The 72,089-nt window shown below is 41.4% G+C and overlaps 1 protein-coding gene across 1 annotated transcript; it reads right to left on the bottom strand.

The window, feature by feature from the left end:
- Positions 1-42,339: 42,339 nt before the first annotated feature.
- VIM (vimentin) lies at positions 42,340-50,354 on the bottom strand. Its single transcript, XM_052651370.1, has 9 exons — positions 49,639-50,354; positions 48,938-48,998; positions 46,233-46,328; positions 45,985-46,146; positions 45,367-45,492; positions 44,608-44,828; positions 44,129-44,172; positions 43,512-43,597; positions 42,340-42,699 (listed from the first exon to the last, which is right to left on the bottom strand). The coding sequence occupies exons 1-9, from the start codon at positions 50,199-50,201 to the stop codon at positions 42,658-42,660; spliced, it is 1,401 nt and encodes a 466-aa protein (XP_052507330.1). The 5' UTR covers positions 50,202-50,354; the 3' UTR covers positions 42,340-42,657.
- Between the last annotated feature and the right edge of the window lie 21,735 nt (positions 50,355-72,089).

Genomic DNA, 72,089 nt, shown 5'->3' with positions numbered 1-72,089 from the left:
CCCACTACTGTTCTTCTATTCAATCTTCCTTCCTCCTGCTTCTCTCGCCTCCCATCACAGGTACCAGACTCAAATCATGGTCCAAAGTCTGCTGCCTTCTTATGGCCTCATTTCTTCACCTTCCACAGATGATTCTCCTAATAAAGTTCTTGCTTTTCTAATTCTTTTATTGTGTGTGTGTTGACTCTTCATTGCTGCATGTGAGCTTGCTTTAGTTGCGGTGAGCAGAGGCAGTGCACAGGCCTGATTATAGCAACACTGATTATAGCAAGATTCCTCAGTGAGATTCCATGAGTTATCTTTCCCACCAGAATGCTAGCAGTTTACTTCATTTTAGGGAGAATTAACTTCATTTCTCCTCTTCTCCCTATTCCAAAGATAAGGAAGCTACAAAGTTTGAAGTTCCAAAAATCACTAGGGGCAGCCAAGGGACAAAGTGAAGGGAAAACCTTCAACCAATGATCTCCTCCTGTGAAACACACAGGTATAAGCCTTTGAGAAGGAAAGCATTAGTGGCTGGAACATCACTCTTCACTAATTTTCCTAAAACATTAATCACTTGCACAACAACCTTCAGTGGCTTTCCCTTCCCAAAAGAAGGTCCAGGGAACACTAGAGTTTCAAAGTGCTCCTCACCTCCAAAAAGACATGTGTGGGAAGTTGTCTGGTCAAATGAGATCAAGAAACATTTTGTACCGCATCCTACTCTAGCTCAGAAAGTTCCAAAATAAAGGAAGTCATTCAGCTTCATTGATTCGAGTGTTTCCTAAACTTACTTGATCGCAGAGTACATAATTCAGCTATCTCAAATAAATATTTCACAGAATTCTTGTCTTTTGAGAAATTTCAGCTTAGAAAAGAAAGCAAAATTTACTGCATACCCCAAAATGGATAAATAAATAGATTTTTTTTGACATTTAATTTTTAACATTTTAAAATATTCTTTTCCATTATAGCTTATCATAAGATATTGAGTATAGTTCCCTGTGCTATACAGTAGGACCTTATTGTTATCCATCCTATATATAAAAGCTTACTGGATAGATAATTTTTATTTCAAAAAAGGTTTCTGTTATTCTACTCATAAATAATATATATTAATTAATGCCCAAAATGTAAGGAAGAGGATTGAAACCTTCTCCTGACATCCCATTAACCTCCACCATTTAATACTGGACACTTTACCCTGGTGGCTCGGCTGTTAAAGCATCTGCCTGGAATGTGGAGACCCAGGTTCGAGCCCTGGGTTGGGAAGATTCCCCTGGAGAAGGAAATGGCAACCCACTCCAGTATTCTTGCCTGGAGAATCCCATGGATGGAGGAGCCTGGTAGGCTATACAGTCCATAGGGTCGCAAAGAGTTGGACACAACTGAGCGACTTCATTTTCTTTCTTTACTTTCATACATCTCTTTATAAATCCACACATATAGAAAATAATACAGAAATATCATACACACTATTTAATCTTGGATACCCCATCTCTCCCTCTCCCTCTCCTGCTTCTCTCTCTGTCTCCCTCCTTGCTTTCCCCATTCCTCCCTCCGTCTCTTCCTTTTCTCTCAAATACTGGCATTGCCCCCATTTCTCCCCACCACCAGCTGAGTAGTATTACAGATTCCTGTATAATCTTCTTCACTTTTCTCCATGCTTTTGTATAAACACAGACACAAAGTGGTTGTATAGGGTATGAAAGTATCAACATTTCTTTGACCACTTTGTATTCTTGGCACCCTTGTTGAAGATTCGTTGACTGTATATGTGGGTTTTTTCCCCCCTGGGCTTTATATATATTCTGTTCCATTGGTCTATATGTCTGTTTTTATGCCAGTGCCATTCTGTTTTAATTACTAAAGCTTTATAATATATTTTGAAATCAAGAAGTGTGATACTTCCCATTTTGTTCTTCTTTCTCAAGATTTAGAGTCTTTGGTGGTTCCGTATGAATTTTAGGATTATTTTTTTCTAGGAAAAAAAAAAGCCCTTGAAATTTTAATAGAGATGGCATTGAATCTGCATTTGCTTTTGTATAGAATAGACATTTTAACAATATGAAGACTTCCAGTATATGAAGGTAGGATGTCTCTCCATTTATTTCTCTAATTTTTCTCATCGGTGATTCATAGTTTCTAATCTACAAGTCTTTCACCTCCTTGGTTAAATTTATTCTTAAGTATCTTATTCTTTTTTATTGTAAATGGTATTGTTTTACTGTTTCTTCATGATTCAGCCTTGATACGTTGTATGTTTCTTGAAATTTATTTCTTTTATGTTATTGTTTTGGCCCTGTCTTATTTTATTTTAAAAAATTAATTCATTTATTATAATTGGAAGCTAATTATTTTACAATATTGTGGTGGTTTCTGCCATACATTGACATGAATCAGCCATGGGTGTACATGTCTCCCCCATCCCGAACCCCCCTCTCACCTCCTTCCCCATCCCATCCCTCTGGGTTGTCCCAGTACACCAGCTTTGAGTGCTCTGTTTCGTGCATTGAACTTGGACTGGTCATCTGTTTCACATATGGTAATAAGTATGTTTCAATGCTATTCTCTCAAAGCATCCCACCCTTGCCTTCTCCCGTAGAGTCCAAAAGCCTGTTCTTTATGTCTGTGTCTCTTTTGCTGTCTCGGATATAGGGTCGTCGTTACCATCTTTCTAAATTCCATATATATGTGTTAATACACTGTATTGCTGTTTTTCTTTCTGACTTACTTCACTCTGTATAATAGGCTCTAGTTTCATCCACCTCATTAGAGCTGATTCAAATGTGTTCTTTTTAATAGCTGAGTAATATTCCCTTGTGTATATATGCCACAACTTTCTTATCCATTCGTCTGCCAATGGACATCTAGGTTGCTTCAATGTCCTAGCTCTTGTAAACAGTGCTGCAATGAACATTGGGGTACATGTGTCTCTTTCAATTCTGGGTTCCTCAGTGTGTATGCCCAGAAGTGGGATTGCTGGGTCGTATGGCAGTTCTCTTTCCAGTTTTTTAAGGAATCTCCACAGTGTTCTCCATAGTGGCTGTACTAGTTTGCATTCCCACCAACAGTGTAAGAGGGCTGCCTTTTCTCCATACCCTCTCCAGCATTTATTGTTTGTAGACTTTTGGATTGCAGCCATTCTGACTGGCATGAGATGTTATCTCATTGTGGTTTTGGTTTGCATTTCTCTGATAATGAGTGATGCTGAGCATCTTTTCATGTGTTTGTTAGCCATCTGTATGTCTTCTTTGGAGAAATGTTCTCTAAATTATTTAATTTGTTGGTGTGCAGTTGTTCTCAATAGTCTCTTAGAATCCTTTTTCTTTTTTATGTGTAGCATCAGTTATAATGTCTGTTCTCTTTCTTTCTTGATTAAGCTCATGAGACTTTTTTATCAGTCTCTTGGAAAAACTGTCTTTGAGATACATTTAACCTATTATTATGTATTTTTTTCTATTTCATTTGCCATCTTAATTCCTTTTTATGCTCTTTGTCTTTGATCTATTTCTAATTTCTTAAAACTCATGTTATATTTCTTTATTTTATTTTTTAATTGTGGAGGTATACGTGTGGAAAAGTCGTAACTTAGCAGGTCTGGCTGCTCAAGCTGTGCACATTCCCAAAAAAGGTTTGTCTTCAGGAATGGCCCTTGATGAAGATGAACTCTAAACCCTTAGAATATTCTGCCTAATCAGAGTGTTTTTGTATGTTCAGGGCCTTGGATCATGCAGTACCAGTTTAACCAGATAGTTTATCCTAACAATGTGATTTTTTATAATGAATGCCTATTTTTGCTCTGAGAGGCTGGAGTCTGAGTAGCTGAGGTCAGTCATGCAAGCACCATGTGCTTGTGTTTCTGACTTTCAATAAAACCCTGGACATCAAAGTTCAAGTGAGCTTCCCTGGTGGACAGCAGTTGGTACGTGTTGTTACACATTGGTGCTGGGAGAATGAAGTGCCTGTGTTACTCCAAAGGGAGGGGACACATGAAAGTTTGTGCTTGGTTTCTCCTGGACATCATCCTGTATGCCTTTTCCCTTTGCTGGTATTAATCCAAATCTTCTCCCTGAAATACCTGTATGATAGTTTGTCCGAGTTCTATGAGTCCTTCTAGTGAACCATCCAGCCTGAGAGTGGCCTTGGCGACCCCCAACATAGCATTCAAGGTTATAATTCGTCGGAATACAGTTTTCACTGTGTTCCAGAGGCTTTAGCATGCAGTGACCATCCTTTCATTGCTTCCTCTATTATTCAGGATTTCATTTTGACTGTTCTCTTCTAGCCAAGATATATTTAGAAGTAAATTTCTTATTTTCTGAGTCATAGGGGCATATTCTAACTTTTTCTCATTTTATTGGATGATGATTAGATAATGTGTTCTTTAAAATTTCAGCATTTGTGAATGTTAAGTTTTCTCCTCTTTGTATGCAGTACATTCATAATCAAAAATCATTTCTTTAGTATTATATGAAGATAGGATGGGACTTCCCTAATAGCTCAGTTGGTAAAGAATCTGTCTGCAATGAAGGAGACCCCGGTTCAATTCCTGGGTCAGGAAGATCCTCTGGAGAAAGAATATGCTACCCACTCCAGTATTCTTGGGCTTCCCTTGTGGCTCAGCTGGTAAAGAATCCGCCCACAATGCGGGAAACCCCAGTTTGATTCCTGGGTTGGGAAGATCCCCTGAAGAAGGGCAGTATTCTGCCCTAGAGAATTCCATGGACTGTATAGTCCGTAGGGTCACAAGGAGTTGGACATGACTGACTTTCACATATGAAGATAGGATACTATTACTTTGTGTTAATATTTTGGACACTGTCTTTTGCCACTGTTTTCCCCCATGTACAAGAAAAATGATAAATTTATAATATCTTTTAACTTTACTTAACTCTCTCCTATTGTCAACTCCCAGGTTTTGCTGAATATGTAGCTTTTTAGTGTAAGACAGTCATTAGCATTTTAGTCCCAGTGTGTGGCAGGAAGAAACTCTGTGCTGAATATGGATCAGATCTACCAGAGGCAGCTTGAATTATTTCTATAGCTGTGAAGAAAAGAACCAGTGAGGGGGTTCTGAAGGCTTTCTGAAAAACAGGAGGACATGCAGTGTGGTGGATTCATTATCACAAGGCCAGATAGTTCACATCCTGAGTGGTAGGTTTATTTTTCCCAAGTCTTGATGAGCTAATTTACAGCTGAAGTGAACAAAATCAATTTCCTATAACAATGTTTTCAAGCTTTGTGGTTAAACCATTATATTTACAAACCTACTTGTCAAATACTTATGTATCTCGAGAAGTTTTTTTTCCTTAATGATCAGTAAATATCAGGACAGCGTCTCTTCCAGAGTTAGTTTAATCTCAGAGACCTTGGATCTTTCTAGGTAGTTTCCAGCACTGCTTGTTTAAAGTCTCTGTTAGCTAGCAGGATATAAATATTTTTCATCATTCTCCTTATGTTGCTAAGAAAAGCAGTATCAACATAGCCCTTGAAGAGTTATGTCATGAAAGATGACTTTCCTCTCAAGGCTTCTTATCAATTAAAAGTATAAATTAGTTTTCTATAATTAAGGTCAGTCAAATGAAGTCTCTAATTTCTAATCTTAGTATTTGACCAGTCTTCATTTAGATTTAATGATTTATGAATTTGCAGGTTTTCTACTGATTACTGTTTTCTCTTTTCATCTTTCTGATCTCTATTCTGAATGTTTTATTACTTGACTGAAAGTATTTTTTTCTTGAATATTATCCTTGGATGAGTTTCATGGATATGTTTTAAGCCTTGAATATTCATAAATATATTTTCCTTGATGGGTGAATGATGGAGGTGTTCTTTGGATTGCAGAGGTGTTCTTTTAACCAAAAGTCTACAGCCATCTCCCATGTTCATTCTGCAGATAACCTTTATGCTAGTCTAGTTTGTGTGTGCATGTGTTTGAGTGTGTGTGTGTGTGTGTGAGAGAGAGAGAGAGGGAGAGAGAGAGAGAAAGAGAGAGAAAGAGAATTATTATTTTTCCTGTCTAAAATCTTGTAAAAATTTTAGTTTTAGATTTCAAGAATTTTGACAAGAAATGCAAATAGGAATGTCTCTAGAATTCTTACTTATTGAACTGTAGACTCAGTTAATGGGGTAGGTAGAATAATGGCCTCTGAAAGATGTCTTAATCACCAAAATCGGTGACAGTCTTATCACATCAGAATTAAAGATGTAGATGGAATTAAGGTTGCTAATCAATTGACCTTGCAGTGGAGAGATTATCCTGGATTATCTGGGTGGTCCCAATGTGACTACAACAACTCCCCTAAGTGAATGAGGGCAGCAAGAGGGTCAGAGTCAACGACTGAAAATTTGCCTATGCTGCTTTGAAGATGGAGAAAAGGGCCCAGAGCTAAGGGATGTAGGTACCTCTAGATGCTGGAAAAGGCAAGGAAACAAATTCAGCCTCCTTAATTTTAGCCCAGTGAGCTAAAATTTGATTTCCAGAACCCTAAATAAATAAATTATTGTTGCTTTCTATTAAACTTGTGATCATTTGTTTCTGCAACAACAGGAAGTTAATACAGTTGATTGAGCTTGCATCAAAAGGAAAACAATCCTGCCTAAGCTTTTTCCTGTTGTCCTGGTCAGAGGTTTTGTTTCTGTCTTCCAGGTCTGCTTATGGCTAGCAGGTGCCAGACGGTGGAGAAATAGTTGGAAACTATAATTAGGAGGAGGACTTCCCCTGATAGCTCAGTTGGTAAAGAATCCTCCTGCAATGCAGGAGACTGCGGTTCACTTCCTAGATTGGGAGATTCCCCTGGAAAAGGGAAAGGCTACCCTCTCCAGTATTCTGGCCTGGAAAATTCCATGGACTGCATAGTCCATGGAGTCGCAAAGAGTCAGACACTACTGAGTGACTTTCATTTTCATTTATAATTAGGAGGGGAGGGCAGCAAGAAATCACTCAAGTGTCACCTTGCTATTATCATTGGAGTTTCCTGGTGGTACAGTGGATAAGAATTCGCCTGTCAGTGGAGGGGACATGGATTCGATACCTAGTGCAGGAAGATCCTACATGCTGCAGAGCAACTAAGCCTGTGTGCCACAACTACTGAGGCCATGTGCCTAGAGCCTATTGTTCCTCAAGAGAAAAGTCACTGCAGCAAGAAGTCCGCACACTGAAACTAGACAGTAGCCCCCAGTTGCTGCAACTAGAGAAAAGCTTGAGTGGCAGCCAAGACACAGCACAGTCAAAAAATAAATTTAAAAATAAAGAATTAGAAAAAAAATTCTCATTATTTACCTTTTCAACCTTGTGTCCTGCCATCCCTAGCACAATGCCTTCACCTTAGGCTTCATTTCTTTAGTCAAGCTAGGCTACTTACTGTTCTTTTGCATCCTTCATTTGAATTTTAATATTATAATAGGTTATAAATGTAGAGGTTGCAGGCAAAAGGGAAAGAGAGAGAAAAGAACTAGACCAGAGATACAAACAAAGCCATAGTCAGGTATAGCTTTTGTCATCTGGGAGGTAAAACTAATACAATTATAGGTCAGAGTCATTGACACCCCCAGAACTCTGTAGACAAAGAGGTCCTCTACCTGCAGTAAACAAATAAATTAGTGGGAATAGTTAACATGACCGATGGTAAAACCAAGATAAGGCTTAAGAAAAGAACTGACTGGATAGGGATAAAGCCAAGCCTGAGACTTCCAGTCGGGAATTAAAAGGCAACAGATCAAATTAAGTAGCCCAGCACACTGTTTAGATTTTGACTTTGCTTGTTAATTAGAAGCCTTGCTCTATTTGGCAGTAATTACTCAGGGCTGGAAAGTTTGCAAGATGCAATAGCATGCATTTAATGGACGAAATGCACTTCTCTAGCAAAAGTGTGTCACCACGGGCAGAAACATGATAGGAGGCGGAGGAACATGTCCCAGGATGTCAGGCTAAAGGGAAACAGCCATGTAAGAAATGCACGTGGGGCTTTCCTGGTAGTTCAGTGGTAAAGAATCTGCCTGACTGTGCAGGAAACACGGATTCAATTCCTGGTCTGGAAGGGTCCCACAACCTGTGAAGCCACTGACCCCGTGTGCCACAAATATTAAGCCTGTGCTCTAGAACCCAGGAGCTGCAACTACTGAAGCCCATGAGTCTAGAGCTTGTGCTCCGCAGAAAGAGAAGCCAGCTCAATGAAAAGCCCATGCACCGCAACTAGAGAGTTCAGTTCAGTCAGTTCAGTCGCTCAGCTGTGTCCGACTCTTTGTGACCCCATGGACTGCAGCACACCAAGCTTCCCTGTCCATCATCAACTCCTGGAGCTTACTCAAACTCATATCCATCACGTTGGTGATGCCAATCAACCATCTCATCCTCTGCCATCCCCTTCAATCTTTCCCAGCATCAGGGTCTTTTCCAACGTGTCAGTTCTGCACATCATGTGGTCAAAGTATTGGAGTTTCAGCTTCAGCATCAGTCCTTCCAATGAATATTCAGGATTGATTTCCTTTAGGATTGACTGATTGGATCTCCTTGCAGTCCAAGGGACTCTCAAGAGTCTTCTCCACTGTGCTCAGCTTACTTTATAGTCCAACTCTCACAACCACAAATGAGTACTGGAAGAACCATAGCTTTGACTAGACAGACCTTTGTTGGCAAACTAATATCTCTGCTTTTTAATATGCTATCTAGGTTGGACATACCTTTTCTTCCAAGGAGCAAGCATCTTTTAATTTCATGGCTACAGTTATCATCTGCAGTGATTTTGGAGCAAAAGAAAATAAAGTCTCTCGCTGCTTCCATTGTTTCCCCATTTATTTGGCATGAAGTGATGGGACCAGATGCCATGATCTTCGTTTTCTGGATGTTGAGTTTTAAGCTAGCTTTTTCACTCTCCTCTTTCACTTTCATCAAGAAGCTCTTTAGTTCTTCTTCACTTTCTGCCATAAGGGTGGTGTCATCTACATATCTGAGGTTGTTGATATTTCTCCTGGCAATCTTGATTCCAGCTTGTGCTTCATCCAGCCTGGCATTTGGCATGATGTACTCTGCATATAAGTTAAATAAGCACTGTGACAATATACAGCCTTGATGTACTCCTTTCCCAATTTGGAACCAGTTTGTTGTTCCACATCTGTTTCTAACTGTTGCTTCTTGACCGGCATACAGATTTCTCAGGAGGCAGGTAAGGTGGTCTGGTATTCCCATCTCTTGAAGAATTTTCCACAGTATGTTGTGATCCACACAGTCAAAGGCTTTGGCATAGTCAATCAAGCAGAAATAGATGTTTTTCTGGAACTCTCTTGCTTTTTCTATGATCCAATGGATGTTAGCAATTTGATCCCTGGTTCCTCTGCCTTTTCTAAATCCAGCTGGAACATATGGAAATTCTCAGTACATGTACTGTTGTAGCCTGGCTTGGAGAATTTTGAACATTACTTTGCTAGCATATGAAATGAGTGCAATTTGAACATTGCACTAGTTTGAATGCAGTAGTTTGAGCATTCTTTGGCATTGCCTTTCTTTGGGACTGGAATAAAAACTGAGCTTTTCCAGTCCTGTGGCACTGGTGAGTTTTCCAAATTTGCTGTCATATTGAGTGCAGCACTTTCACAGCATTCTCTTTCAGGGTTTGAAATAGCTCAACTGGAATTCCATCACCTCCACTAGCTTTGTTCATAGTGATGGTTCCTAAGGCCCACTTGACTTCACATTACAGGATGTCTGGCTTCAGGTGAATAATCACACCGTCATGATTATCTGGGTCATGAAGATCTTTTTTGTACAGTTCTTCTGTGTATTCTTGCCACCTCTTCTTAATATCTTCTGCTTCTGTTAGGTCCATACCATTTCTGTCCTTTATTGTGCCCAGCTTTGGATGAAACTTTCCCTTGGTATCTCTCATTTTCTTGAAGAGATCTCTAGTCTATCCCTTTCTATTGTTTTCCTCTATTTCTTTGCATTGATCACTGAGGAAGGCTTTCTTATCTCTCCTTGCTATTCTTTGGAACTCTGCATTCAAATAGGTATGTCTTTCCTTTGTCCTTTGCCTCTCACATTTTTTCTTTTCTCGGCTATTTATAAGGCATCCTTGTAAAACCATTTTGCCTTTCTGTATTTCTTTTTCTTGGGGATGGTCTTTATCACTGCCTCTACTGTACAATGTCGTGAACCTCCATCCATAGTTCTTCAGTCACTCTATCTATCAGATCGAATCCCTTGAATCTTATTTGTCACTTCCACTGTATAACTGTAAGGGGTTTGATTTAGGTTATACCTGGATGGTCTAGTATTTTTCCCTACATTCTTCAATTAAAGTTTGAATTTAGCAATAAGGAGTTCATGATCTGGGCCACAGTCAGCTCCCACTCTTGTTTTTGCTGACTGTATAGAGCTTTTCCATCTTTGGCTGCAAAGAATATAATCAATCTGATTTCAGTGTTGGCCATCTGGTGATGTCCATGTGTAGAGTCTTCTCTTGTGTTATTGGAAGAGGGTGTTTGCTATGACCAGTGCATTCTCTTGGCAAAACCCTGTTAGCCTTTGACCTGCTTCGTTTTGTACTCCAAGGCCAAATTTTTCTGTTACTCCAGGTATCTCTTGACTTCCTACTTTTGCATTCCAGTCCCCTATGATGAAAAGGACATCTTTGTTGAGTGTTAGTTCTAAAAGGTCTTGTAGGTCTTCACAGAACCGTTCAACTTCAGCTTCTTCAGCATTAGTGGTTGGGGGATAGACTTGGATTACTGTGATATTGAGTGGTTTGCCTTGGAAATGAACAGAAATCATTCTGTTGTTTTTGAGATTTCATGCAAGTACTGCATTTCAGACTCTATTGTTGACTATGATGGCTACTCTGTTTCTTCTAAGGGATTCTTGCCTGCAGTAGTAGATATAATGGTCATCTGAGTGAAATGCACCTATTCCAGTCCTATTTTAGTTTAGAACCTATTTTAGTTCACTGATTCCTAAAACGTTGATGTTCACTCTTGCCATCTCCTGTCTGACTATTTCCAATTTGCCTTGATTTATGGACCTAACATTCCAGGTTCTTATGCAATATTGCTCTTTACAGCATTGGACTTTACTTCTGCACGAGTCACATCCACAACTGGGTGCTGTTTTTGCTTTGGCTCTGTCTCTTTGTTCTTTCTGGAGTTGTTTCTCCACTGACCTCCAGTAGCATATTGGGCACCTACCAACCTGGGGAGTTCATCTTTCAGTGTCCTATCTTTTTGCCTTTTCATACTGTTCATGGTGTTCTCAAGGCAAGAATACCAAAGTGGTTTGCCGTTGCCTTCTCCAGTGGACCACGTTTTGTCATAACTCTCCACCATGACCCATCCATCTTGGGTGGCCCTACATGGCATGGCTAATAGTTTCACTGAGTTAGATAAGGGTGTGGTCCATGTGATCAGATTGGTTAGTTTTCTGTGATTGTGGTTTTCATTCTGTCTGCCCTCTGATGTATAAGGATAAGAGGCTTATGGAAGTTTCCTCATGGTGAGAGAGTCAATTCCTATGTAGGTTGATAAGAAGTCTGAGGGTCCCCAAGGAGAGAAGGGTCTGGAATTCTCAAGGAGGAGGAAAGGACAAATGGTTTTTTACCCTCTACATTCCTTAGGATTATATAACAATAATGTATCCTGCTTGAGGACAGTCTCTGGAAAAAAACCTTCTGGTAATCCTGTTATCTTAAAATGTAAATTATGGGAGTGGGTCTCAGTTCAATTCAGTCGCTCAGTCGGGTCCGACTCTTTGTGACCCCATGAATCGCGGCACGCCAGGCCTCCCTGTCCATCACCAACTCCCGGAGTTCACTCAGACTCACGTCCATTGAGTCAGTGATGCCATCCAGCCATCTCATCCTCTGTCGTCCCCTTCTCCTCCTGCTCCCAATCCCTCCCAGCATCAGAGTCTTTTCCAATGAGTCAACTCTTCGCATGAGGTGGCCAAAGTACGGGAGTTTCAGCTTTAGCATCATTCCTTCCAAGGAAATCCCAGGGCTGATCTTCAGAATGGACTGGTTGGATCTCCTTGCAGTCCAAGGAACTCTCAAGAGTCTTCTCCAACACCACAGTTCAAAAGCATCAATTCGTCGGTGCTTAGCTTTCTTCACAGTCCAACTCTCACATCCATACATGACCACTGGAAAAACCATAGCCTTGACTAGATGGGCCTTAGTCAGCAAAGTAACGTCTCTGCTTTTGAATATATTATCTAGGTTGGTCATAACTTTTCTTCCAAGAAGTAAGCATCTTTTAATCTCATGGCTGCAGTCACCATCTGCAGTGATTTTGGAGCTCCAAAAAACAAAGTCTGACACTGTTTCCACTGTTTCCCCATCTATTTCCCATGAAATGATGGGACCAGATGCCATGATATTCGTTTTCTGAATGCTGGGCTTTAAGCCAACTTTTTCACTCTCCTCTTTCACTTTCATCAAGAGGCTTTTTAGTTCATCTTCACTTTCTGCCATAAGGGTGTTGTCATCCACATCTCTGAGGTTATTGATATTTCTCCCAGCAATCTTGATTCCAGCTTGTGTTTCTTCCAGTCCAGCGTTTCTCATGATGTACTCTGCATATAAGTTAAATAAGCAGGGTGACAATATACAGCCTTGATGTACTGCTTTTCCTATTTGGAACCAGATGGGTCTAGTAAGGTCTTTACATCCTCCAGACATTCTTTTGATTCTTTGTAATAACTAATTAAAAGGTATATAACTCTATTGCTAACACTAGTGAGGGGGTACTCTTTCTGCCCTCTTCTGATGTCTATATCAGAAGCTTTCTCTATCCCTTTTATACTTTAATAAAACTTTATTACACAAAAGCTCTGAGCGATCAAGCCTCATCTCTGGCCCCAGATTGAATTCTTCTCCTCCGGAAGCCAAGAATACCGGGTCTTTCATGGTTGAGTAGCAACCTTTCAGTGGGAAAGACTGACTGAGGGGGAAACTGGGTCTTGTTCTGATGGGTGGAGCCGTGCTCAGTAAATCTTAAATCCAGTTATCTGTGATGGGCGGGGCTGTGTTCCCTCCCTGTTGTTTGACCTGAGGCCAAACTATGGTGGAGGTAATGAAGATAATGGCAACCTCCTTCAAAAGGTCCCATGCAGGTACTGCTGCACTTGGTGCCCCAACCCTACAGCAGGCCACTGCCAACCCACACCTCTGCCGGAGACTCCTGGACACTCACAGGCAACTGTGGGTCAGTCTCTTGTGGGGTCACTGCTCCTTTCTTCTGGTTCCTGGTACATACAAGGTTTTGTTTGTGCCCCCCAAGAGTCTGTTTCCTCAGTCTTGTTCAAGTTCTGGCAGCTCTGTGGTGGGGTTAATGGCGACCCCTCCAAGAAGGCTTCTGCCATACCCAGGTCTTCTGAATGCAGAGCCCCTGCCCCTGCAGCAGTCCACTGCTGGCCCATACCTCTGCAGGAGACACTCAGACCCAGTTCTGGCTCAGTCTCCGCAGGGTCTCTGGGTCCTGGTGCACACAAGGTTTGTTTGAGCCCTCTAAGAGTCTCTGGAGGGTATGGGGTTTGCTTCTAAATGCTATTTTGCCCCTTCTACCATCTTGCTGGGGCTTCTCTTTTGCCCTTGGACGTGGGCATCTTTTTTTAATGGAATCCAACATTCTCCTGTTGATAGTTGTTCAGCAGTGAGTTGTAATTTTGGAGTTCTTGCAGGAGAAGATGAGCACACATCCTTCTACTCTGCCATGTCTCTAGAGAGTAGCTCACTGCAATTAGAGAAGGCCTGCATGCAGCAATGAACACCCAGCACAGCTAAGCTGTCTTCCTACAGCTTTAAGTCTTTGAGTCAAATATTTTGATTTTTGAGCATCTTTCTACAGTCACAGAGAACTGTTTACTGGATATTAATGCACATATCAAATTTCAGATGCTAATGAAACAAGATTGGAGTAGACTATATATGTGATGTCTCAATGAAGCTTTCATTTGCTTGCTTTATGTTTCATCTCATTTTTATTCATTTTCCTTTATCAATTCAAATATATTTTATATTGTCTTTATTTTCATAGGAGAGCCCATGAGGTTTGAGTAATTATTCTTCTTTAGGGAAAAGCTAACAATAACTACAACATATTCCTTAATTTACCCAAAAATCTGGTGTAAAGAGAAAGTAAGTAACATGTCTGAGGGCATTAATATAACTCTTGGAGATAAAAGTCCTGAAAAATAATTTTCACAAACTTCCAAGTAACCATCACTATGCTTCACTTTTCTAACAGGAAACAAATATATAAAAATGGAATCTATCATAAGGTTAGTATTTTAGGAGTATTGTGATCCTGTCTGTTTTATAAGAGAGAAATAGGACAACCTTTCACCTTTTTAAAGTTCTTTTGAAAGGATCTGAAATAAAGTGCAAGAATGTTAATGGACTGTATAACTTTGACATGCTGAAAGGAATAGACATTCTGGGGTTCTGTGAGAGGAATGGTGTGTTCCAGGGCCAAGTGTATGGAAGCAAAAAAATTATTTCACAGCCATATCTAGTGTTAGTTTACCTCCAAATTTGAGATACCTGTCATCCTGAGACTTTCATATCTACAGCTCCAGACAGCTGTAAGGAGCAAGAATCAACAAAAAGATAGAGATAAATATAGAATGATTGTCTCATGTTTAGACCAATCATTGGGTAAGACCTCAGATTTGAAAGTAAATAAGACTAATAGGATTTATTTTTTTATTTTCCATCGTGTTTTATTATAGAATAATAAATATAGTTCCCTGTGCTATACAATAGGACCTTGTTGTTTATCCATCTTGTATATAATAGTTTGCCTCTGCTAAAACTAATAGGATTTAAATGTTAAGTTGGAGAACACAGGATGAATTTTAAAAAACAAAATTAAAATTCTCATTTCTTATGATAAGGTGTAAAACGCTTATGAGTGACGTGCTAGTCTCTCAGTTGTGTCCAACTCTTTGTGACCCCCACGGACTGTAGCCCACCAGGCTCCTCTGTCCACGGGATTCTCCAGGCCAGAATACTGGAGTGGAGGGCCATTCCCTTCTCCAGGGGATCTTCCCAACCCAGCGATTGAAGCAGGGTCTCCTGCACCTCAGAAGGTAACTTTACCTTCTGAGCTACCAGGGAATCCCCAAATGCTTATATGTCTAAATAAAAGAAGATTACATTGTTATTTTACTTGGAGTTTTTCTGATTCAGCTTCTTTGGGGAGCATCAAAATAAAGTGGGGATTTGAGTCCTATCAAGAAACTGGACTTTCTCCATTTGTAAAATAGAGAGTCCAAAAAGCTGTGAAGATCGTCTCTTCCAAATTTAGAAATTCATTTCACTTGTAAATCAAACAGCCCTCAAGTTTGAGGGAGCAATTAGAGGGTTTGGAGGCAGGAAATAGTGTTTTGACTGAGCCAGTTTTATTCCTTATAATGCTATCATTTGGACTTAATCTTCTGGCAGTGTGGTTTATTATGCAGTAGACTTTAAGGTGTTCTCAAAATATTGAATATTTTTATGGAGTTCTTGATATGCTAACTGCAGGTTGTATCATGGTAAAATGGTTTTTATTTCTTAGGTTAAAACGGAACTCTTCTTGAAGAAAGAAAAACTCAGCCCATTGATTCTTTTTCACTCATACCTTAAGCCCAGCACCATTATAGTAAAACATGCCTGCTTCATTTTTTTTTTTTTTTGTATCAGGAGTGTTTTGCTATAAAATACCTTTAATTATCCAGATAATAGAGCAGCAGTGGGATCTGATTGGAAATGAGGCTATCCAGCTTTCTCGTGTGCATTTGACAGGAAAGAACTGCTGACCCTAGCCATCACCTCAGCTAAATGGATTTTATCTCATTTCTGGGATGTTTTATGTACCACAATCACATGGAACTTGAAAGGGACAGAAAAGTTTGCTTGCGCTGGCAAATCTCTCCATCCTGGATTATTTAAATCCCTCTTCCTCATTCATTTTCTTCTGTGAGTTTTCACTCTTCAGGGGGTCATAAATTAGTCTTTTCTTTCTGATTTACTGATCATCAATAATAATAAGACATTAATGGGGTGTGGAATGTTGCTCTTTTGGTTATTTTATGTATTAATATATATCACCTCCAGGATTCCCTGTAGTCAGTGGTTGAGAATCCACCTGCCAATGCAGTGAACATGGGTTTGATCCCTGGTCTGGAAAGATTTCACATGCCTTGGGGCAGCTAAGCCCATGCACCACTACTGAGTTGTCACCAGCAGTGACAACTACTGAGTCCATGGGCCTAGAGCCTGTGCTCCATAAGAGAAGCCACCGCAATTAGAAGCCCATGCCCCTCAACAAAGAGGAGGCCCTGCTTGCCACAACTGGAGAAAGCCTGTGCACAGCAGTGAAGACCCAGCACAGCCAAAAATTAATTAATTGGTTAATTTGAAAAGTAAAGCTATTCATGTCAATGTATGGCAAAACCACTACAATATTGTAAAGTAATTAGCCTCCAATTAAAATAAATTAATTTTTAAAAAAGAAAAGTAAAGCTATAAAAATACATTATCACCTTAGTCAGCCCACTGGGGTGCTTTTTCCTGTCTTGCAGAAGGGAAAACTGCCCCTTGGTGAGGTTCGGTGTCCTCCACAATAACCCCACAGATAATAGATGGTGGAACCAGGATCAGTGTTGAGTGTTTAAGATGTCTACTAGAAATTGCCTGCAATATCATTGGTGTTAATCACTGTTGACTTGGGTCTAAAGCGTTAGCTTTCTAGTAGCCTTTTCTCCAAAGGAGCACTGCTGTCTCATACAAGAGGGTTCTGTTTCATCATTCCTCGTAATCCAACAACCAGAAGTCTTCATCCTAGAGGTCCTCCAAAAGATCCTAAATTCTTTAAACCACAGAAAAACTGTCCGGAGGAGAGCCAACAAGCTACCTGAGAGATGAGTTTGATATAGAAGTATAGGACATGATTTGCTGTATTGAAACGGCCACATTAGCAAACCAGGCACAAAGCCAATGTCGTGGTCTGTGCGCGGGTTGGAAAAGAATTTCCAGGCATGAGGCAGAAAGAGAGGAGAACAGAGTTTATTAGAGCTGGAGACATTGTTAGAACAGCAGACCAGCCTGGGGGAGAGCTGACCCTTTTGTGGGTTACTAGCCAATTTTTATAACCTCAAACAAAATTCCTGCTGAAAGGGTGGCATTAGGTGATTGGTCAGGGTGCTGTAGGGCAATAGGGTGGGTTTTCTTACCTAACATGGGGTCAGGGAGCTGGCCAGTATAGATCAGAGGGCTCATGGCAGTGGTTGCTCTGGGACTCAGTTCCAGGCATGACCTTGGTGCAGGACTCCACATCTGCGGCCTTGGTACCTGTGACCTTAGTATAGGGCTCCATAGCTAATGAAACCACTAGAACCTGGTTTACCATTGGAGACTGAGTCTCTTCACCACTTGTCTGATTTCCATTCTTCTGCTTCAAGAGTCTGCATTTCTCCTGGTGGAGTGGTGAACCATTTCCTGTTTAGGAAGGTAGCCTGCTGGTGTCATCATGCCATGCCCTTTTGTGCTGGGTGGTCCCATTAAAGGGACTCTGTCTCCTGCCACTAGATTGTCTCTTGTCTTAAGAGGTACCACCTTAATTGTTGTGATACATGCACACTTTGCCAGTAATGGTGAACTGTACAGTTTTCAAAAAGATGTATCACCATTGTAAATTTCCTGCCCTACTCTGCTGTTCCTCACATAGAGCTGTGTAATAATCGTTGACTGATTGGTGATTCATCTAAGATTCTCCAGCTCCTAGTGGCAGGCACAGACATAGGAAAAATTTTAAAGATTGAGAGAGAGGTAATTGTTCTGAAATCAACTCTGCAGTCTACAAAAGCAAGGTCAAGGGAAGCCAGTTCAAACAGCTTTCTTTTTCTACAAGGATTGTTTACTTATCTAGAAGTGTCTTTATTACAAAGATCCATCCATGGGAAATGGTTCTCCTTGGTATTTTTAACTTGTGGAAAGCTCATCTCAGAGTTAATATCTTGACATCAATTTCTAGGAAACAGCAGCTCTGAACCTGGCTATGCTTCAGACTCTGCAGAACACAAGTAAAAATGAAAGAACCATTCAAGGAAAGGGTTCTTTGAATAGTTCGTGTCATAAACCATCCTGTGAGACACCAACTGAACTTCTTTGAGGCCTGAAAGCTCTGAAGCTGACCCCTAGATAGTTAGATATTTATACCCCCTAGAGTCCTCTATTAAAGCAGAAAGAATGGAAAAGAAATCAGATGAAGTAAAAAATCTGGCTAGTTTGCTAGAGATAGAAAACTAACCTTTTTTGTTAAAATCTTATTATCCGTTTTGAAAATCTTGAGAATTTCTTTTCAAAATGATCATTCCTTCTGATAAATTCCATTTCTAGGAACCACAGTATATGATACATCAAATTCATGAAATTCAGAGTCCATGAAATTTAAAGGTGAACTTTCTTTTATCTCTCAGATAACAGTCATAGCATTGCCGTTCCTTGTTAAGGAAAAGAGGAGCAGTAAGGAAACCATATCTAGTAAGATCTCACTGGGAAAAAAAAGACCTTACTGAGGCTGGCTGTGTGCTAAATATTTTCATACACCTTTGTCTTCAAAGTGAAGAACAAGGCTTGAAGGGGGAGAACAAGCAGGTGGGGGGGGGGGGGGGGTGGAAACAGCACAGCATGCCTGCTTGAGTTTACAGCTTTATTGCAAGGTACAAGGTATAATCTTAAACTAGAGAACAATCTTTCATAGTCTTCCTTTCTCTAAAATACAATTTCTATTTAGACAACCAATGGTCCTTAAAATGTCTCATCAAGGAAACTGCAAAACATGTTTCAAACGTAGAGTTGTTTTCCCTTTCTTTTTTCCAGGTAATAAACACTTGACATTTAGGGAATGCAGTTTTAAATTTACAAAGCACATAGCACTCTTCAGCTATGCTCACTATCTTATAAGGTGCCAGTCAAGTCCATCGACTTATCGAGCAGATTTTTGTTTATTAGTGCGGCAGTATATTTTTAGAAGGATGTGAATGCTTGATTCACAGAAGGTGCAGTGGCATTCGAATTAAAAATTTTAAAGAAAAGATAACTACTTTTTAATTCTTTAGCATTTTCTGCATGGTTCCTCTTGTATATTGCACAGTTAGGAACATTGGTGTGAATTGTGTTTGCTCAGCTCATCACAAGAATCTTGGCAGTGGCTTTAGCAAAGAAAAAAATGCAAAAAGGATATTAATCTCTCCTGCAGTTAGTGGTAAGCAGCAGAATTTAAGTCTGATTGTCTTCAACCTAAAGGGAACTTACTGGGATGAGAGCAGAGCTGGAGGACCAGCTTGGAAAATAGCCAAGAAGCACAGAAGCGTGGGAAAGCTAGGCAGTAAGAACCATACAACAGGTCACACTGGGGTCTTGGACATGACTGAGCAACTGAACTGAACTGACTGATCAGTGATGAGGCCATGGCTATGAAGTCTGGCCACTGAGATCCTGACAGTCAAGGAGAGTCTTGGTTCCCTGACTGCTTTGCTATAGACAGGGGAAACGCCTGGTCCTGTAGGCTTCAGGAGAAAGATTTCCATACTATGGGAGGTTTCCTAAAAGGGAGGATAGGAACTTACTTGGTGGTCCAGTGGTTAAGGCTGCATCCTTTCACTGCAGCGTTTCTATCCCTGATCAGGGAACTAAGATCCCACATGCCACATGGCACAGCCAAAAAATAAAAATAAAATTTAAGAAAAAGTGTGCTAGTAGAAGGGTAGTGTGGCTGTTGGACGACCCTTTGGATGGCATGTGTCCCCCGAATTTAAGGACAAGCTGATCTACAATGGCGACTATAATATATGCTCACATTTCGTCTTATCTCCATTCCTCTGGCAGTGGCTGCTACCCTATGACCAATTAGAAATAAAAGAAAAGCTTAGATATTATCCAGTTCAGCGTCTTCCTTTTACAGTTCAAGTGAACTTCTGACAGAAGGTGACTTGCCCACCATCACTTTCCAGGAAGTAGCAGTTGAAGTTGAAGCCATGTCATTCGAGGCCACCAACAATGCCTTTATCAATTGGTCATGGCGACCAGGCCACAACCATCCAGTGTTAGGTTGCTATCTTAGTGGTGAAAACATGAAACCTTTTCATGAGCTCACTTGAATAGTACCTGTTGCCTCATGAATCTCTACTATTAATAGAATTTCAGAGTCAGGACACCTGAGTTTATTTATTCTGCCGACTCCACAGTCTTAAACAAGTTACTTAATCTTTCTGACCCTCCGTTCCTCTGTCCGTGAAAAGTGCAAATATAGCCATCCTTACGACATTGCTGTACAAAATAATTGTGATAACACTTAGGAAAACATGCTGTATACTTTAAAAAATGGCATGTGACTAAAATGAAGTTTAATTGGTTAGGTTAATTAGCTGGTTATAATAATAATTTTTGAAAGCCTGCCTCACACAGTTACCCTGTGACCAACAGATAGAGCCATAATTCCTGCCTCCATTTATAATTTACTGGCCCAAGGATATTATTTGATTTGCTTAAAATGCTGTGTATGGAGGTAGAGAAGTCAGAAAAATGAGTTCTAAAACCCAAGTCTTCTGATTCAGAATACAGTGTTTTTACCATTGACAGTAGTAATGAATAATTTTAAGGGCTTTTTATTTTGTGTCAGCTCAACTAACATCTCTAATCCTCAGACCCCCCAAGTATAAGCTGTAATTTCCTTGTTGTTCAGTTGGACCCTGATACCCAGGGATGTTATATAATGGTGCTGGAAGTTATCCCAGCTGGAGGTAGAACCGAGATTTTTAAACCGAAATCTTGCTTTCTCCAAAACCTCATTCTGTGGTATCCCATTGCCTATTCTTTCTCCAAAGTGGCAGCACTATAATTATAAAACAAAGAGAAATGACAGCTGTGCTATTTTGTCATGAAAACAATAATAACACTATCATTTTTCAAGCAGTATATATGCTAAGTCTTTATCTGTATTATAACATTTAACTTTTGTAGTATACTCTGAGAAAACTAGGGCTTAGACAAGTGTAGGAACTTGATCAAGACCTTGCAGATGGTGATGTCAGGATGCCAACTCCCCTGTGACTCCAAGGCCCACAATCTGAATCACTCGCTGTGGCCAGGTTCTGCAGAAACCCAGAATTACAACAGAACAAATTAACTGCTGGGCTTTAATTTGTCAGACCTCTCTTATGGGGTTAATTTGATCAGAATCAAATGCCTCGTCTCTCTTATGAGAAGTGAAATCCATAAACTAGAAAGGTGTGAGAATGAAGTTTTCAGTTTTTCTACATCAGCCAAATTCATCTTCATTTGGAACATTTTTGTGCACTCTTTGTCCACGTATTGGAAAGAATGAATTTTTCAGAGATATTTACCCTTATCTAAAAAATTTTCTCACACCATACAGGAAAATAAACTGAAAATAGTTTAAAGGCCTAAATATAAGACCTAAAACAATAAAACTCCTCAAAGAGAACATAGGCAGAACAGTCTTTGACATAAATTGTAGCAATATTTTCTTGGACTGGTCTCCTAAGGCAAAAGAAATAAAAGCAAAAATAAACAAATTGGGTTCAACTAAACTAAAGAGATTTGGCACAGCAAAGGAAACCACCAACAAAACAAAAGGACAAACCTACAGAATGGGAGAAAATATTTGTAAATGATGCAACCGACCGGGGTTAACATCCAAGATATATAAACAGCTCATACAACTCAATAAAAAAACAACCCAATCAAAAAATGGGCAGATGACTTGAATAGACATTTTTCTGAAGGAGACATACAGATGGGTAACAGGCCCATGAAAAGATGCTCACCATCGCTCATTACTAGAGAAATGCAGATCAGAACAACAGTGGGCTATCACCTCACACTGGTCAGAACAGCTGTCATCAAGAAGAACACAAATAAATATTGGAGAGGATATGGAGAAAGGGAACCCTCATACACTGTTGGTGGGAATGTAAACTGGTGCAGTCCCTATGGAAAATAGTATGAAGGTTGCTTGAAAAACTGAAAACAGAGCTACCATAAGATCCAGCAAATCTACTCCTGAGTATATATCCAGAAAAAAACGAGAACACTAATTTAAAGAGATACATGCACCCCAGCGTTCATAGCAGCATTATTTACAATATCCAAGACACAGAAACAACCCAAGTGCCCATCAACAGATGATTAGATTAAGAAGATGTGATGTATTTATACAATAGAATATTACTCTGCCATAAAAAGAGTGCAGTGCAGATGAACTTAGAGAATACATAGTGCAATGTCAGAGAAAGACAATTATCTATCATATGATGTCACTTATATGTGGAACCTAAAAAACAGTACAACTGAATGTATATTTAAAACAGAAATAGACCCACTGACATAGAAAACAAACTTATGATTACCAAAGAAAAGAGGAAGAGGGGAGGGACAAATCAAGGATATGGGATTAATGGATACAAATTACTCCATATGAAATAGATAAGCAATAAGGACATACTGTATAGCACAGGGAATTATACCCATTATCTTGTAATAGCCTGTAATGGAATATAATCTGCAGAAATACTGAATCACTTTGCTGTATACCTGAAATTATTGTAAATCAACTATACTTCAATTTTTCTTTTAGGTTTTTTTTTTTTTTATGTGGACCATTTTCAAAGTCTTTATTGAATTTGTTACAATATAATTTCTGAGATTTTTGTATGTGTTTGTTTTTTGGCGGCAAGGCATGTGGGATCCTATCTTCCCGATCAGGGATCGAACTCTCACCCCTTGCACTGGAAGGTGATTCTCAACCACTGGACAGCTAGGGAAGTCCCTATACTTCAATTAAAAAAAAGAGCTTTGCTTGCAGAGGAAGGCAATCGATAGAGGCCATCTCAAAACTCCTGACCACCAGAGGGCGGTAGACCCCACAGATCCTCGCTACTCAGTATAGCCCTGGACCAGCAGTAGCATCACCTGGGAGCTGGCTACAAATTCAGTATCCCAAGCCGTGCTTCTAATCGATTGAATCAGAACCTTCATTTCAACAAGATTTCCTGACAATTTTTATGCCAGTTAAAGTTTGAGAAGCACTCTCCCAAATTGTAGCTTGGTCAATCAAGAACCAAATAGCCCTAGAAAGTTTCCTGTTCTTAACATGAAAGCAAGTCCATTATTGGGTATTTACTGTGAGCAAGGCATTTTGCGTCCACTGCCTCTCATTGTCATCCCAGGCAGGTGTTCTTAATCCTCTTTTTATCTGGGAAGATTGAGATTCAGAGAGATTAAGTAACTTCATAGAAACTAAAAAGCCAAATGGAGGTACCTTGGATTTGAACACAGGTATATCTGCCAGCTGAGCAATTTCCGTTGTTCTTGCTACTTTTTGAAGTACTGTTTGAAAAGGCATGTTTTCAGGTCATAAAAAGATAGAAAGGAATTCGGTTCATTTTACACTTGCCTTGACTGTGCTGCTCTCTTCCTTAATGTTTCAAGTATAGGGGTTCTATCTATCTGGCAGATAAAAGGACTATAATAAATAATAGGAAAATTCAGAAATGGTTTTAATGGTCATAATAAATTCATCTTTTACTTAAATAGTTCTGTGTCCAGTGGATATGTATCCATCCCTGCATTTCCATATAGCTCAATGTGGCCCTTGGACAAGCCCTGTGATTTCTAGACCTACCAGTAGATGTCAGTATTTCTTTGGACACCACAATGGCCATTTGGGTTTTTGCCTTACCACTCTGTCATCAATTTTGTCTTGAATGAATGAGTTTTGTTATTGTTGTTTGTTTGCTTGTTTGTTTTTACATTTTCACTCACAGCAATCTTCTTAGCCTGATATCTTCAAAGGTGTTAATGACCCAGAAGCAGTTTTCTCTGTCTCTGTCTTTCTGTCTCTTTCTCTTACACACACACACACACACACACACACACACACACACGTCTTTTTTATGGAAAAAATTCAAATAAAGGATTTTATCCCAAGGAGATCTTCCTGTGCCGAGGTTGGGAAAAAACATTTGCGGATACTAAAGCCAGATTTCATCAAGCTTCTGGCTTGTCAATCAAACCCACCCTACTCTCCAGGAATTAATCAGCTACTGTCATGTTCAATGCCAAGCCAAAAGGAACTGCCCCTTAAAAAAAAGTGACTCAGAAATCAGCAGGACAGACAGCTCACTCTAAGTACTTTCATCAGAGTTACCTCAGGTAAGACCGTTGCCTCCTACCAAGGTTTTATTTATTTCTCAAATTATATTTTATATGCAGATGTTTTCTGGGACCTGTTTCAGAACTTTATTAAATGTGTAAGAAGGCTGAATAATTTACCAGGTGAACAGAAGGCTGGAATTTAAGTAGATGTGCATTTGATTTTAGTTGTGGTGTTTGCGTTGTGTGGCTTCTCCTTCTCCTGCCAGCAGGAGGTGTGCTACTAACAATTAAACACTTCCCGCTGAGGGCTTTTTCTTGTCTGCTTTCCAAAATGACTTGGCTCCTTTTTTTACTTTTGCTTTAGATTAGCCACAGAAAATCATTTGACAGGTATCTGAAGACACTAACTTCGCTAACAAGGGAGGTTATTAGTAGCTTCTTGGTAAGAAAAAAAGAAATCCTGAGAGGGATTAAATAAGAGTAACACTTTCTGAGTCATTAGGTGCTAGACAGGTTAAAATACCAGGAAAATACACTATAGCATTCAGTTTGGCACCAGGTAAGGACTTAATGGTTCTCTGGATTTCCCATATTCTGTGTGGAACATTTAAGCCCTTCAGAAGCCTAATTAGCAAGCATTTTAGTTCACAGTGCAAAAGAGGACATGATCAGCTGTTAGCTGGCAAATTTTGAGGCACTTTAGGGTTACTTCTGGAGAAGGCAATGGCACCCTACTCCAGTACTCTTGCCTGGATAACGCCATGGGCGGAGGAGCCTGGTGGGCTGCAGTCCATGGGGTCGCTAAGAGTCGGACAGGACTGAGCGACTGAGAGACTTCACTTTCACTTTTCACTTTCACGCATTGGAGAAGGAAATGGCAACCCACTCCAGTGTTCTTGCCTGGAGAATCCCAGGGACGGAGGAGCCTGGTAGGTTGCCGTCTATGGGGTCACCCAGAGTCGGACACCATTGAAGTGACTTAGCAGCAGCAGCAGCAGCAGGATTACTTCATGATGTCTGATCTATACAGCAATTATATAGAAGGATGGTGAGAGTTACTCTCTTAAAGAAGTTTGGAAATGGAGCTAGTTTAGTATTTTTCAGAACTCATGTATTTATAAGCTAGGTTTTGGGGTTTTGTTGTTGTACTTAGTATTCAATAGTGGTTGAGAGCACACACTTTGTTTTTTGTCGTTTTAGCATTTTATTTTTTATTGGAATATAGTCAATTAACAATGTTGTGATAATTTCAGGTGGCAGCAAAGGGACTCAGCCATAGATAACACATGTATCCATTCTCCCCCAAACTCCCCTCCCGTCCAGGCTGCCATCTGAGAGCATACGCTTTGGATATGGATTCAAATCCCAGCTTTATAATTTACTGGCTGGATGGTTTTGTATTACTTAACTTTTGTATAAACCTCAGTTTACTCATCTGCAAAATGGGGATGATAAGCCTAGTTTATAGGATTATTGTGAGATCTCCAAAATCCAACTAGAAAAACATCTTTGCTCTGTCTTCACCCCCTACTCTAGGGATTAGTTTTAGAGATTTCTGGGATAGTTGACCTGCCTAAGATTTGATATACTCATTTAATCATCATATATTAAACACATACTGTGTGTCAGGCAAGTGTGTGCTGAGTACTAAACATATGGTAGTGATCAAGGAAAAAGGGATCCCGTCTGCCATGGAATTTACGTTCAAATAGGGGATGGAGAAAACGGATCAACAAGCACACAAATATACGATAACATTATTCCCTGGTGGCTCAGATGGTTAAGAATCTACCTGCAATGCGAGGGAGCTGGGTTCAGTCCCTGGGTGGGGAAGAGCCCCTGGGGGAGGGCATGACAACCCACTCCAGTATTCTTGCCTGGAGAATCCCCATGGACTGAGGAGCCTGGTGGGCTATGGTCCATAGGGTCACAAAGAGTTGGACATGACTGAGTGACTAACCACAGCACAGGGGACACAGAAAATGGATCAACAAATGCACAAATATATAATAACATTATAGACAGTAAAAAGTGTAGTGGAGAAAATAAGGAAAAGGAACAGAAAGTGAAGAAGAAAGTCTCTTCAAGGAAGTGATCTTAAAGGAAAATGATCATTTACAAACTTTAGCAGGGCCTTCATGAAGCTAAAGAGAGGCCATTAAGTTTCTTAATGGCCTTAAGAACCCTAGAGAAAGATGCTTCAGCAATAATTCCTGTGGCCTTCCCTGACAGTCCAGTGGCTAGGACTCAGTGCTTCAATTGCCGGGGGCTCGAGTTTGATCCCTGGTCAGGGAACTGAAGATCCCACATGCCATGCAGGGTGGCTCCCCTCCACCCCCGCAAAACAACAGCAACAAAAAGGTGGATAAGTAAGTAATGGATTTCTAACTCACATGCATACAAAACCAGGACACAGTCTGAAAAGGAAGAGAATGAAAGAGGGGCAGACACTGCTCTAATAACGTGATAGTTTCTTCTCTTCGGAGGGTTAGAGCATCTTTGCACGTTAGGTGGCATCCAAGGAAATATTCTTTAATGAGAATTATTGTGTGGTCCTTGGTGAGGTGACCATGATGGTTCAAAACCCCCTTCAAGAAAACCTACTGTGGAACATAGATGATTGTCTACATCTGTTACTTTTTGAGGTCTACTTTGGAGTCTCCATTCATTTTCAGTCAGTGCTACCTTTAGGCCATTCCCAGACAATGACTGAGCATAACGGGTGCTGGAATAGGGCCATTTGTTGGATGCAGTATTTCTCTAAGAGATAACTTTTGCTCAAGACTCCTCATGGGTCTGGCCAAAACTTTTCTTAGAGCAGCACTGTAATCAAAGGCTCTTCTTACTCAGTTCTTCCTTCTCTTTCTCCTTTTACAGATGTCAGAGCTGCTTTGTAGTTTGAAGTTTCTCCCTCCCTACTTCTCTAGCTCCTTGTGTCCTTCATAGGTATTTCATCCAATAAATCTTTTGCATATCCATTCCTTTTTTGGCTTCTACTCCTTGGAAGACCTGAACAGACAAAGTTGAGACCAGGAGTGGTCAGAGAAAACAGGTGGTAAGATGAAATTTGCAAGCCAGGGCTCCATGAGGCAGACTCAAGAGCTAGGTTTGTTAACAGACCTAAGGATGGGGGCATGAAGGGTCCTGTAACCATTAGTAGCTATTAAGCCACAGTTACCATCATGGCTGGCAAGGTTGGAAGGGAAACTAAAGAGACTTGACCCACAGGAAATGGGGGAGATGGTTAATAGACCCTGGCTTTCTTATGGGCAAAACAGACAGTTACTCAACAAAGATGCTTCTTAATTTCTCCAACCCAAAGAAGGCAGCAGTGGAGGAAGAAAAGGCAGGTGGTTGATTACCCATTAAAATGTCTTTAAGATTTTTTTGATGTGGACAGTTTTTAAAATCTTTATTGAATTTGTTGCAAAATTGCTTCTGTTTTATATTTTGGTTTTTTGGCCTCAAAGCATGTGGGAACTTAGTTCCCTGACCAGGGATCAAACCCGCACCCCTGCATTGGAAGACAGGTCTTAACCCTGGACCACCAGGGAAATCCCCCATTAAAATGTTTTGATGTCTTGCTCAATTCTGATTTGAGCCAGTGTTCAGATCTAGAACACATTGACTCTAAGGTGGCTGCGGCCCTAGAGAAAGAACCCTGAGATGCTTCAGCAATCATTCCTGAAATTACCCCCATGTCTTTCCTCTAAAAGGACCTGTAGTCATTTACTTAAGTGACTATACTCTGAGAAAGAGGAATAACCTGATTTTTTGAGGGCTTTTGGACACAGGGTGTGAACTGACAATGGTACCGAGGTCCGAAGCAGTTTCATGGTCTCCTTGCTGGAATGAAGGATTATGGGGTCCAGGAGACAAATAGAGTCCTGGATAAAGTCCAGCTCACAGTGGGCCCACTGGGTCTACAGACTCACCCGCTGGTCATTTTCCTGGCCCCTGAGTATGTCATCAAAATGGACATCCACAGCAGTTGAACTGTGGCCTGAGAAGTGACAGCTATCATGGTTAGGAAAGGCCAAGTGAAAATAACCTCCTCTCCATTTTCCCAGCCAAGATATTAAGTCACAAACAATTTCATATCTCAGAGGGATGGCAAAGATTCATGCCACCATTTGAAACCAAAAGAATGCTAGGGTGGTGGTGTCTATCACATCCCCATTTAATTCTCCAGTATGAGCCTTGCAGAAACTCACTGGATCCAGGAAAATGACTGAAGACTATAGCGTGCTCAGCCAAGCAGCAGCCCCAGTTTTATGTATTGTGCTGGATAAAGCACTTTAGGATTGACTAGTTTGATCTCCTTGCAGTCACACAACATTGTAAATCAACCATACTTCAATTTAAAAAGTTGTTTATTTTGAAAAATGCATACTTCTCTCTCCTCTGGGCAGCTGGTTGGATGCTATGCTTTATCTTCTTAAGCTTTGGCCTGAAGACAACAGTCCATCCTTGGCAGGAAGATATTTATAACATTTTTTAGAACTCACACACACACACACACACACACACACACACACACACACACAGTATTTGAAATTCAACTTTGTGTCATTTTGGTGGGCTCCAATTTTATGAACTCAAAATTTACTTACAGAGATTATTTAAAAGAAAGTCCATTCACCAAATAATGTTAACACAGAGTTGTTTCGGAATAGATCACCTCAGATTTTTTTCTGATCAACCATTTTAGACGGTTGTTCCCACTGCAAAATCTTACTTGTTGCTGATTTTATCGGATACCATAAAATCTCATCAACATGGTACTGTCAAGAGGACTTCATGGTTGGCCAAGAAATGTACTGAAAGCCAGGCATAGGTCTGAGTGCGTCAAATTGTTGACCAGAAAAAAATGGCACTGCCTGGATGACATTCTGCTTCAGCTCTGCTCTGTCAGTTTGAAGCAAAAGATCTCAGTCACTTGTGGGCTTGAAAGGTGACTGTTCAGAACAGCAGGAGGGATTTGCTGAAGCACGTGGCTGTTGGAACAAAAAATTGCCTGTTTTTGCCAAACCCCAGAGGGAGAAACATTTTGAAATATATTCTGCCTGGAACTGATTGCATAGTTTCATAGACAGTTCACCCGATCTACCACCTGGGGGCAGTCAACCTCTCTCTCCATGTTTAGTTCTCCCATAAACCACTTTATGACCGAAGAACCAGAGGGAAAGAGTGATTGTCTGGAGGTGGTGAGGAGAACGTTCAATGATCTTACTCTACCCATAACCCTAAACTGCATGGATGTGCTAAAATGTGTGTCCTTAGTTGCTCAGATGTGTCTGACTCTTTATGGCTTCATGGACTGTAGGCTGCCAGGCTCCTCTGTTCATGGAATTTCTCAGGCAAGAATACTGGAGCAGGTTGCCATTTCCTACTCCAGGGGATCTTCTCAACCCAGGGATCAAAGCCGCATCCTCTGTGTCTCCTGCACTGACAGCTGGGTCCTTTACCACTGTGCCCTGGGAAGCCCGTGGTCTGTATTATACATCAGTCAATTCAGTCATTCAGTTGTGTCCAGCTCTTTGTGACCCCATGGACTGCAGCATGCTAGGCTTCCCTGTCCATCACCAACTCCCAGAGCTTGCTCAAACTCATGTCCACCGAATTGGTGATGCTATCCAACCATCTTATCCTCTGTGGTCCCTTTCTCCTCCTGCCTTCAGTTTTTTCCAGTGAGTCAGTTTTTCGCATCAGGTGGCCCAAGTATTGGAGTTTCAGCTCCAGCATCAGTCCTTCCAATGAATATTCAGGACTGATTTCCTGTAAGATCGACTGGTTTGATCTCCTTGCAGTCCAAGGGACTCTCGAGAGTCTTCTTCTCCGACACCACAGTTCAAAAGCATCAGTTCTTCAGCACTCAGCTTACTTTATAGTCCAACCCTCGCATCCATATTTGACCACTGGAAAAACCATAGCCTTGACTAGATGTACCTTTGTTGGCAAAGTAATGAATCTACTTTTTAATATGCTGTCTAGGTTGGTCATAGCTTTTCTTCCAAGGAGCGAACATCTTTTAATTTCATGGCTGCAGTCACCATCTGCCGTGATTTTGGAGGCCCCCCCCCCCCCCCGCCCCCCGCCACAAATAAAGTCTCTCGCTGCTTCCATTGTTTCCCCATTTATTTGGCATGAAGTGATGGGACCAGATGCCATAATCTTCGTTTTCTGGATGTTGAGGTTTAAGCCAACTTTTTCACTCTCCTCTTTCACTTTCATCGAGAGGCTCTTTAGTTCCTCTTCACTTTCTGCCATAAGGGTGTTATCATCGGCATATCTGAGGTTGTTGATGTTTCTCCCAGCAATCTTGATTCCAGCTTGTGCTTCATCCAGCCCGGCATTTGGCATGATGTACTCTGCATATAAGTTAAATAAGCAGGGTGACAATATATAGCCTTGACATGCTCCTTTCCCGATTTGGAGCCAGTCTGTTGTTCCATGTCTGGTTCTATCTGTTGCTTCTTACCTGCATATAGATTTCTCAGGAGGCAGATAAGGTGGTCTGGTATTCCCATCTCTTGAAGAATTTTCCAGTTTGTTGTGATCCACACAGTCAAAGTCATGTCTGACTCTTTGTGACCCCATGGACTGCAGCACAATAATTTTAAATTATCCATATTTAATTGGAATATGGATAATTAAATATTATCAGGATATTAAATATTGTCCATATATAATGCTTGTGTGGCTGTTCCTCAGTCTCTCTGAACCCACCGGAAGAAATAATCAGTCTATAAGAGTTAATAAGCCTTTTTCTTATCAAGAAATACAAAGAATCAAGGAGGATCTGGGAGACTATTTAGAGGACCCAGAAAAATATATTAGAGCTTTTAAAGGTGTTACTTTGCTTTATGACCTTACTTGGAAGGATGTGATGTGTATCTTGGGACAAACGCTGACTCCTGACTCAGTCGAGTTTTGGGAAAAGTGGTTGCTAATGGAGATGAATGGCTTGGTAATGAATCAGTAGGGAAGAGGGAGAATGAGATAGCCGCCCTCCCCACTGAGAATCAGGCGGTCCCAATTACAGAACCAGACTGGGACTACAACACAGCTAAAGGAAGATGGGATCAGAGTCATTTTGTCAGATGTATTCTTGAAGGACTCAGGCAGGTGCATGCTAAGCCTTTAAACTATGGCAAATTGGCAAACATAGAACAGGAGGAGAAGGAAGCTCCTGGTAAATTCCTAGATAGACTGAGAGAAGCCCTTCACAGATTCACTGAGATTGATCCCGACTGAGCAACTTCACTTTCACTTTTCACTTTCATGCATTGAAGAAGGAAATGGCAACCCACTCCAGTGTTCTTGCCTGGAGAATCCCAGGGATGGTGGAGCCTGGTGGGCTGCTGTCTATGGGGTTGCACAGAGTCGGACATGACTGAAGCATCTTAGCAGCAGCAGCAGCATATATAATGCAGGGTAATTAAATATTATCCATATTTAATTGGAATTGAAAGATGGAATTTGTTGTGCTGGGGCAAAACAGGCAATAAATGGGAAGAGAAAGACTTTTGAGATTCTCAAGCATAATACAGGCTTCCTAGAGTTTTCTTTAGACTATATATTATAAAATTCATTTCATTCAAAAGATGCATGCACCCCAGTGTTCACAGCAGCACTATTTACAATAGCCATGTCATAGAAGCAACCTAAATGTCCATTGACAGAGGAATGAATAAAATAGATGCCATACATGTATAAAGTGGAATATTACTCAGCCATAAAAAGAATGAAACAATGCCATTTGCAGCAACATAGATGGCCCTAGAGATTATCATACTAAGTGAAGAGTGTCAGAGAAAGATATCATATGGTATCACGTATATGCTGAATCTAAAAAAAATAATACAAATGAACTTGCTTACAAAACAGACTCACAGATTTCAAAAGCAAGCTTATGGTTATGAAAGGGGAAAAGTGAAGGTGGATAAACAAGGAGATTGGGAGTAATATATACACATTACTGTATATAAAATAAATAATCGACAGGGACCTACTGCAGGGAACTCTACCCAATACTCTGTAATAACCTAAATGGGAAAAGAATCTGAAAAAGAATGGATACATGTGTATGTATAACGGGCTTCCCTGGTGGCTCAGCTGGTAAAGAATCCACCTGCAATGTGGGAGACCTGGATTCAACCCCTGGGTTATATGTATAACTGAATCACTTTGCTGTATACCTGAAACACACAGCATTGTAAACCAACTGTATCCCAATTTAAAAAATAAATTTTGTTTATAGATAGTGAACTATTAGATATGGAATTTGTGAAGTGTCAAATCTTTGATAAATCATGCTACTGCTAAGTCACCTCAGTCGTGTCCGACTCTGTGCAACCCCATAGACAGCAGCCCACCAGGCTCCCCCATCCCTGGGATTCTCCAGGCAAGAATACTGGAGTGGGTTGCCACTTCCTTCTCCAATGCATGAAAGTGAAAAGTGAAAGTGAAGTTGCTGAGTTGTATCCGACTCTTAGTGACCCCATGGACTGCAGCCTACCAGACTCCTCCACCCATGGGATTTTCCAGGCAAGAATACTTAAAACCATCCAGTTATCCTCTCTTTTCCTCAAGTATACATTGCTTCAAGTTCAAGAAGACTGTGACTGAAAGACAAAGATTGGGTCTCATTACAGAAAGGCTTGGGAAAAAGCTTTGGATATACAGTGGTACATCTCCCCTTTAAGGGTCCTTTTCAAGATGATTTTCCAATAAATGTATGTTAGAACAATGCTCACTCTGTCATAAAGCAAATTTCCATGCACTTGTTATGAATTGAATGTTTATGTCTCCTCAAAATCTGAAACCCCTAAACCGCAATGTCAAGTATTTGGAGGGGCCTTTGGAAGTAATTAGGGTTAGATGAGGTCATAACAATGGGATCCTAACAATGGAACTAGTACCCTTGTATGAAGAGAACAGAGAAATAGCTCCCAATTTCCTTCTCTCCTCTCTCCCGCCCTCCCTTTTTCTCTTTCCCTCTCTCTCTGCCATATGAAGATTCAGGAAAAAGATGGTCATCTGCAAACCAGGAAGTGTGCTCTCACCAGAACCAATTCTTGATCTCGAACTTCTCAGCCTCCAGAACTGTGACATAAATGTTTGTTAAGACCCTCAGTTTATGATATTTTGTTATACCAGCCCGAACTGAGATCCATGTTATTTTTAAAATTGGAGTCTAATTACTTTACAATATTACATTGGTTTCTGCTGTACAACAGTGTGAATCAGCTGATGGTGCTAGTGGTAAAGAACTGCCTGCCAATGCAGGAGGCATACGAGACACGGGTTCAATCCCAGAGTTGGGAAGATCTCCTGGAGAAGAGCAGGGCAACACACTTCAGTATTCTTGCCTGGAGAGTCCCATGGACAGAGGAGCCTGGTGGGCTGCAGTCCATAGGGTTGCAAAGAGTCGGACATGACTGAGCATGCACACGCACACACACAGTGTATACATGTCAATCCTAGTAGAGACAGACATCAAGAGAACATAATGGAGTATCCCAAATGAACCCATGGATCTCATGGGGGGGAAGGAGAGGATGAGAGCCATGGGTTTATTTGGGATACTCCATTATATTCTCTTGATGTCCATCTTTACAGTGGTACTACACCATCATGTTTTACTATACCCCATCTGGTAAGACATATCTTTCTAATGCAGTGTTTATCTTACCTCAGAGAGAATCTTATTTCTTCTCAGCCCATTGCTTTGCTTTGCACATAATTTGTCTGTAAATAGTTTGGAGTTTTCTAAATAAGCAATGATATTGTTTGCAATTAATGACAGTTTCTTTTTCTATTACTATGTCTCTCCTTTTCCCTAGTACAGTATTGGATAGGCGCAGGGATAGAGGTATCTTTGTTTTTCTTGATCTTAAAAAGAATAGTAATTATTTCACCATCGTTTTTTATGTTTACTCTTGGTTTCTAATAGCTATCTCATATTGAGTTAAGACGGAGAAGGCAATGGCACCCCACTCCAGTACTCTTGCCTGGAAAATCCTATGGACGGAGGAGCCTGGTAGGCTGCAGTCCATGGGGTCGCAAAGAGTCGGATACCACTGAGCGACTTCACTCTCACTTTTCACTTTCATGCATTGGAGAAGGAAATGGCAACCCACTCCAGTATTCTTGCCTGGAGAATCCCAGGGATGGGGGAGCCTGGTGGGCTGCTGTCTATGGGGTCGCACAGAGTCGGACACGACTGAAGTGACTTAGCATAGTATAGCATTGAGTTAAGAAACAGCCTGTACATTCTTATTTTTGTAAAAGTTTTTATAATTAGAGGTTGACCTTTATGGATTTTAAAAAATCTATTAAGTGGATCATATGATTTTTCTCCTTTAATATGTTAAAATGTTAAATTATGTTAATCAATTTTTAATATTAAAATAATCTCATATCCCTGAACTGTATTCAACATTTATTATTTTTTATAGGTTTAGAATACATAAATATGTTTTTAGAATATATTGTCTGATTTGTATAAAATAGCATCACTGACTCAATGGAGAATAATTTGAGCAAACTTCAGGAGATAGTGGAGGACAGAGGAGACTGGTATGCTGCAGTCTCATGGGGTGGCAAAGAGTCAGACATGACTTAGCGACTGAATAACAAGGAAAACACATCACTTCCATTTCCTGGTTCAAGGAACGAAATTGATAGCCCCACTATCATCCCTCTGGATTCACCACCACATTTGAGTCAAGGACACACTTCCCGTGGGCTGCTCCCAAACCAGTGACTGAACACGGTAAAGATACTAGCACTGATCCATTCCTGTGGGACAGGGACTCCTCTAAGCAGCCCCGACTGACTTGTGGACCTTCGCTAGGATCTCCTAATACTTTCTTAAATCTGCACTGCATCTGAGACTGCCCCTACTATTCCATCCTTCTCTCTCCTTTCACCACTGTCATGCCTGTATTGCAACCTAAAAGCTCACGTATCTCTTCCTATGTCTTCCTATTTGTCCATCAGAATAAATCTCTTGTACACCTAATTCCATCTTTGGCTGTTCAGAGAACCTCAGCCAACACAAGTTGGGTTTGCTGATGTTTTGTGAGGATATTTATATCTCTATCCATGAATAATGTTGACCAGTAGTGTTTGTCTCTACTGGGTCTTTGTCTAGTTTGGGGATTAAGATTGTGCTGTATTCATATAAATAGTTAGAAAAGTTTCTCTTATTTTTATGATTTGAAAGTGTTTGTGATGATTTGGAATGTATCCATTACACGTTTGGTGGAATTCAACTGCTGGGAATCTGTTCTTAATGTTTTCTTTTAAGAACGATTATTCAGATTTTCTCTATCATCTTAAGCCAGTTTTGATTGGGACTTTTGATTTCAAACTCTGTGGCAATCTGTATTTTCCAAAGATGGCTACAACACTCTCTCATTCCACATGCTCTTCTCTAATATGACCTTGCCAGTCTCACCTTGAGAGGCGGAGTCTATTTCTCCAGCCTTGAATTTGGGTGGTCTCTGTGACTGATTTGACTGACGGAGTGCAGTAGAAATTATGCTGTGTTGTTTACAGACGTATTTCTCATCAAACCTGGACATTTGTGCTTCCTGGCTCTTAGCAGTGAGTCACACGGTAAAAAGCATTACTGTCCTCAGACCATGCTGTTAGAAGCCTAAACCATGGATTATGAGACAATATATGGAAAATGAAAGAGGCCTTGGAACACTGAAGGAAGAGACTTAAGAATGAATAAGTCATATTCTATGTCAAGTCCAATCAGGGCTTCAGATGACCCCAGCCTTAGATACCACCTGACGGTAGTTGCAGGCTCCCCGGCTGAGCCTGCTCAACCCACAGAAAAATGAATTATTGTTGTAAGCTGCTGAGTTTTACAATTGTATCAGTCATAGTGGCAACTGATAACTGAGTGCCTGTCTTCTCCATGAAAAAAACTGTAATAGCTGGAGTAAACACATACACACACAAATACACACATGCAAGCAACTGTGTAAATGTTTTGAGGGCAACCAATACACTCAAGAATGGAGATTAATGGCTATATCCCTTGGGAGAAACAAAGATTCCAAAGTGAAACCCACATTCACTTGGTTTTTCCCATGAAGGCAATGTCAAAATGAGGGAGAGACTGCAAACATAAAATGGTATTCTTTCTGGGCTAAGTTGACAGAGAAACATTCAAATTGTTGGCCACCTCCAAAGCTGTATATGTTCAGGGTGAGATTTGAAGAAACCCAGCAGAAAATAGTAGCAGGGAAACTAAAAGCTGGGCAGAGATTTCAACACCCGCATAGTTCTGGAGAAACGGAGGCCAGAGTTTCTGCCGAAGTGGAAGGGCTTTGGGAAACACATGCAGGCTGTAGCTGAGATTCGGAAATGTCCCATCCTGAGGCTAAGGATCACACCTGAGAGATGAGGACCAGAACTAAGGTGATGGGGTTAAAATAGTCAAAGACTAACAAAAAGTTAAAACTAAGTCTTACCAGGATCAAGATGACATGCAAGTACTCTATTTGCCTATGAAAAGAAGACTTCTCTTCATTCTTAGAGAATGAAAATATTGTTCAGAGCCTAAACAAGCATCATTTAAAATCTTCAGTATCCAGTAAAAAATAATGAGGCATGTTAAAATAATCAAAACCCCAAAACAAAAACCCAAAGAGAAAACAGACCCTATAAACAAAATAATATGTGATTCACATATTGACATTAGCAGACAAAGACCTTTAAACCAACATTACGAAATAGTGTAATTACAATTAGGACTTCCCTGGTGTTCTAGTGGTCAAGAATCTGCTTTGCAGCATAAGGGATGTGTGTTTGATGCCTGCTTGGATGACTAATATCCCAGATGCTGCAGAGCAACTACTGAGCTCACCTGTCACAACTGGAGAGTCCATGTGCTGCAACGAAAGATCCCACATGATGCGGTGAAGCTCCTGCATGCCGCAGCTAAGACACGATACAGCCAAATAAATAATAAAATTTGCAATTAATGTGATAAAGGAAAATAGAGGGAAGTTTCATATTCTGGAGAGACAGGGGCCCATGTCAAGTTAAGATCAACATCAAAGACGAGAAGCCACAGTCTGAATGCCAAGGACAGAACAAGACCCTTCTCCTGGTTAGGTCAGCTTAAGGAGAGCTAAATGGATGTGAAGTGACCTGTGTAGCTGCTTTGCAACATCTGTAAAGTAAAATGCATCCAACACCTCATAACAACACCCCCTGTTTGCTTTAGTCAGTTCAGACTGTCATAACATAATACCATGGACTGGGGACTCAAACAATAGAAATTTACTTCTCACAGTTCTGGAGGCTGGAAGTCCAAGATCAGTTCAGTTAAGTTCAATCGCTCAGTCGTGTCCGACTCTTTTCGACCCCATGAATTGCAGCACACCAGGCCTCCCTGTCCATCACCAACTCCCGGAGTTCACTCAGACTCACGTCCATCGAGTCAGTGATGCCATCCAGCCGTCTCATCCTCTGTCGTCCCCTTCTCCTCTTGCCCCCAATCCCTCCCAGCATCAGAGTCTTTTCCAGTGAGTCAACTCTTTGCATGAGGTGGCAAAAGTACTGGAGTTTCAGCTTTAGCATCATTCCTTCCAAAGAAATCCCAAGGCTGATCTCCTTCAGAATGGACTGGTTGGATCAAGGCACCAGCAAATCTGGTGTCTGATGAGAACCTGTTTCCTCTAGATCAGCAGTCCTCAACTTTTTGGCACCAGGGACCAGTTTCAAGGAAGACAATTTTTTTCCATGGATCTGGGGTCGGGGGAAGGGGCAAGAATGGTTTTGGGATGATACTCATAATAAGGAGCATGCAACCTAGATCCCTCTTATGAGAATCTAATGCCACCACTGATCTGAGAGGAGGCCGTAATGCTAGCAATGGGGAGTGGCTGTAAACACAGATGAAGCTTTGCTTGCTCACTTGCTGCTCACTTCCTGCCATACAGCCTGGTTCCTAACAGGCCTGGCACTTGTCCACAGACCAGGGCTTGGGGACCCCTGCTCTATAGGGCTTCTCTTTGTATCCTCATGGGGTGGAACATAGAATAAAGGGAAAGCAAGCTCTCTGTGTCTTTTTATAAGGGTACTAATCCCTTATTAGTACCTTTATAATACTAAGGTATTCAAGAGGGCTCCATCTCATGAATTACCTCCTGCAACTAATTAATCACCTTCCAAAGGCCCGACCTCCTAAAGCCATCATGCTGGGGGTTAGTATTTCAACATATGAATTTGAGGAGGGGACATGACCATTCAGTACATAGCTTTGTTCTTCTCCAGTTATGGGTAGACTATGAACTCAATAAGGGAACTGACTTCGTGATTGTCCAGCCAACACCCAGTGAGCGCCTGACACATACAGGGAACTTGAACTTCCTATGAGTCTGTAGCTTTAGACTGGTCTTCTTGGACTGAAGAGAATCTTCATCTGAGAGCAGCCTATTAGATTCTGTTGACTCCCCCAGAGCCTTCCATGGTTGTCTGCTCACCTTCTACTGTGCCCTAAAAGAAATACTCACCTTATAGGATAACTGTGTGGAGCAAGTCTCCAGAGCATTTATCTCGAATTGTTCTCTACCATGAGAGGGTATTTTAAAAAAACCAGAGAATTGACCAGTCACATGTGGCCACAAATCTTTAAGCAGTGTATTCACCATCAGTGACTTTGCAAACTTAGGGCCTTTTGCAGGCCTCCATCACAGACCTATTTCAAATACAGACAAGGAGAATGGTCTCCCAGTGTTTAACAGTAACCCTGTTAAGGGCTGAATTTGTGTCCTTTGTCCCAAGGTACTCCCCCCGCCCCCCACCAACCCCTTCTGCTATTCTTAGGTTGGTGTCTTAATCCTCCATTAACTCAGAATGTGACTGTATTTGGAAATAGTGTCTTTAAAGAGGTGATTCAGATAAAATGAGGTCCTACAGGTGGTTCCTAATCCATTATGACTGGTTTCCTTATAAGAAGAGATAATCTAAGGGGAGAGTTTTCAGAAGAAACCAACACTGCTGGTAGCTTGACTTTGGATGTCCAGCCTGCAGAACTGTGCGAAAATTCATTTCTGTAGTTGAAGCCGCCTGTTCTGTGGTACTTTGTTATGCCCCACCCCAGTGGATATATGGAGACCCTTTTTTTAGCTGAAGCCTGGCAGGTTGGAGTAAGAGCCTTCTTTGGGGCAAAGTGTCTGCTTCAACCTTGTTTTCTTCAGGAAGAAACCAGGGGAAGCTACTATCCCCCTGCTGCTCCCCCTCACCTCACACCCACCTCCCCACTCAGTCCCACAGCCTTGGGAATGAGATTGTCTCCTAGCTCCTTTGTCAGAGGCTGGTCATGGGGAGGTGGGGCTCACATCAGACATGCTGTAACTGAGTCAGACCATTTGTCTCAGTCACCAGCCACCTCTTCCATCTGTCACAATGGTGAGAAACCTCAGAAAGACTTAATTTTCACCTTATTTCCACAGACTGCACCATCCCCTTGGTCACTTTCCCGAGACTTCACACTTTATGCATCATTCTCTTCTCCCCATCCCCTATTTTTTTTAACCTCCTTTAATCTAATGTTATGCATAAAAGAACCAAGCATTCATCTTTGTTTCATTGTAGTGGTGAGAACATCCTTTCTTTTTATTAGTTTTTCAAAGTTGAAGGTAAGGACAACACTAACAGTAAGACTAATGATAAAAATTAAAAAGACTTACATAGATTTGAATTCCTATAATGTGGGCCCTAGGGTTTTGTTTTTTTTTTTTTTTTTCCACTAAAGGCTGGTTTCTGACAGTTGGAGATAAGGGAGATGAGCTCATCTTTTTCATTTCAGGGAGGTGATTTTTAGAAAGAGCTGTAAGGGAATTTTGAAGGTGGGGAGCCCACTAGTCTCAAGATATTTAGCAGAACTTGTCATCTTGGTTCCTTTTCCCCAGGGGTGGGGGGACACAAGGGAAACTAAGCTTTATTTGTTTAATATGAAAGTTATATACTTGAAGAAAACCATTGTGAGCCTGGTGTCTTCCCTGCATGATCCTAAGCCAAACGTAGGGTACAAATGATGAGACAGGAAAAACATGGCTAGGAGGCTGAGAGGGATGTGATGAAAATGGCTAAAGAACAACAGCAACAAAAAATCAAATAAAGTTTCTTCAGGGTCCAAGCACCTGGATATTTCCTCTGGTGATACACACGTCAGTTGTTCAAATATGGGGGTGGGGTGAGGTATGGGGTGCAGGACCACTCCAGAAATCACAGTAGTAATACCTTTTCCTGTGATATTATGCGAAGGGTAGGATGACCAATAGGTGGAATCTATTGTTCAAATTAGTACACTTGTGAGCCTGAAAAGGGGGCATTTTAATCAGTAAGCATAAACCAAGACCATCCCACGCAGACTAGGATATAAAGCAACTTGACTAGGGGTCACTTCCTAGGCCAATTCTCTGTTTACTCACGCAGATGAAAATCATAGCTAATGTTACTTAGCACAGTGCCTGGCATTTGAGTAAACAAAGTGTAAACCATCTTACTTTCTCCTCCGTCAACTCTACAGAGAGATAGATGTAAGCACTTAAAAATTACAGGGAGGTACTTCCCTGATAGACCAGTAGTTAGGACTCTGCACTTCTCCTGCAGGAGGCGTGAGTTCCATTCCTGGTTGAGGAATTAAGATCCCTCATGCTGAGTGGCCAAAAAAGAAATAAATAAAATAATTACAAGGAATGCCTATCATAGCATTCCTGGAGAAGAGGGAATCACAGTAATACAGGAAATTGGGACTTAAAGAAGTCTAGGAACTTCTTACTGAGAGGAAATTTTTCTCCAGGACACACAATGGGCCATTAGAACTCATATTGCTTCCAGGCCAAACCCTCCCTCTTTTATTTATCTAAACTTTAGAAGGCAATGGCACCCCACTCCAGGACTCTTGCCTGGAAAACCCCATGGCTGGAGGAGCCTGGAAGGCTGAAGTCCATGGGGTCACTGAGGGTCGGACACGACTGGGCGACTTCACTTTCACTTTTCACTTTCATCCATTGGAGAAGGCAATGGCAACCCACTCCAGTACTCTTGCCTGGAAAATCCCATGGACTGAGGAGCCTGGTAGGCTGCAGTCCATGGGGTCGCTAAGAGTCGGACACGACTGAGAGACTTCACTTTCACTTTACTTTATCCCTCTTCCTAAACTCTGCTCACATTATGTGACCTATAGGAAGCTTTTCATGACCATAGTTACTTCATGCTTATTGCCCTAGATTTTGAAAGCTGATTAGAAATTAGCATCATTCTACCACTTGTTAATTTTATCGCCCAAGGAACAGGTAAGAATTTTCCTTTATTGTGTGTCTAACATCAGTTCCTCAAGCACAAGTCTTTAAACATATCTGTAAGTAGATACATGTTATATTAGTACGTTTTGGGCTTCCCAGGTAGCTCAGTGGGAAAGAATCTTCTAGCCAGTGCAAGGAGACACAATTCCATCCCTGGGTCAAGAAGATCCTCTGGAGTAGGAAGCGGCCATCCACTCCAGTATTCTTCCCTGGGAAATCCCATGGATAGTGGAGCCTGGAGTGCTATAGCCCATGGGGTCGCCGAGTCGGACATGACTGAGCTCACGCATGCATGCAGATATATACGTTTAGGCATCACATATAGTTATACACACCGAAAACCTGGGTAGTTTCTGGTGTTGAAACTAAATGAATTTGTTCCATTTCTATGTTGCTAATGGAAGATGCAGCCCTTACATCCTGGCTGTTGTCTACGCTTTAACCCCCATAGTAGAGTTTGTGCCACTCATGCTGCACATAACAAAATGCAGTTTTTGTTTTAGTCAAGTTTTTCGCTTTAGGATGTCTCTTTGTTAGAACTGGACTCACACATGGATATGGACCTAGCTGAACTCATTTTATGAAAAGACCTAGTGTCACTGCAAGTTATTTTATAACATCTATTTGTAAGTTTAAAAAGCAACTGAATTGCAAAGAAGCAAGGTCTACCTAAAATGACCAAAACTCAGTTTCAAGCATAAAGTTGAATTTCTCAGGTTAACCTAACCTTGATTTTGTGGCAGTTTGACCAATAAATACTTGGTTCAATTCCTGACCAAAAAATACTGAACCAAAACATAAATATTCTCATGAAATTTAGTGAATTATTTAGATATTATCAAATAAGTAAGATACCAACAGAATTTTCCAAAGATTTATTGAAGCAGAAACAAGTTGGTCAGATACTTGATGGAAAAAAGCAGTTTTAATGGTATTCAAAAATACTTTTTAAAAAGTATTCTAGCACAAGGCGTCTTCAGTAAACTAGATTATGTTGTAAACTTTTTTCTAAATCTTTTATGGGTGTCGGTTCAAGAACTAGGGCTTATTCCTATTCCAAATCTATCTTGCGCTCCTGAAAAAACTGCAGAAAGGCACTTGAAAGCTGTTTCTTTAAGATATGGATTTTTTTTTCCTTCTTGCTGGTAGTATTTTGCTGCACGAAGTATGTGCAGTTTTTATTCCAGATCATCGTGATGCTGGGAAGTTTCGTTGATAACCTGTTAAGAAAAATAGAACTCAAATCAAATACAGTAGTACGTACTAATGAAGACAGGATCCCACGAAGCCTGTCAAAGAAAATCCTAGGATATGGATATTATTTATTGTGAAAATTGGAAGATTACATTGGTTCTGTATGAAAAGGCTCACAGAGTGGGGAGAGAGACATATGTAAGATGCTCTTCACCTATAGGCAAAATATGTATCCAATAGGATGCTATGACTTAAAAATACTGTGTGTGTGAAGAATGTCCTAATAATTGTCAGCAGCAAAATTTACAATTAATACTAAAATGTATAAGTACATTTGATGTGCAAGGGAAGATTACTTGAAGATTACAATACATTTTGACCTTGTCTTTCCTGGCACAGAGAGGTCTAGGAAACTACTTAGTCATGTGCTATGCCTTTGTATCACACCATGACAGGGTCTAGGAGTGTCCAGGGAAGGCCCTATGTGCAGGATCAAAACATTGCTAATGTTGACATAGTCAATATGAATTCATGACATAGTCTCATGAATCCCGTTTAGGAAGTAACTTAAGGAAACAGTACTCCTGTTTCAAATTAAGCACCAAAGTAAATCACTAATTTTGGACAAAGGCAGACTATTACCTCACTTTTGCATCTAGGAGCCAAATAATTAGTTGGATGTGGGTACTGGCTGGAAGAAGTACTATTCTCCTTTTAGGAGACATGATTGAAACTGAAACCTCCCAAATTAGCTAGCTGTATCTGACACAGATTTATGGATTTAAAGGCTTATCAATGCTGGCCTAAGATTATTTCTTTTTGATTTAATGATACCAACCTGTCCATCTCTGGTTTCCACCGTCTTAATCAGAAGTGTCCTTTTTGAGTGGGTGTCAACCAGAGGGAGTGAATCCAAATTGGTTTCTGAATAATGAAAATAGGTCCAAAATGAGTAAAAATGAAATTTTTAAAAAGAAACAATTTTGTCCAAAAATAATGTTTTTGTTCATCATTGTTTAAGGCACTATTCCCAAAAAAATTCTAAAAGATTACCACCTGTTTTCAAGCCCAGGGGCTAATGTTACCGAGACATCAGGATGGGATGGACTGTTTTAGCATTTACTCCATGTGGAGGAAGAAAAATGGAGTTTCAGTTTAACTGGAAATACAGAATATAAAACAGTATTTGTTTGAAAATTATGGCTCTCCTAGAGAATTTTCTCTTTATGGTATTTTTCAATTTTTAAAATGAGTGTTTTATAAGCAGAATGGCTACAAGCTGCTAAAATGTTTCATAGGGAACTCCCTGGCAGTCCAGTGGTTAGGACTCCATGCTTCCACTGCGGGAGGCCCAAGTTCAATCCCTGGTCGGGGAACTAAGATCCTACATGCCACAGAGATCAGTCAAATAAATAAATGAATAAAAATTTTCATAAAGGATAATCAAATGCTTACCCCTCAGGTTCAGGGAAGAAAAGTTTGGAAGAGGCAGAGAAATCCTATAAAAAGAAAAACAGTCACATTTTTCATAAACAACGAGAAACAAATTTATACAGTTATTGTCATCAACTAAGAAAATTTATGCTTATAATTCACTGGTGACGGATTCGCTTTAGAAGAATTAACCCATGATTGGTCCCATTAGTATATTTAAATATTTTACTCCAAGCGTTTCCTACAGGGACTGGAAGTACTGCAGCATGACTACTGGTTTTCACAGAATCAACTGCAGGTTCAGACCCCAGTTCGGGTGATTACCTAACTAGGACAAGGAACTCAGTCTCTGAACTGAAGACTTCTCATCTGTAAAAAGTGGTCAGGAGCTACCTTGAAGAAAGGTTCTGAATATGAAATGAATGGTGCGTGGAAAACGAGGGGCACAATACCCAGCCCAGGGCAGCTAGGAATTCACTCCCAGGAGCCCTGTTCCGTACCTGCTCTCCTCTCCTTCCAGCAGCTTCCTGTAGGTGGCGATCTCGATGTCGAGCGCCATCTTAACATTCAGCAGGTCTTGGTATTCGCGCAGGTGACGAGCCATCTCTTCCTTCATGTTCTGAATCTCATCCTGCAGGCGGCCAATAGTGTCTTGGTAGTTAGCAGCTTCCACAGAGAAGTTCTCTTCCATTTCACGCATCTGGCGTTCCAGAGACTCGTTCTGCAGGAAAGATGAGAAGGGTGGCTGGTGTTATTTCCCAGAAACAAACAAAAACAGCTATTCCCCCAACCTCAGCGGTAAAGAATCCGCTTGCCAATGCAGGAGACTCAGGTTCGATCCCTGGGTTGGGAAGATCCTTTGGCAAAGGAAATGGCAACCCACTCCAGTGTTCTTGCTTGGGAAAGGCCAAACAGGGTCACCAAGAGTTGAAAACAACTGACTGACTAAACAACAACAACCCCAACCATTTCCAAACTATCTGCAACCATTTCCCCTCTTAGCAAATGGGAAAAACTCCAACTTTTGGTGGAAAATAATGTACCAGGTTCCTTCCTAGTGGAAAAATAATATAGGTAAATTAAAACCTTGGGATCTCCAAGTTCTTTTTGAATGAGTCTGAACAAATCATTTTCTTGGGATTAGAATGCCAATTTTTCTCCCTTTGAACAAAGTTTTATTCCAAGAGCACCCTCAGATTGGCCACCTGAATGGCTACAAGCTGGTGATCTGCCTTCTGTTCAGGAAGGACGATACTCACAGTCCCTTTGAGCGCATCCACCTCGCAGGTGAGAGACTGCACCTGCCGGCGGTACTCGTTCGACTCCTGCTTGGCCTGGCGCAGGGCGTCATTGTTGCGGTTAGCAGCTTCAGAGAGGTCAGCAAACTGTCAAGGAGCAAGCAGAAACCCTGGTCAGCCACGGGCCTCATCCACAAATCCTCCAAGATTCTATGTGGCCTGGACAAATGAGAAAGCTTAAAGATGGTGAACAAACAAATAAGTAAATAAGGCATGATGCCAACCATATTTTACACTCAAAGTTCCAAACTCAACATCTTCCAGGATACGTTTAAATTTGTTTTGATAACCAGAGAAAATGAGGTGGAAGGCGGATGTTGAGATTTTCAAGCAGAAATTCACTCCGCTGCCCTCATTTGCAGAGGGTGGAGGTCAAGAGCATGGTTTGGGGGTTACCTGGAAGTAGGGTGACAGATGGCAGTGGGGAACGATGGGGAAAGGTGGGAAGTACAGCAAGAAATAAAACTTGAACAAGAAAAGCCAGCTAAACTAGGGAGCTAAAAGGTACTTAGGAACCACAGACAAGTACAGCAAACAGAATGATTTCCATTTGTTCTGGCCACACTAGCTTGTTTGTACCTTGGACTTGTACCATTCCTCAGCCTCCTGAAGGTTCTTGGCGGCCACGCTCTCATACTGCTGACGGACATCACGCAGGGCAGCTGTGAGGTCAGGCTTGGAAACATCCATATCGATTTGGACGTGCTGTTCTTGAATCTGGGCCTGAAGCTCCTGGATTTCCTGAGGAAAGAAAGACAGAAGGTCAGCTGTGCCAAGTACGGGAGCAGCTTCACCCACAATCATTCACAGACAGTGACTCTTCTTACCTCATCGTGCAGTTTCTTCAAAAAGGCAATCTCTTCTTGCAGGGATTCCACTTTACGCTCCAGGTCAAGACGTGCCAAAGAGGCATTGTCAACATCCTGTTTTGAAAAGAGAAAAAAAAAAGAAAAAACAGGACATGGAAGAAGATGCTATAAAGTCTGTGGTTTATCCTATTTATTCATTTTAAATGAACCCGACAAACTTAGCCTCTTTACTAGCAAAAGGGCATTGACAAATCTTATAACCTTTAAATAAGTTTGTAAATCACCCAGGGCTCCAATATACTGTTTTCTGCTCTTCATTAACAAACTTGAATTGTGATCCATTGAGTTGTACTCAAGGTGACCAATAAATATTTCAAAATAAATAACTGTATGCCAGCATGTCAGGCTGCAATCAATCATTATTGAATCCATAGTATCAGTGAAGTTTTTATTACTTTTTTAAATTTAGAAAATCAGTGTCACAGGATTTTAAAATTTTTTGAGGCAGGGGTAACATTATGGAATAATATTGATAGAATAACAAGAACTGATCAGATTTCATACCTCCATGTGTACATGAGAACACACAGAACAGAAATTTGTGCTCCTGAAGTTTCAGCACATAATACCTACGCTCTCTTTTTGTCTCCTCAAATCTTCTGAAATTTTTTCAGGATCCCAAGTAAGTCACCTGATATTCAAGTTACAAGCCTAGATCTTTACTCCAATTCAGGATGTACACTGGCAAATATGTAGTTCAGCCAAATAAAGAAAAAGAAGTGTAACCCTGAACTGTATTTGCTTTGCTTTCTCTGGTAGATTTTTCTCCTGAAAGTCACCTATCTCATTCCACAAGGGTGTGTCCACATCTTTTTCACTTAGTACTAGGTCAGTTCAGTTCCTTAGTCATGTTTCAGAATGACTAATCAACATGCACATACTATATGTAAAATTTTTACTGCTCTGGTCTCCTCCTATGTTTTCACCATGTGTAAACTGGTGGAAAGATTTTATTGCCCCTCAGGGAATGTCTTGAGGATTTTTATACCTCTTATCTTGTAGGCCAACTTCCCTTGTGTCTCAGCTGGTAAAGAGTCTGCCTGCAACGCAGGAGACCTGGGTTCGATCCCTGGGTTGGGAAGATCCCCTGGAGATGGGAAAGCTACCCATTCCAGTATTCTGGCCTGGAGAATTCCATGGACTGTATAGTCCATGGGGTCGCAAAGAGTCAGACACGACTGAGCGATTTTCACTTCACATATCTTGTAAGCAGTTATATTTGGAGTCCAGGTTAGTCTTAAAATGTAGATCTGTTTCTATCACCTTCATGGAAAAGTAAATGAGAAAGGGGTGATAATAAAATGATCAGTCTTGGGAAAAAAAATCATTTTTGCTTGTTGTTAATCACTGCAAAAGATAATATACTATTCTCAATTTTCAAAAGTTCTATGGGTTATTATACTTCTTTGAAGAGAATATGAGTGGTTTTATCTAATCCCTAAATAGGAGGAACAATTTAAACTAATATTATTTTATATGAAGTTACTACCGGGGAAGAAAACATTACAGACATGATGATCAGAAATGCTCAATGACTGAAATAAACCACACATTTCTATGTTTAACTTGATAAATACATTTCTGCTTCAAAAAGTATTCTAGACTATTTGCTTGAGGGAGCTTTTAGAGCCAGTCCTAGTGTGTGTTCAGGAGAATAAAACTGCTGGCAACTAGTCTTCTTTGGGATCCAACTTTAAGTTAAAAATCCTTAAAGGCCATCTATCTTTGGAGCAAGAAAACCATTTTTCTTAAAATCCTATCGTTCATTTTTAGGTTTATTTATGGAGAAAATGCTAAAGAATACAAGGATTCAAAAAAGGAAGGCCTTTCCAAATGTGAGGTAGGACTGCAGCTTTAAGAACTTTTCACATCACATACTTCGAGTCTGGGCCAGATATTAGATAAGGGGGGGGGGGAGGGGGTTAGCAAATACTTGTGTCCAATTAGAACAGTGCTTGCATCATTACATATTCAATAAGAATGTAGCCTGTTGCAAAGCGTCTCCAGGAACACAAAGACTCCTATTCTTTCTGACCAGAGCCACCACACTTGCCAGAATGTCTGTATCTACATTCCATAGTGAAGCCCGTAGAAACCATTAATACCTTTCAGCCAAGGGGACAGATGGCTCCTTTTCATCCTTATTAGATCACAAATTAGTTGTGCATAGCGATACTTCTGTCTAACCTTGGGGCCACAATAGAACTTGCCGGCAAGAAAATAAAATTTCTGGCTGAAGTTCAGTTACACTAAGTTTCCTATCCTCCCATCCATTTCACATCTAAAACTACAGGGCAGAATTGTGCTTTTTGTGGCCTTGTAAAAGGTAGTCAACTTTGGCAAAACCGCAACCTAAATCAAACTGTAACTCTTCAAAATCAAAATATCAACGTGTTGCAAACACGAAACGGAAAAAAAAAAAGATTTCTTGGGAAAAGAATCTTGAAACAAATTTAAAAATGTTAAAGACCATGTCCTACGGAACGGTTTAATCATTCAACGGCTTTTATCCAGAACTGCGGTCTCTCTGCCACTAGGGGGCTTGGCGCGCAGACTGAAGTTTTGTATGATTCAGACTTGGGTTAAGAAACTTTTAGAATTGCCCGTGGGTTGGGCGGGAGGGTGGCGTCCGGTGGCTTCGAGTAGGAATGGAATCTACCAACCTGTCTGAAAGACTGCAGAGTGCTCTCGGCTTCCTCTCTCTGAAGCATCTCCTCCTGCAACCTGAAACAGTTTCAGATTAACCACAGGGGAACCGGGAAACCGCCAGGGGCGGGGCGACCACACCCAAACACCCAGTCGTGGCGCAGAGACCCAAGGGTTGCTGCGCCACCTCCGCGCTCAACTAGCGACCGCGGCTTGGACCTGCTGTCCTAGGCAAGTTTTAGCGGGACCTTGGCCTCTGCGTGGAAAAGCAATCACTGTCGCCACCCCGACCTGCGAGACGCCCGCCACCACCTCACCGCGGAGACTCTACAATCCCTTTGTCTCGCTCTCTCCACGGCCCGTTGGCTGGCAGCCCGCCAGAGGGGGCCAGGAAACTTTCTCAAAGTTTGGGGAAATCGCGTTCATCCTTTTCTAGGGCCTTAGCAGCAGCAGCAGCAGCAGAGTACACAGTGCTAGTTTTTAAAAGTCTCCAACTTGAAACGTGCGTTCTTGGGCAATGAGTCGGGGTAGAGGGAAAACGCTAACTTGGAAGATCCTGGTTCAGGGCGGGGCCCGCACCGCTTAAGCCACAACCCTGCTCCCCCGCTGTCCCCCACCCCCTCCTCCGGCAGCCGCCGCCCGGGCCACATCCTCAAGGGCGTGGCAGCTCCGGTATCCACTTCATCCCTCCCTCAGCCCCGCGTGGGCGCCGCCTTACTTCTCCCGGAGCCTCATGATGTCTTCGGCCAGGTTGTCGCGCTCCACCTCGACGCGGGCCTTGTCGTTGGTGAGCTGGTCCACCTGCCGGCGCAGCTCTCGCATCTCCTCCTCGTAGAGGTCCCCCAGGCGCGACTTGCCCTGTCCCTTGAGCTGCTCGAGCTCAGCCAGCAGGATCTTGTTCTGCTGCTCCAGGAAGCGCACCTTGTCGATGTAGTTGGCGAAGCGGTCATTGAGCTCCTGCAGCTCCACCTTCTCGTTGGTGCGGGTGTTCTTGAACTCGGTGTTGATGGCGTCGGCCAACGAGAAGTCCACCGAGTCCTGCAGCAGCCGCACGCCGGGCACGCCGCTCCGCAGGCGCACAGCCGAGGAGCGCGTGGCGTACACGCCACCCGGGGACGAGGTGTAGAGGGTGCGGCTGGTGGAGGGGCGCAGCGCGCTGCCCAGGCTGTAGGTGCGGGTGGACGTGGTCACGTAGCTCCGGGTGGAGCTCGGCCGGCTCGCGGTGCCTGGGCCGCCGAACATCCTGCGGTAGGAGGACGAGGACACGGACCTGGTGGACATGGCTGCAGAGGGTGGCGGTAGACTGGGCGACTGCGGTAGCACGGACTGGCTCCGGGAGAAGAGGCGAGCGCGAGGGCGCGGCGGGTGTGGGCAGAGGGAGCGCTGCTGCGTCTCTGGCGCGGGGACCCCGGAGCGAGAGTGGCAGAGGACCGGACCCCGCGCGGGGCGCAGTTTTTATAACCGCGTTAGGTAATAGGGTTCCCTCCCACTGCCATCCCGGCGACGGAGAGCGCCAGCCAATGGGGAAGGCTGGGCGGGGGGTTGGGGCGGGGGCGCCCCGGAGCCGTCCTCCTCCCCCATCTTCCCCAACGGGGACTGAGCACAGTCCCGTTACTTCTTAGCTGGGCTGGGACTTTCAGGGGCTTTCCTGATGGTGGCCCGAGCTCTGCTCACCTCTGGGTGCTGATAAAGGAGGGGTCGCGCAGTGGTGCAGGGGGAACCCGCCAGGACTGGACCAGAGGGGTCCCGGGCTCCGCGCCAAAGAGATGCAGGAGGAGGCGCGCGGGTGGGAGGGGCGCGCCGCAGCTGGGTTGCGCTTTACTGGGAGAGAGTGGATGCGGAGCCCCGCGGGCCAAGGAGCAGGAGGAGGGGGAGTGCAGGATCCCGCAGAACTGGAGGCGTGGAGAAAGAAACAAAGAGGGCCTGAGATTAGAGCGCGAGGTGGGGGCGTGCACAGCTCTGGACGCAGGGCTTGGGCCCCGCGCAGGAGTGTGTGCACAGCCTGCTTCGAAAGAGGATCCGATGCGGACCCCGTCTCTCTTAGTCCTCTTGTCTTGGGAATTCCTGTTCAGGGACCTAACGGACTGGGTCCCCTTAGGACGGTGCGCGCTTCGAGGCGGCGGCCGAGGAAAGCCCGAGGGAGAAGGGTGGGGTCGCTGAGTCACTGGCACTGAGTCACTGCACCCGGCTGTCCCGCCGAGGGCTCCTAGCGGTACAGGGAAACCGTTAGACGAGATTGACTCCAGCCTCCCCGGGCCTGCGCGCACTGTTTGTCGAAGTTTAACACAACTTCGAGCTGGGCCTCAGCTTTCTCGTGGGCAGTTCGCCTGCGCGAAGACTAGCGCGCGCCTGAGTTCTTAAGAACTCGACAAAGCCAGATTTTGCTCCGATATGCAGGCTTCTCTGTAGTAAGAAACTTCTGCACACATTCTATAACGCCGAACGCGGGTCTGGGGCATCACAAATGCACTCCGGGGAGGTTCTTGCCAAGTTCCCCCTCACTCTTCTCTCTGGTCCCCTCTCGGCTCTCCCCCTCCCCCCATAAAACCACACCCGGCTTTTAACAGGATCTGGAAGTTTGGGGTGAAGGAGGAAGCTCTGCGTCCGCAGCTGCACAATCAAATTGATCTCTGGTTTTTCTGCTGTTGCGGAAGTCATTCAAGGTATAAACCTGCACTAATTATAAGAATGAATTAGGTGATACTTTAAATGTTTAATTTGGTGAATGAAAGGCAGTTAGTTGATTAAATGATTAGTTAGAAAGGCAGCTAGTCAGCCTCAGATGATAGAATGTTTGCAGGGACTGGATTTATGTGTTCATTTTTTGTTTAGTGATGATGCATCCTGCAGGATTCTGGTGTCTTGTCGGGGAAAAGTCACTGGTCCGTTGGTCGATTTTCCAGAATTCCTGCAGTTGGGCTTAAAGTGAGAGAAACAAAATTGAATACGGGGCAAAATGTTTTGGTAGGGTGCCAAGGGAGTGTTCAGACTCTAAACACCAAAACCTTTTTAGATAAATCCCTCAACTAGGTTTTTGTTGTAATGTTAGTAACAGGAAGAACAGAATGGTTACCCCCAAAGAGAGACAAAGAAAATCCAGAACAGTCTTTTAGTGATACCTACAGCAATTTAAAATTCAGAGGTTTTTTGTTTGTTTATATTTACAAGACTGAAGGAGTATTGAACGGATTAACCCCCAAACCACTGTTAAAATAAAAGCCTCTTGATTCTGTAGTGAATGGAGAGGGGGGTAGGATAGGAAGAGGTAAATCCTTTTCTCTGATTTTTGTTTGTTTGTTTTGAAAGGGGAGTACTGAAGGTTACCTGGCATTTAAGAAAAATAGTTTAGAACCAAATGAAGGGTTTATTTCTGTACAAGCCTCTTTTAGGCAATATTTTGTTTACCACATTTCAGTTCTGGCAAATGGAGCCGACAAGGTTGAGCAGCAGCTCCCCTGTTGAGGACATCCTTTACTCTCTCCTTCTCTGGAAGGCTGCGGGTCCCTCTTGAGCATTCCTGGGGCATGGCGCTCTGGCAGACCAGCTCAGGCTCCGTGTTACCCTCTTGCTCTCTGAGAGCCCTTTATTCAAGCCACTGCTCAACAAATGTCACCATTGTGAGTTTGCATGGAACCTTAGGATGAGAAAAAAGCCATCTCCCTCTAGGGGAAGGGAGGGTGAATCTTACTCCCACCTAAAATGCTGATCCCAGGGCAATGCGCTGGTGCTGTCAGAGGACGCTTGCTGTCTGACTCACTATGGAAAATGAGGGCAAGGCCCTGGTGCGGTGTGGCAGGGTGCCCTGTTGGTGACCACAGCAAATTCCTCAGGCCTATGGTGGCTTCCTCTGGGGTGGCCGCTGGCCCTCCTCATCATCTCAGGGGCATCCCTTCTCCTTTCTAACCTGTTGCATATCTGTATTCTCAGGATTGTGATATGTTCACTTGCTGTCTTGAGTAAACTGGGTGACTTAAGCAACAAACATTTATTGCTTCCGGCTCTGGAAGCAGAAAGTCCAAGATCAAGGTGCCAGCCAATTTGGTGTGTGATGAGAGTCTGCTTGCTGGTGTGCAGATGACCTTCTTGTTTTGCCCTCCCTTGGCAGAAAGAGTGCAGGTTGTGGTCTCTTTCTTTCTTATAAAGGACACTAATCCCACCTTAGGGGCCCCACTCATCTAAACCTAATTACCTTCCTAAGGCACCACCTCCAAATATCCACACACTGGCGATTAGGACTACAATATATAAATTGTAGGAGCCACAAACACTCAATTCATAGTACTTGCCATACAGCACGTGTACACACACATACACGCAGATACAGGATCCAATATGTCCTTCTCATTAGAAATTGCCATAGCTTGGGGTAGATTGTAGAGTGTAGAAAAGTGAAGGTTACTGAAACACTTCTACTCAATTCATACAGAATGCATGAGACTTTGGAAAAATTTTATTTTATTCTGAGATAAATTATATACCACCCAGGATAGTGCCTCAACCAAGGGAGGATGGTCATCCATGAAAGGAATCTGTCTTTCTGAGCTAATATCCTTGAACATGGTAACTCATCCTGCTCTATCTGCACCCCTGTTTTCTTAGCACCTTTTGGAAGTAAACAGTGCACAGACATCACTTTCTCTGTTTTCATATTTATTTTTTGATTGCTGTGAAAATCTATCTCCAGAGTATTTTTGAATGCTGGACTCTGAAGCATCTTCAAACACTGCGTGCTGCAAGTTGTCTATAAATAAGGACACAGTGGACCAGTTTGTATGCCAGGCATAAACATGACCAAATCTAAAGTACTCAACAGTGATTTTGGAATTTGCAAGCTGTGGTGATGTCAGATGAATTGGGCAATTTGAACTGACAGACCAGCCAGCCATGTGGAGAGGAGCTTAGTGGCCTGTGGAGGCTTTAGGAGAGCTGGGTGGCAGGAGGTTGTGCCAAGAGACCAGCTTCTAGCTGGATCACCTGGACGGAATGTCAGCAATGAGAAGGTGTCTAATGTGACAGGATGAAAACCATGGCAAAATCTAGAGTGTGTGGTATTAAAGATAATAATAATACTCAATAATGTTAGTGCTATAGTTTTTGTGTCTGTGGGATGACAGGAAACTTGAATTCGTTTAATTTAACTGAATGCTCTTCTAGCATACTGCAGGATATAGTAGATGGTCCATTTTAAAGACTAGGCAACTAAAAAGCAAGCCAAAAATCTGCCCATGGTGATATAACTAGCAGTGGAGGCAGGAAAGGGGCACGCATTTTCTTTTAATTTTTATTGGAGTATAGTCACTTTAAATGTTGTGATAGTTTCCACTGTACAGCAAAGTGAATCAGCAATTGTTGTTCAGTCACTAAGTTGTGTCCGAATCTTTGCCACCCCATAGACTGTAGCACAGCCAGGCTTCTCTGTCCTCCATTATCTCCTAGAGTTTGCTCAAATTCAAGTCCATTGAGTCAGTGATGCTATCTAACCATCTCATGCTCTGGCGACCCCTTCTCCTTTTGCCTCCAATCTCTCTAAGCATCAGAGTCTTTTCCAATGAGTCAGCTCCTTGCATCAAGTGACCAAAGTACTGGAGCTTCACCTTTAGCAACAGTCCGTCCAATGAATATTCAGTGCTGATTTCCTTTAGGATTGACTGATTTGATCTCCTTGCCATACAAGGGACCTTCAAAAGTTTTCTCCAGCACCACACTTTTAAAGCATCAATTCTTTGGTGCTCAGGCTTCTTTATGGTCCAGCTCTCACATCTGTACATGACTACTGGAAAAACCGTAGCTTTGACCATATGACCTTTGTATCAACTGTGCATATACATATACCCCCTCTTTTTTGGAATTCCTTCCCATTTAGGTCATCACCAAATACTGAGTAGAGTTCCTGTGCTATACAGTAGGTTCCCATTAGTTATCTGTTTTATGTATAGTGTTGATAGTATGTGTGTGTCATTCCCAATTACCCATTCTTCCCACCTTCTTTACCCCCTTGGTAGCCATACATCTGTTCTCTACATCTGTGTATCTATTTCTGCTTTGTAAATAAGATCGCCCATACCAGTTTTAGGGGGCAGGCATTTGAATTGAGCTCTTTCTGACTCCAAATGCACTTTTCTCATTGGCTTGATGACATTTTGCTTGCTATTAACTAATTTAATTCGCAAACATTATTTAGAGGCATACTGTGTTTCAGGAGCTGTAGGTATAGGATAACTACCAGGTTATGTTGTGAAGAGCAGCTTCCTAAAGGAATTTGACAGATCCTTAGAATATCATGTTTTACGTTATTCAAATGATGAAACAGTGGTTCATAATACATAAGAAGGGAGTTTGGTTTTCACTTGGCTCTAAATCTTTACTTCGAGAGTGAAATATTTTCACCTAGATTTCTTTCTGTCTCTTCAAAGACATCATTTTCAAATGTAGATAGACTTAACTCATCTCACACTCTAAACCTCATGAACCACTACAGCTTCTCCTTCGAACTTCTCTCTCTATTTAAGGCAACACAGCGAGCTAACAAGACTGGAAACTTTCATCCTCCTTCCCACTTCCTTACCCTTGGATGGCTCAGATCCCATGGGTGTCCTGTCCACTGCTTTCTGCACCCTCTCCTCTCTTTCGTCACTGTGACTCATGTCCAAGCCATCATATATCTCATCCCTGCAATACAGCAATTGGCTTCCCTTCTTCCAGGCTCTGCTTAATCACACCAACGTGTCTGACTTTGAACCAAAACCTCTTTTTCTTAATAACTGCATGCTTAAGACTCCCTAAAGCTGCAAAGTGAATGATTCATTCCCTTGTTAGAAGGTAAAGTCCGTGACAGTAGAGACTTTTCTCTCTTTTGTTCACTATCTTATCTCCAGTGCCTACAGAGAAGCCTGGCACATTTATTGAATGTATGAATTAATGCACGAATAGTTCCTAGAGGAAAGGAGGAAGGGGGAGAAAAGAGGAAGGAGGGAAGGGTGGGAAGGAGGGAGAAAGAAAAGAGAGAAACAGAAGGCTAATACTAGTGCTAGTCATTTTACACAGGACCTCCTCTCATCTTTACAGGGTATTATGATCCACAGCTTTCATTAACACTCAGAACACATGTATTGAATGTTTGCCATGTTCCAGGCATCCTACTAGATGGTGGAGAATGTGAGCAAGGCAGGTACAGTCCACGTGCTCTTGGACGTAGAGCTGGATCCATGTGTGCATGTGTGTCATGCAGAGAGACAATTCTTAAGGAACAAATCAAACAGTTACAGTTTGTAATAAACATAATGAAAGCAACATTCTTTTCTTCAGAGGAGGTTGAGGCTCATCGTTTGACAGTGGCCTTTGAAAGCCAGGCTAAGTATGCCCATTCATCCTTACCTCCCACTGCTCCCCACCAGACAGTAATTTCAATGAGACCCTAAGCTCCTCTCAGTTCCATGAATACAGCTCATTTCCCCCTACCCTCACATCTTTCTTTATATTCCAATTCATCAGACATAGATACTTGTTTTTTGCACTGCCTGCAATGTTTCCTAGTGTATTCGGGTAAGTTAAGAAACTTTTCATGCCTCTGGGGAGCTCATAGCCTTGAGGAAAAGTCAGGAACCACATGAAAGAGCTCTATTATGAATACATAGCAGAATGTAGTCAGTGAGTGCTCTGATGGAGGTATGAATAAAATGCTGAAGGGTTTATATGGAGACAAGGTCACATCTATTTGGGTAAGATCAGAAAATGTATTCAGAAAAGGTGACGTTTGAGGAATGAGTGTGATTTCTACAGCTTATCACAGACAGAGGATGCTCAATGCTGATGAAAACTCATAAGCAAAAACTGTACAAGTGTCCAGGTTCTGGGGACATGTAGGTAGTAGTAAGAATCCCGCTGTGGCTGATTATGGAGCAGTTGTAGGGGAGAAAGGGAATGGAAAGCTGATGTGGAACCATGCATTGGAGGACTAAATGCCAAGGAAAGGAGTTTGTAATTAATGTGGTGGGTAGTGGGACACTGCAACTTTTGACGAGGAGGAAGACATGCTTGTGGCTGTGTTTTAAAAGGATTGTTCTGGCATATTGTGGAAGATGAAATGGGAAGACCAGTCTGAAAGCTGTTTGCAGTAGATCGTGTGACTGATAAAAGCCTGATCTTGGTGGGTACAGTCATGAAGAAGGAGGATGATTGTTAGACACTGAAGTTGGGAAGAGGGCAAGCAAGTCAAGGGCTCTGAGCTTTCTGGACTGATTAAAATAATAGATGCTTTATAGATGGAAGATATTTTAGGTGGAAAATTACTCTTAGATGAACGATAATTCACTCAGATCCATTTACCTGGAAGTACTTCCTTTCTGTAGTCTACATAGAGCAAAACCTTATGAAAAAGGTAGGGTATAGGGACTTCCCTGGTGGCCCAGTGATTAAGACTCCACCTCCTAATGTAGTGGGTGTGGATTCGATCCCTGGTTGGGGAAACTGAGATCCCATGTGCTGCAGGATGTGGCCAAAATTTTTTTTTAAGTTCAAAAAAAAAAAGAAGATGGGGTATGAATTGGGTCATGCAGTTTTACTCCTTACAATATTTCTAGTCTGTTCACATAAATCAGTACTGATCCCCTTAGATTGTTCCTTATATAAGTTGAGTGTGTTGGCCTGCTTTCCACCCGTTGGTACAAAATTGTGAGCTTCTTCAGTTTCCTCTAACATAGTTTTAAAAAGTTCAAAGACTTGGAATGCCTTCCATCACTTTTATGCCTCCAAAAAAGTTCCACAGAAAAAGAAGCTTGAAGACGAACTTCTAGAATTTTCTTTGAAACTTTTTTTTGGGGGAGGCAGATGATCATTTCCCTTAAAACTATATAACTACAAAAATATTATGGAATTTGAGCTTCCTACAGATTAAACATGCTTTTCTCCTATCACAAATTATGAAAAATTGTTCTGAAACAGTACTGTAATGTATTCATCTGTTATCTCTAGACCTTTAAGAGATTATACATATTATGTTTACATATGTTTTATACATGTATATGTAATTTTGATTTCCTCAAAGTCTAGGGCACCATCTCTAACTAAAGAAAGAGAAGGTGGTGAGGATGTAGGAGGGACAGAGGATGTTAACTGCCACACAGAGGAAAACACGTGCAGAAAAATAATTCAGATTGATGTTGGACAAAGACATGAACCTAGGTTGTCAGTATTGGTTCACGTGGTCCAAAAAGCAAGACAAAAGCAGCCCAGATATAAAAACCCAGACCTTATTGGAAAGAGAGCTAAATGATAGCATCAGAGTTTAGTTATGGGCTGAGTGAGACCTTAAGAGAGCAAGCAGGTTTTGCCCTGTGTCCTATGATGTTGCTCATTTTCATCAGAGAGAAGGAAGTCCTGCCAGTGTTAGAAAATCTGCCAAGTTGCTTTGGCATCATGAGAGTTTACTCAGCTTATTTGGAGGAGGTCATCAAGTTCCCAGGGGTAGACTTTTTTCAGAAGGTATTTTGGTAATGGGTCTAATTATAGTAACTTTGTTTAATAGCATACTTTTCTTTGAAAGAATTGAGTAAAAATTTTGAGTTCACCTTTATGATAACCTATGAAGTTGGGAAAGAGGTCCTGACTATCTTATAGCCATAGTCTGTTTGTGTATTTGGGAAGGATTAAAGAACCCCTTCCCACCTGTCTCAAAGCTGACTAATGAATTGACCAATCTTTCCAAAAATCTGGAGAAGCTTTAGCACTGCCTTGTCACATTCATTTAGCCAGCAAAGTGATTTTTTTCAGAATCTTGATTATTTAACTTTGACTGTGTTTGATAAACTCAGAGTTTAAAATATATCCCATCAAACTTTGGTCTCTGTGTGTGTTGAAAAAGATCAGTATGATTTGTCAGAGTTAGAAATGAAAATCAGGGGGCTTCCCTGGTGGCTCAGTAGTAAAGAACCTGCTTTCCAGTGCAGGAGACTCAGGTTTGATCCCTGGTCTGGGAGGATCTTATATGCCATGGAGCAGTTGAACCTGTGTACTGCAACTACTGAGCCTGTGCTCTAGAGCCTGGTTCCCTAACTACTGAGCCCACATGCCTCAGCTACTGAAGCCCACACATCCTAGAGTCCATGCTCCAAAACAAGAGAAGCCACTGCAACGAGAAGCTCATGCACCTTGGCAAAGAGTAGCCCCTGCTCATCATAGCTGGAGAAAGCCCGCCATAGCAACAAAGACCCAGCATAGCCAAAAATAAATGAATAAATAAATATTAAAAATTTGCTGCATGTCTCAGGAAACTCAAACAGGGACTCTCTATCACCCTAGAGGGGTGGGATGGGGAGGGAGATGGGAGGGAGGTTCAACAGGGAGGGGTTATATGTATACCTATGGCTGATTCACGTTGAGGTTTGACAGAAAACAAAATTCTGTAAAGCAATTATCCTTCAGTTAAAAAATAAATGAAAATCAAAAACATGATGCTGAGGGGGAAAAAACCCAATGCAAAAGAATCAAACTTATATTCTCCTAATTACAAAAAAAGACAAAATATTAGAAAAAAATAAATCAGAGTAACCCTAAATGAAGCCATGTGACAAATGAAAGGACATCTAAGAGGGCATAATGATAAAACTAAGCAGGCCAAAAAGATTAAGAAAATTCATTAGAATGATACAAAATAAGAAAGAACATTCTGAGTTAACTGTAGCAGAATAAAGGGATTGGCAGCCCTCTCTGTAATTCTGCTGCAACAGTTTCCAAAAGATTAAGTAAGACTTTGTATTTCTAATTAGCCAAGTACTAGAAATATACTCTCTAATGGGACTCATATGGCTGTGTGGAGTAACTGCAAAAATATGATGAGATTTGAGCTTAATACAGATTAAATATACTTTTTGTATCATAAATCATGAAAAATTTCTGGAACAATATTTATTTATTCATCTGTCATCTCTAGAACTTTAGGGGGTTAAACACATGTGCACAGAATACAATGCAGTCATATTTGCATGTCTAATCAGGGTTTTTCTTTTGCTGACTTTGGGTTGGTTTTCACAATCCTTGATTAGTGAACTCTAAACAATGTTAATGATAACCAGGCATGATTTTGATGTTGTTCCTAGAATCAGAGTCTGGCCCAGATGGGAAGGCTAGTGGTAATCATAATGATAGCCTACGTATATGAGTGCTTACTATTTACCATGTGTTAACTTATTTAATCCTCACAACAACCCTGTTAAATGTATGAAGAAACTGAGGCACAGAACAACTTGAGTAACTTGCTCAAGCTCACACAGCCAGGAAGTGGCAGACTTGGGATTAGAACTTAGGACTTCTGGCTACAGCTCCCCTTCCAACCTTCACTGTATTGCAGTACTTTACATGCCATGGTGCTTTTTGTGCTGATGACATCCCCACATCTCTGGAATTCTTGTCATGGTGTCTCATCTATCTCTATGGATTTCCCCTCGCCCCCTTCCCATGCAGCCACAAGACCCCTTCTGATTCAGAGAATAAGAGTGCCCTTAATGAATCATCAGGACATCGATGGGCATTTTCGGGGTTTTCTGTGGAGATCTCATTTTTTAATTCTGACTCAGTTCACCAGAATGAAGCGATGACTATGACATATCATCCCTGCATGCAATGAGATGAATGAAAATCTTTACCCACATTTGCTAGTGGAAAAGAGAGATGCTGACCACATTTTTGGAACACGTCACCTCTATAAGTAAAAACAGCTTTTCCCCATACTTACTCTATTAGTTTACATTTTAGGGAGATTTATTAATGTTTGGAATATTGTATAGTCCAAGAGTAATGAGAGACATGTGTGAAATGAGAGATTTAGTGAACTACCCAATGACCAAAATTCTTTTTTTTTTTTTAACATTTTTATTGGAGTGTAATTGTTTTACAACTTTGTGTAAAGTTTCTGCTATACAACAAAATGAATCAGCTATATGTATATGGAGAAGGCAATGGCACCCCGCTCCAGTATTCTTGCCTGGAAAATCCCATGGATGGAGGAGCCTTGTGGGCTGCAGTCCATGGGGTCGCTAGGAGTCAGACACGACTGAGCAACTTCACTTTGACTTTTCACTTTCGTGCATTGGAGAAGGAAATGGCAACCCACTCCAGTGTTCTTGCCTGGAGAATCCCAGGGACGGGGGAGCCTGGTGGGCTGCTGTCTATGGGGTCACACAGAGTCGGACACGACTGAAGCAACTTAGCATACATATATCCCCTCCCTCTTGAGCCTCCTCGCACCCCCTCCGTCCCCTCCAGGTCGTCACAGAGCGCTGAACCGAGCCCCTTGTCTTATGCAGCAGCTCCCCACTAGTGCATATATGTCAGTGGCACTTTCTCCATTTATCCCACCCTCTGCTTCCCCGTTATGTCCACAAGCCCATTCTCTGTGTCTGCCTGTGACCAAGATTCTTAAGGCCAAATTCAGGCTATGTTACTGATAACACATAGGACCTTACCACCCAGTTTTAAACATTTCTTGCACAATACTAATCTCACTGCTGTTGCAGCTCAGATTTTTCCAAGAACTGCACACTTGCACCACTCTCTGTTAAAACAGCATTGTTAAAGTGTTTCCTGTGGGAACAAGGGTAGGAGCAACAGACATCACAGCCCCATTGTAGATAGAAGGGGAAAAGGATGCATGAAAGCAAGAGCCTGATGAAATCTCAGCAGTGGCACCATTACCTAATAGACTGAAATATTCTGAAGAGAAGCAGTGACCCCATCCAGTCAGTATATTTAGGGTCCTCCTGGGGGCCAGGCTCTCTGCTGGGCTGTAAGGACCCAGAAATGAAGAAAGCATCTTCCTTGTATTCAGAGGGCATCTAATTCCCTCTTCTATTCTCTCTTAAATCCTTCTGTCTGAGTCTTGAATAATCATTCTGTCACTTTGAGGTCTAGTTCAGTAGTTTCAGTAGTTCAGTTGATGTCCCCCTCAAGTCAGAAGGAAATAACAGCCACTTTTTCTGTGAAATCCATGGAAATGTCGAGTTTGCTGTTTTGTTCTCCTTGACAAAATAGAGCATAATGACTAGTTGCTGGGTTGCTACAGAAAACACAGGCCCCAAACGGCAACCGGGAAGAAAGAGTACTTAGCAATTAAGTAAAGGAAATGACTAGTGGGTTCGAAACCCAACCCACTGCCCATGTATTTCTTAGCAGAGTCAGGCATCTGAGTTACTTAGGCAACTGTTATCACTAAGGAAGTAGTTTTGGTGACTCATGCTCATACAGAATAACTTCTTCGCAAGTCTGTGTATTCAATGACCTTACCATTATCCTCGTGTTTTCCCTTCTCTTAGCACTGGGATGAAAAAAACCACATTTGGATGACTTTGGTTTATCACTTAGAAGTGTTATCCTTCATTGGCTGGCTCATATTTTGAAATGTGATGGACACGAGGTGATATTGCAGGCAATAGTTCCTGCAGTATGTTCCTATATTAAAAGTAGAACTGACAGCTTTTCTAAGCAGAAATATTATATCTTGTTGTTTTTTATTGAAGTATAGTTGATTTACAATGTTGTGCCAATCTCTGCTGTATAGCAAAGTGACTCAGTTATACACATATATACATTTCTTATACTCTTTTCTATTATGGTTTATGACAGAATATTGAAAATGCTCCCTGTGCTATACAGTAGGACCTTGTTGTTTATACTAGTATATACAAACTTGTATATACTAGTTTGCATTTACTAATCCCAAACTCCCACTCCATCCCCTTCCTTCTTCTCTCCCCCTTGGCAACCATAAGTCTGTTCTCTATGTCGTGAGTCCGTTTCTATTTTGTAGACAGGTTCACTTGTGCCGTATTTTAGATCCCATATGTATAGTGACATCACGTGGTATTTGTCTTTCTCCTCCTGACTGCCTCACTTAGCATGAGAATCTCTAGTTGGATCCATGTTGCTGCAGATGACCTTATTTCATTCTTCTTATGACCGAGTAGTATTTCATTGCTTATAAGTACCACATCTTTATCCCTTCATCCGTCAGTGGATGTATAGATTATTTCCATGGCTTGGTTATTGTGAATAATGCTGCTCTGAACATAGGGGTGCATGTATCTTTTTGAATTATAGTTTTGTCTGGGTATATGCCCAGCAGTGGGATTGCTGGATGATATGGTAACTGGTTTTCTAAGGACTCTCCATACTGTTTACCATAGTGGCTGCACCAACTTACATTCTCACCAACAGTGTAGGAGGGTTCCCTTTTCTCCATGCCTTCTCCAGCATCTGTTATTTGTAGATTTATATCTGGTAATAATAACATTTCTTGTCAGTTATTTTTTATTTGTAAAAAGGTACTATTTAAAATACTAGTCACACTTGTGATAAATAACCTAGAATACCAAAGTATTTTATACCATAACACAAAATGCCTTTGTCTTTCCCTAGAGAGATACAAAATGGAATTCAAGTTTCCACTGAAAGCTTTCTAGGGATGATCATCACAAAAATAAAGGACCGCTAAGAAAACTCCTTTTGCCAGCTTCTCTCTTCAGATCTTTGATCTACCTGTTTGATGTTCCAACCATATTTGTTTATGGACACTTGATATTTTTTTCTGTTAAAAATAGTAGAGATGGTGTAGGGAAAAAATGAGTTAATGAAAAGAGTTATAGGTTGATGTGTTTGGAGAATTGTTTGGAAGAACTTACATTGACAGAGAAAAACAAAACAAAACTGGGAGCCAGGTGTCTGCGGTGATTTTGGGTTAGGGCATAACAGCCTGGCCTGGCCTCCAGGTTTTTCTGGTAGCCTCAGTAGTGCCAGCTTTCAATGTGGTCAGCCTCGGGCTCACCTGAGTTGTTATTATGTCTTTTTTCCTAACTCCAGAAACCATGCCATAAGTTCAAATTTAGACAGTATAACATTAGCTGTTTTCATTTTGCTTTCAATCTAGTCGTTTTCTGTTTTTAATTTTGTGGCTGGAAAAGCTTGAAAAATGCTATGAGTCATGACAAATGTTTCTTTATCCTCCAAATAGAAGCCTTAGCAGCTGAGTGCTTTTCTGTGGGAACCCTTTCAGGGACTATTTGGGAGAAATACTTGTCCAGTGGTTCTTTTAAATTGTGGTACCCAGGCCAGCAGCAGCATCCCCTGGAAATCTGTTAGAAATGCCACCTGTCAGTCTGCACTCCGGATCTGACAAAATCAGAAACTGCGTGGGGTGTGCCCAGAAATCTTTGTTTTACCAGGACTTCTAGATGTTTCTGAGGAAATGCTAAAGGCCGAGAAGCTCTGTGCTAGTGAATTGTTAGTATTTGGGGCCATAGAGTGAAAAATATAGTGGTTGGAAGATGGGAATATTTATGAGTCTTTGCTTATGAGGAGATGAAGAATAGATAGGAAAGAATGCTTTAACTTTTGGAATTAAAGAGGGCTGGAACTTAATTCGCTGGATTAATTGCTTGCATGAACCTCTGCCTTCTCAGAGAACAGAGATCCTGATGACTTGGTTACTGGGAAATATATTGGCATGGTTCTAAAGTTCTAGAATAATCTCTCTAGTGAGAAAAGGCATGCCTTCCCATTTTAGGACAGAAGTTCAACTCAGTTCTGTAAAACCCTATAAGATTCTTGTATTCCATTGACTTGGCCAGCTCAGTTACTTCTTGAGGCCCTAGTTTCTACATCTGAAAACCATATGCATTGTTACTTGCCTTGAATTATCTCATTGAAATGAGGTGAGGGATTCAGTATCTGAAAGAGGATTTTGTAAGGCATTTTGGTGACTGAAAAAATGCAAAGATTGAGTGATTGATATGCATATTGATGCAAATATGGGTTAATATATCAACTACCCTTTGATATGTGCTCCCTGTAGTCTTGACTCTCATATATTCATTTTTGGTGTTAAATAAATCACAGTTCTTGTTTTTATTTTTAAATTTTATTTATTTGTATTTATTTATGTGGCTGCACCTGGTCTTAGTTGTGACATGTGGGAGTCTTTGATCGTCATTGCAACATGTGAAATCTTTTTAGTTACTTCATGCAGGGTCTTAGTTCCCTGACCTGGGATCGAACCTGGGCCCCCTGCATTGGAAATGTTGAGTCTTAGCCACTGCGCCACTAGAGAGGTCCCTAAATCATAGTTTTTAAAAGCTTTAATCTTCATTTCCTCATCGAAAACATAGTATTCATGATACCTACTCATAGGATTGTAGTGAGAAGAAAATCAGATGAAAATATGAAAAGGCAGCTTTTAAAGCTCAAACATTACAAATTTTCTATGTTGTTGTTTTCATTGTTATTTCATGTCCGGATTGAGAAAGCTTTGTGACTGTTGACAGAATGATATCATCCAGGAGTTTGCAGTGAGTGTGTACATCAACGGATTTTTGTTACAAACAATAGCTATGTTTACTTTTCTACTCATTCTCCTTCAGTGGAATGTTTCCATTTTCTCATGCTGTGGGGGAGATCCACATATGTTTTATTAAAGAAAGCAAACCTGGTGTGTTTTATCCGTTGAACTGAGAGGCCACATATCATTCATTCTTTTCAGGTCAAGCCATCTGGATGAATTGCCAGTCCTTTATTCACTCGCAACAATGGATAAACCTCAGTTTCTTCATACGTAAAATGGGATGCCAATAGTAGAGATCTGTGTGACACTGAAATGAGCAATGTATTTATAGAACACATCGCAGAGTGCCTGGAGCAGAGTAAGCACTCAATAATGTGAGCTGTTGTTATGACTGTCATGATTAAACAGTAACATGAAGAAGAGGAAAAAAGGTCGTGTCTGAAAGTCAAGGGCAGGAGAGGATAAAAAGACAAGGGAGGCAGCTTCAGAAATGGTCTGATCATTTTGCAAATGACAAGTCAAGCAATTGCCGTGATTTTTCTGGTCACTTTGATGAAAATCAAACACTTCCTTGGTTGTTTCAAATGAGGAGATTAACCATAGTTGTTTATAATGTCCATGTTCATGTAACAATCAAAATCACAGCCTTACTTGAAAGTTACATGTCTTCCCGGCAAGGAGCTGTAGGAAGTGGGAGTCCTGGTTTTTCTCTCTGTGTGTGAAGTGCTATCACTCTTTCCCCATCTTGATAAATAGAGAAGTAAATTTTGGGGGAGATAAGAAAGTTCTTACTTGACAAGGACTGTTGATGAGCCAGTGCTTACACCTCTCCACTTGGCATGTGTTTATTTTTTAAATTATTACTATTTTTTGATATGGACCATTTTTAAGGTTTTTATGAATTTGTTGCAGTATTGCTTATGTTTTGGGGTTTTTTGGCCTTGAGGCATGTAGTATCTTAGCTGCCTGACCAGGGATTGAAACTGCACCACTGCATTGGAAGGTGAAATTGTAACCACTGAAGTGGTTGGCATGTGTTTAAAAGTCCCTGGCATGTGCTTAAAACTGGCCTTTTTTCTATTGGCTGCTTCTTTGTCTTTCAAAGCACAGTTCACCTGAAGAAGTGAATTTGTATTTGGTCATCTGCAGCCTCTAGGAGTCGTTTTTTGTTTTTTAAACTTTTTATTTTATATTGGGAGTATAGCAGATTAACAATGTTGCAATAGTTTCAGGTGGACAGCAAAGGGACTCAGCTGTACTTACACATGTATCCATTTTCTCCCAAACTCCCCTCCCATCCAGGCTGCCACATAATACTGAGCAGAGTTCCTTGACCTATACGGTAGATCCTTGTTGGTTATCCATTTTTAAATACAGCAGTGTGTACACACCGATCCCATACTCCTTACCTATCCCTTCCCTCTTCCTTACCCCGCTGACAACCACAAGTTCTTTCTCGAAGTCTGTGACTCTGCTTCCACTGGGAAGTACACCCCTTGCTGCTCTTTGCTTTGGTACCTTCTTTCCAGCGAGTGGTCCTTGAACAGGATCTAAGACAGCTAGCTCTATGTTGCATCAGATCTAGTCCAAGGGAAATACTTTACCTTCAAAAACTCAGAGGGTAATGAGGATACAGTTTGCAATCCCTGGGTGGCCTTTTGAAGCTCTTTGCCTTACACTTGCAAGTAAGCAAACAGCCTTGGGGCCATTCTGGTCAGATCCATGCAGCATGCTGGCAACTTTCTCCAAAAACCTTCATCTTCAAAAATCTGCTTGTACACTTCCATGTGTAAAATTGATAGCCAATGGAAATTTGCTGTTTGACTCAGGGAAATCAAACTCGGGCTCTGTAACAACTCAGAGGAGTGGGAAAGAGTGGGAGGTGGGAGGAAGGTGCAAGAGGGAGGGGACATATGTACATCTATGGCTAATTCATGTTTATGTATGGAAGAAATGAAACGAAATTGTAAAGCAATTATCCTTCAGTTAAAAAAAAGTAACTTGAACTCTGTTTGCCTTTGACATGGGTACATGGTTTTAAGAGTTACATAACCTTCCTGGCATGCTTCCTTTGATAATGTTGCTTTGTATCGTGTTTCAGGTTGGAATGTGGGGTCTAATTTTTGGTATTTTAGTCAAAACTTGCCCCTTTAACTCCTGTTCAAGGTAAAAGGGAACAGGATTGCTTAGGGAATGCTTTGACATTACAGATCATCACCCCCAAGTTGCTGGGCCTGCAGAGGAGAAGGTGGCTGATAGATGTGAGTGTTGTACTTGGGAACTTCATGAGTACCCACCCTAGTCACAAAATAAAGCTGTAAATATGCTTCAGTGGATTTTCCTCATACAGTTGTTTGTTTTTTTTCTTTTCTTTAAGTAGCTGGCATGTCACTCAGGACTGATATATGTTATTGCTTTGGAAGATAAACATTTATCTAAAATGTGTTTAAAAAAAATAGTGTTTCCAAGAATTCCCTGGTGGCACAACGGATGAGAATCTGCCTGCCAGTGCAGGGAACATGGGTTTAACCTCAGGTAGTCCAGAAAGACTCTACATGCTGCAGAGCAGGTAAGCCTATGCACTACAGCTACCAAGCCTGCACTCTAGAGCCCACGAGCTGCAACAGCTGAAGCCCCACAGCCAGAGCCTGTGCACCGCAACAGAGTAGCCCCCAGCTCGCCACGACTGGAGAAAGCCCTCACACAGCAACAGACTCAGTGCAACCGAAAATAAATTAATTAAAAATATATCCCATGAAATTAAGAAATGATTAACTTTTATCAGTTGGAGGATGATCCTAGACTCCCATGTGTACTTAAACTTGTCCCAAAACACTCTTACTGTTGTTCAGTCGTTAAGTCGTGTCTGACTCTTTGCTACCCCATGGGCTGCAGCATGCCAGGCCTCCCTGTCCTTCACCATCTACTGGAGCTTGCTCAAATTCAAGTCCTTGAGTTGGTGATGCCATCCAACCATCTCATCCTCTGTCACCTCCTTTTCTCCCTTTCCTCAATCTTTCTCAGCATCAGGGTCTTTTCCAGTGAGTCAGTTCTTTGCATCAGGTGGCCAAAGTTTTGGAGTTTCAGCTTCAGCACCAGGCCTTCCAATGTATATTCAGGATTGATTTCCTTTAGGATGGATTGATTGGATCTCCTTGCAGTCCAGGGGACTCTAAAGAGTCTTCACCAACACCACAGTTCAAAAGCATCAATTCTTTGGCGCTCAGTGTTCTTTATGGTCCAACTCTCACATCCATACATGACTACTGGAAAAACCATAGGTTTGGCTGTACAGACCTTTGTTTGCAAATTAAACAAAATACATTCTGTCTGGTGTTTAAATTGTGTTTTTTTCCTTAGCATTTCAGGCATAACTTTTTAAAATGTGAAAATGCACATAAACGTATGTGTACAGGTATATGCAACTCTGAGATCATGCCACTAATATCCAGGACTGCCTTGTGATAGTTTTGGAGATGGATAACTAAGCAGAATATGAATATGAACTTGTCATTGGAATGCCATGGAAGCCTCCTGGATTTGTTTGTATAGATCCTAGATAACTGTTGTGAAAGTTTTACAGTCCTATTAAGACTTGCTGAGAATATGAAAACTTGATATACTGGGTACATTTCTCTAATAATTCCTGATTCCAATTTGATTATTTTTTAAAATATGCCTGATTGGCTGGACAGATTTAAGATAATCAAATCCTGAGATAATGAAATACCTATCTATGCATCCATCCATCCAAGGGAACTCCTGAAATATTAGAATTTAATGCAGAGTTTCCCTTCATTAAAAATAAATAACAACAGAAATAACATTGTGATAAATTCAGTAAGAAATGCCTATGAACCCAGTAGAGAAAGGACAAATATCACAAATCATTGACAAAAGAAAAAACTACAGATGACTAAGAAACACATAAGTAATCCTAAACATATAAGAATTTAGGTTTTTGTGTTAATCACAAAAAGGGGAAATAAAAATGACATAGCCATTTTTGACGTATAAGAATGACAAAGGTTACAACTAGTGACACTTCATAAGGATATAGCAGGGGACCATTCCAGCCACTGCTGATGGGAATTTGGGCTCTGTAGTCTTTCTGGAGATGACTTTTAATCAGCTGCCTCAAAGACTTTCATGACCCAGATAACCATGATGGTGTGATCACTCACCTAGAGCCAGACATCCTGGAATGCGAAGTCAAGTGGGCCTTAGGAAGGAAGCATCACTATGAACAAAGCTAGTGGAGGTGATGGAATTCCAGCTGAGCTATTTCAAATCCTAAAAGATGATGCTGTTAAAGTGTTGCACTCGATATGCCAGCAAATTTGGAAAACTCAGCAGTGGCCACAGGACTGGAAAAGGTCAGTTTTCATTCCAAATCCAAAGAAAGGCAATGCCAAAGAATGTTCAAATTACTGCACAATTGAACTCATCTCACATGCTAGCAAAGTAATGCTCAAAATTCTCCAAGCCAGGCTTCAACAGTAGGTGAACCAAGAACTTTCAAATGTTCAAGCTGGATTTAGAAAAGGCAGAGGAGCCAGAGATCAAATTGCCAACATCTGTTGAATTATCAAAAAAGCAAGAGAGTTCCAGAAAAACATCTATTTCTGCTTTTTTGACTATGCCAAAGCCTTTGACTGTGTGCATCACAACAAAATGTGGAAAATTCTTCAAGAGATGGGAATACCAGACCACCATAACTGCCTCGTTTGTATGCAGGTCAAGAAGCAACAGTTAAAATCAGACATGGAACAATGGACTGGTTCCAAATGCTTATTTAGCTTTTATGCAGAGTACATCATGTGAAATACCTGGCTGGATGAAGCACAAGCTGAAATCAAGATTGCTGGGAGAAATATCAATAACCTCAGGTTTGCAGATGACACCACCCTTATGGAAGAAAGCGAAGAGGAACTAAAGAGCCTCTTCATGAAAGTGAAAGAGGAGAGTGAAAAAGTTGGCTTAAAACTCAGTATTCAGAAAACTAAGATCATGGTATCTGGTCCCATCACTTCATGGCAAATAGATGGGGAAACAATAGAAACAGTGACAAACTTTATTTTTTTGGACTCCAAAATCACTGCAGATAGTGACTGCAGCCATGAAATTAAAAGACGCTTGCTCTTTGGAAGAAAGCTATGATCGACCTAGAAAGCATATTAAAAAGCGGAGACATCACTTTGCCAACAAAGGTCTGTCTAGTCAAAGTTATGGTTTTTCCAGTAGTTAGGTATGGGTGTGAGAACTGGACCATAAAGAAGGCTGAGCGCCGAAAAATTGATGCTTTTCAACTGTAGTGTTGATGAAGACTCTTGAGAGTCCCTTTGGACTGCAAGGAGATCAAACTAAAGGAAATCAATTTGAATATTCATTGGAAGGACTGATGCTAAAGCTGAAACTCCAATTCTTTGGCCACCTGATGCGAAGAACTGACTCACTGGAAAAGACCCTGATGCTGGGAAAGATTGAAGGCAGGAGGAGAAGGGGGCGACAGAAGATGAGATGGTTTGATGGCATCACCGACTCGATGGACATGAGTCTGAGCAAGCTCTTGGAGTTGGTGATGGACAGGGAAGCCTGGTGTCCATGGAGTTGCAAAGAGTCATACACAACTGAGTGACTGAACTGAACTGAACTGATCCCATTTTTGGATTTGATCTGGTAAACATATAAGAATGTGTGAATATTAATATGTAAGAATTGGCATTTTAATATTCAGATATTACACTCACTCTTGATGTAATAAACTAAAACCTCTTAAATGCTCAATACTGGAGAATACAAAAAATGATTGTTTACATATTACAGAAATAAGGCAGGAAAGATAAGAAATAAGGCACAAAAGTGTTAAAAGTGGTTGTGTTTTAGGTATAAGATAGAATCAAGATTTTATATAAGGGTGTATCTTTTTCCTTTTTTTTCTAGTTTGTTTTACTCCTCCAAATTAGCATGTATTATTTTTAAAATTCAGAAAAAATAAAGATCATACTTAAATATATATGCCTCTTTGATATATATAAAATGAAGTACAGAACTGGTAATGGTAAAATGTTAGGTGAAAAAAATTAGAGTATAAAGTATGTATACAATGAGTTTATGATTTGATAAAATATAATTAGTACAAGACTAGCAGAAGAAACATCAAAATATTAGCCATAGTTCTCATCTGTGGGTTTCAAATTTTCTTTTTTTATATATGCCCTGATTTTCCCAATTGTGGGTAATGGGTGTAAATATTTTATCCCTAGTGGAAAAGAAAAAGGATGATCAGAAGAGAGATTCTTATAGTTGGCTTGGGCTTTCCTTACCCTGGGTATTTTTAATATATGTTTACCAGGTCTCTTTCACTTTTAAAAAATATTTATTTGGCTCTGCCAAGTCTTAGTTGTGGCATGTGGGATCTTTATTTGCAGCATATGGGATCTAGTTCCCTGACCAGGGATCAAACCCAGGCCCCCTGCATTGGGAGAGCAGAGTCAGCCACTGGACCACCAGGAAAGTCCCAAGTCTCTTTCACTTTTGGTGATAATCAAAAATTTGTTTTCCAAATAGTGATGTCTCATGCCTATAGGGAACAAGAAATTTGATGAAACTGCAATTTGAACCTTTTGGAATTTAAAACTATAAATTCTGTGAGGATATATAGAGAGTGCTCTTTGTTGCATTCTTTTCCCATCCTGTGCTAGGATTTAGACCTAAAATGAAAGAAGTGAAAAAAGATATGACATGCAGATTCCAGACATTCCTTCCTAACCAGAAAGATTTTTAACTGCTTATGAGAATTTTTTCCTCAAATATGCCAGCTCTTTTATTTCATGTATTATTTG

The sequence above is a fragment of the Budorcas taxicolor genome, chromosome 13 (genome assembly GCF_023091745.1).
Source record: "Budorcas taxicolor isolate Tak-1 chromosome 13, Takin1.1, whole genome shotgun sequence".
NCBI classification, from domain to species: Eukaryota; Metazoa; Chordata; class Mammalia; order Artiodactyla; family Bovidae; genus Budorcas; species Budorcas taxicolor.
The sequence above is the reverse complement of the archived record's forward strand: the minus strand, read 5'-3'. Positions and strand labels throughout refer to the sequence as shown.

Bases quoted from the DNA above. Each gene is read 5' to 3' on its own strand.
- VIM (XM_052651370.1), bottom strand. From the start codon at position 50,201: ATGTCCACCAGGTCCGTGTCCTCGTCCTCCTACCGCAGGATGTTCGGC. The intron at 46,147-46,232 runs GTAAGAAGAGTC...TTCTTTCCTCAG, and splicing joins TGAAGAAACTGCACGATGAG to GAAATCCAGGAGCTTCAGGC. The intron at 44,173-44,607 runs GTACGGAACAGG...TTCTTTTTATAG, and splicing joins CTGGAAGGAGAGGAGAGCAG to GATTTCTCTGCCTCTTCCAA.